Source organism: Streptopelia decaocto (assembly GCF_964273445.1).
Source record: "Streptopelia decaocto genome assembly, chromosome: 2".
Classification (NCBI taxonomy): domain Eukaryota; kingdom Metazoa; phylum Chordata; class Aves; order Columbiformes; family Columbidae; genus Streptopelia; species Streptopelia decaocto.
The window spans coordinates 2,185,972-2,256,555 of NC_138655.1; the positions used below are offsets into that span (position 1 = coordinate 2,185,972).

At 49.1% G+C, this 70,584-nt stretch overlaps 2 protein-coding genes across 4 annotated transcripts in view; one reads left to right on the top strand and one right to left on the bottom strand.

Annotated features, from left to right (window-relative positions):
* Window positions 1-12,014: 12,014 nt before the first annotated feature.
* RHPN1 (rhophilin Rho GTPase binding protein 1) lies at window positions 12,015-50,143 on the bottom strand. 2 transcript variants are annotated; one of them, XM_082044891.1, is made up of 15 exons: window positions 49,488-50,143; window positions 37,279-37,394; window positions 32,297-32,425; window positions 28,340-28,415; window positions 27,883-27,960; window positions 26,735-26,859; window positions 25,359-25,525; window positions 24,474-24,661; window positions 24,149-24,305; window positions 21,069-21,188; window positions 18,519-18,713; window positions 18,143-18,219; window positions 16,444-16,590; window positions 15,163-15,321; window positions 12,015-14,087 (listed from the first exon to the last, which is right to left on the bottom strand). In XM_082044891.1, the coding sequence occupies exons 1-15, from the start codon at window positions 49,587-49,589 to the stop codon at window positions 13,893-13,895; spliced, it is 2,031 nt and encodes a 676-aa protein (XP_081901017.1). In that variant the 5' UTR covers window positions 49,590-50,143; the 3' UTR covers window positions 12,015-13,892. The 2 variants fall into 2 exon arrangements, with proteins under 2 accessions (XP_081901017.1, XP_081901016.1); XM_082044890.1 differs by having other exon boundaries at window positions 37,279-37,397.
* Window positions 50,144-63,120: 12,977 nt separating this feature from the next.
* The window catches only part of TOP1MT (DNA topoisomerase I mitochondrial), a 17,820-nt gene continuing 10,356 nt past the window's right edge, over window positions 63,121-70,584 (top strand). The window contains exons 1-5 of one of the 2 annotated variants that reach the window (XM_082046409.1): window positions 63,121-63,379; window positions 64,566-64,681; window positions 67,420-67,541; window positions 68,302-68,424; window positions 69,180-69,367. In XM_082046409.1, the coding sequence (XP_081902535.1) occupies window positions 63,282-63,379; window positions 64,566-64,681; window positions 67,420-67,541; window positions 68,302-68,424; window positions 69,180-69,367 (647 nt within the window). In that variant the 5' untranslated portion in view covers window positions 63,121-63,281. Of the gene's footprint in view, window positions 63,380-63,857; window positions 63,877-64,565; window positions 64,682-67,419; window positions 67,542-68,301; window positions 68,425-69,179; window positions 69,368-70,584 lie in introns of those variants that run through there. The other variant, XM_082046410.1, reaches the window with a different exon arrangement.

Here is a 70,584-nt window from a genome sequence, read left to right on the forward strand (position 1 = left end):
TGCCCTCAGTCCCTGTGGATGGCAGAGGGATGGAGAGGGGCTGTGGGGGTTGGGCAGGGACAGTGGGGCCAGGAGAAGGTGATGGGCTGGGGATCACGCTGAGGAGCTGCTCCCTGCCTTGAGCCATGCTTGGCAGAGCCCAACTTGGCAGAGCCCAACTTGGCAGAGCCCAAAGATTAATGCTTGTCCTTGCATTTCCGATGGAAACCCGTCTGCCCTGGAGGAGATGTCTTGCCTGTACCTTCCCTGCTGAATCCTGGATGCTGAGATGGGGAAAATCCTCTCTGAGAGGGTGCTGCATGGTGATGGGGAAGGTGGTGGGGGTCCCTCTGAGCTTAGGCTTCAGTTTTCTCCATGACATGAGGCAGAAGCTGTGGATGTCAATGCAGTGTGGACATTGACCTGGATTTGGATGGGGATGTTCATTCAAAGGAATGGGGAGGGTTGAAACCTGCAGCCACAGCCAGGAGAAACATAAGTCAGGTCCTGCTAAATTGTGGATGCCCAAAACCCCCAGGCAGGGCTTGCAGGTATTATAAATGCTTCCACCAAGGGGATGAGCTGATTTTATTCTGAGCTGAAACCTTCTCCCATCTCCTCTTGCCATAGATGTGTTAGGGAGCTGCCTGCAGGTGCTGGGAGATGCTTCTTTCTCACTTGCAGCAGCAGAGGGGAAGGGAGAACAAGGAGAGGGCAAGAGGAAGGTCACAGCTCATGGACCAAGGGTTGCACAAAACCTCAGCCCAACTGTGAGCAAAGACTTTCCTGCTCCCTGTGGGTGAGGATGAAGAGACAAACTGGGCATCTCTGACAGCTCATGAGGAGCATCCTGGTGCCTCAGCAAGTGTGTCCCTGGTGAGGGGACCCCCCAAGGATGCTGCACCCCCAAAAGCATCGCTCCTTGCCACTGTAGCACAGTGTTGGGGCTCAATCGATAGCTCCGGATATAAAGAGCCGCAGCAGCAGTGTCGACGTGGGCTTGGGCAGGGTAATGGATGGGAAAAGCCGGTTCACTGAGAGGGAATAAAAAAAAAAAAAGAGAAAAAAAATCGATGGGCAGGATTGAGATGACATCATATCGCCATTATTATATCATCAGCACCGCACTGCTGATTTATCGCTCGGGTAATCACTCTCCTTGCGCACCCGCTGGCCTCGGCGTCTCCTGCCCTTCTTACACCAGAGCTCTCAAAAAGCATCTCTTGGGTTAAAAAGGAGAGACCAGGGCTATTACGGGCCCTGTGACATCCCTCTGGCCTCCTCATCCTCTGCAAACATCCCCAGAGGGGTTTGGGGAAAACAACGCTGCTGGTTCTTCACCATTCGCCTTTTCGCCAGGGCGTGCTGGTGCATCCTTTGGGGATGAGCCTTTGCTCAAAGGCTTCCTGAGCCTGTGCTAACCTTTTTGCTCTTAGAATGTTTTCATCATTTGCCTTTCTTTCTGCAAAGGCAAACACAGAAAGAAGAGCCCAGTCCCCTTTGAATGGCCAGATCCTGGATGGTGGGATAAAAAAAACCCTTTCAAATCTTTTGGTACATCATAGAATCATAGATCCATAGAATCACAGAATCATTTTGTTTGGAAAAAGACCCTCGAGATCACCAAGTCCAACCATTAACCCAGCAATGGCACTAAACCATGTCCCTTAGAATCTCATCAAAGTGTCTTTCAAACACCTCCAGGGATAGTGATTCAACTGCACGTTTTATACTTGTCTTGGTACCGGGATAGAAATTCAGCTCATTGACTTTCCTACTTTCCCAGCCTCCTTTTCCATCCCTTTCTGTTGAGCTTTGGTGGAGATAACATCAGCACAGCACAATACCTGCAGCTTTTCATTGTGAATACGGAAGGGAAAAGGCCACGGTGAGGATGTCACCTCCAGCTATGGTTTTCTCTTAAAACACAAATAATCATGTTGGCTTCAGTCTGATTTAAACAACAGAACGAAAAAAAAAAGTCAGGAGAAAGTAAACACGCCCCAAATTGGGTAATTAAGAAGTTCGAGTCTCTGTAGAAACATTAACTTAGTAGCATTACATACATATGGCATTTTTTAATGGCCATTCAAGCAATTTAATATGCACTTTAATATATCTGTGTTCTCCACAACATGGGGCCTGGGCAGGGAGGCTGATTTCAGCTCAGCGAGGATTAAATGATTTGGTTATATCGCATAAGCAGCTGAGGAAATGCCACCTCCCATCTCTCCACCTGGAGATTAGAGAAGATAAGGGGCAGCGCAGCCCAGCTAGCTGATCCCATGTGCCTCAGTTTCCCTTCTCTGTCAACCGGACTGCTCCAAGGAAGCATCAGCATGAGAGAGCTGGGGGACACATCTGGAGGAACAAGCCAACTAGAGATGGGAAAAGCCAAAGCAAACCCCAAAGCCCTGGGTCCTTGCAAGCCACGTAACCCTCCCCTCTGTTTTTCACAGAGCTTAGAGGCACCTTCCCAGCACAAGCAGCTGCTCCCAGTGCAGGGACAAGCCCTGAACCCCCAACCCTCCCAGTCCCAACACCTGCTATTAATTTTCAAGCTCTGCCAGGCAGTGACTCACTGGTTTTGCTGACATCCCACTATAGCCCTGGTGTGGCCATTGCTTTCCTTCTGCTGCTAATTTTGTTACCTTATTAACAAAACTGCGATAATCGTGTTGGTTTTGGCAGGACTGATTGCTCACGAAGCCCCTCGGCTTTTTTTATTGCTGCGTTCCCACCACGGGAGCAGCCCCCCTGCCTTGTTGTTAAGCCTGGGCTCATTATCCGATCCCCAAACTCAGTACTTCAAGGCTGCAGCGGGTGTTGAGGTCGCACAATCTCATTGCACCTGACTCCCTTTCAGGACGTGCAGCATCCAGATGTGCAGTGCTCAGTGCCCAGCTGTTCTGGGTTCAATATCCAGCTGTGCCATTCTCTGAATCCCCATACAGAGTTCAGTGTCCAGCTGTGCTGCATTCATTATCCAGCTGTGCTGGGCTCCTCATGCCTGCATGAGACTCAGAATCAGCTCACGCAGAGCTCGGCATCAGGCTGAGCAGCATCCAGATGTGCAGAGCTCAGCATCCAGATGTTCTAAAGTTGGATCTGGCTGTGCTGGGCTCCTCATGTCTGTGTGAGAGCCAGCATCAACTCACACAGAGCTCAGCATCACATTGAGCCACATCCAGATGTGCAGAGCTCAGCATCCAGATGTGCCAGAGTCGCATCAAGCTGTGCCAGAGCCATATCCAGCTGTGTAGTGCTCCCCATCCCTATGTAGGACACATTGCTAGCCCATTACAGCTCAGCATCCAGCTGAGCACCATCCAGATGTTCAGAGCATCAGTGCACGGTGTGTATCTCATGGGATTCAGCATCCAGCTGTGCAGGGCTCAGCACTGGGTTGTCCTGGGGCATCCTGGCCATGCAGTGGAAAGGACTTGGACATCCCCACCAAAGCAGGAGTCCGGGGAGAGGCAGAGACGATTCACAGCCGGTGGTTGACAGCAGGGATTCACTCCAGGGAAAGGGCAGAGAAAGGTTTGGCGGAATGGAAATATTTAATCACTGAGATATCATCAGGCTGAGCTCTTTCCTCAGGGAAATTTTTCTTAAAACATTTCCGACGAGCATTTCTTTGTCTGAAAGAGTTATCTGCATGTTATGGAGGGGTTGCAGTTCAGTTTTCTTTCAAAAAGTCGTGGATCTTATGTCCCTGGATATTATGGCATGAGAGGTGCTATGTCAATATATACATTGACCCTGCTTGCAGCATCCGCGTGTCTCTTCTTGGCAACTTGATGCATCATCAGGGGGTTAATGAGGGATGCAGGGGAGGCAGAGGGGACATTCGAGACCCCTCCAACTCAGTGCCTGGGTGGTGGCAGCCGGTACCGTGCTCCACAGCTGAGCTGGTGGCCCGAGGTGGCAGATGCCACCATCCTGCCCAGTCACGCGGCTCCGGACGCAGCGATTCCCAGGGGCTTTGCAACACAAGGTTATGGACTTTCTGATTTTTAATTAATGCGATTGACTCTGTGCGTGTTGGGAAAGGGGAGGGCCGGGGACGGGAAATTGTCCCTTTGAGGGACAAACCTTGACAACCTTGTCATCCCCAATTAGCGGGTAATTACCTCAATGACGTACATCTTTATTAATCCAATTAATAGAGCGGGTGGCGTGACCTCGGCAGATCTGCTGACTCAGGGTGATGCTCGCCAGGAGGGGACACAGGAAGGGGGTGGAGGAAGGAGTGAGTTCTTCCTCTCCCAACCCCTCTTCTTCATCACTAATTAGAGCGGCTGTTTGCAAACCCATGCGCTAGCATGGTTTGAACAGACAGGGATTGTCTTCCAGCCTGATCCCAACTGCTTCCTCCTTTATTCCTCCTTTCCCTATCTGCTGTCCATCTGCTTTCTTGTCTGTTTGTCCCCTTATTCCTCTATCTTCCAACAGAATCACAGAGTCATAGAATAATTTGGAAGGGACCTTAAAAAATCACCTAGTCCAACCCCCTGTAATGCTCAGGGACATGTTCAACCAGATCAGGTAGCATTTCTGGAGACCTACATAATTTCATACAGCTTCCATATTTTTACCAATGGAAAATTTTGTTTTCCTATTGATAACTTGACACAGACACATTCAATCTTTATTTTGAAATAGGACTTTGAAAGCAAAGAAATTAAGTTTACTTGTTCAGAAGTGTTGGTAGTCAGATTATTGTTTAAATATAGCAAATTTGTCAACAGCACCCTAAAATATCTCCTCATAAGGCTCACTAAGCACATTTATTAAATGAATTCAAAGACAGTAAAATGAGTTGTGCAGGCCATCTTAAAGATCTGTATGACTAGTGATTTTTTTGGCCCTTTATATGTAATAAACACTTCTCTGGGGAGAATTAACCCTATCTCAATGTGTTTAGCCCCAGACAATGATGATCCAGGACGTGGGGATGTCTCCCAGCCTGCCGTGCTGGTCTCATCCCCAGTGACTTCTTTAAAGGGCTGCAAAGGTCTCAATGTACAAAGCTTCCCTGCATGGAGAAAAGCTCAGTGCTGGGTGACAGGATGGATGGAGAGATAGATGGATGGACAGATGGATCAATGGAAGGGTAGAAAGGTGAATAGATATATAGATAGACTGAGAGGTAGATGGATGGTTAGATAGGTGGATAGATGAACTGGTAGATAGATGGAGAGAGAAACAGATGGATAGGCTAAATGATGGATAGGTAGATGGATGGATAGATGGATGGATAAATAAGCAGGTAGGTGGATAGATAGACTGATAGAGGTGAATGAATAGATGGTGGACGGATGAAGGGATATTGATGGGGTTGGAGCAAACAGATTGATGACCCTGATGTGAATATGTCTGTGTGTGCATGTATATGTACATATATGTATATGGGACCAAGTGTTTAGGAACCCGTGGGGATATCTGGACGAACTGATGGGTATCTGCAGGGCCACGTGCTGGTGGAACAGCTGGGGACACAGTCAGATCAATCACCCAGGCCATCCAGTATGGATGCTGGTGCTGCCTGCACGTGCCGACGGGCATTGTGGACCACAGCTGCTTTTCCTGGCCAATTGTAAAGGAGACGCCCTCTCCAAGCCACAAGGATGCATCACAAATGATGGTTCCTCCTCTCACTTAAGAGACATCCTCAGGGGTCTGGTGGTCTCCCCGAGGAAGGGGACACTGCGAAGGTCTCACGTCCCCATGGCCACTGGCTGGGCTGGGATTTGCTGCTGGGCACTAAGCAGGCAGAGCAGGAGCAGGGGAAAGTATAGAAATATCTTTCTTTTTCTTTTTTTTTCTCATAACTCTCTTGTGGAGCGACCTCTCCTCTGTCTTTCCCCACAGATGGAGCCTCAATTAAATTCGGAAATACATTTTTTAATAGGACTTTCACCTCAGCTCCCTCCTGGGCTATTAAAGCCATTATGGCAGAGTTAAGTAAAGAACTAGCGGCCAGGCAATAAGCTTGAGAGCCTCTGTTGCTGTCATCATATGTTTATGGCCCAGGCAATGTTTGCTTTATTAAAGATTCAAGAGTCATTTCTGAAACGGCTCAGTTCTGTCCTTCCCATTAAAGACTGGGCTTTGGCAAAGGAGGCCCCTTCGTGAGTGCAGGAAAAAGATAAGAACTGCTCCTGAGATGGGAAAAAAAAAACACAGCAGGCTGAGTTTGTTGGGAGAGTCTTGGGACTTCATAGGAAAGGAGGAAGAAGCAGAACAGGGAGATGCAGCCTATAGAGCTGCTCTGCATTTATTGCCCCTGGGTGCTGCAGAGAAGCCCATCTATTTACCCTTGGCCCCCAGGAGCTGAGTGGGACCCACAGCTCCTGGAGGATCATGCAAGCTGCTGCTTCAGCTCACTCAGCCCTGGTGAGATCACACCAGCTGGGCTTGTTCCAAACCATGAGAGATCCCCACTGGGTACCAGGACCCTGAAAACCCCACTTTCCCCACAGCATGACCCTCTTGCTCCATAGCATCACCCTCTTGCCCTGCAGCATGTTTGAGGGAGCTGGGGTTGTTTAGCCTGGAGAGAAGAAGGCTGAATTGAGACCTTTGTCACTCTCTGCAACTATCTGAAAGGAGGTTGTAGCATGGAGGGTGTTGGTCTCTTCTCCTAAGTAGCAAGTGACAAGATGAGAGGAAATGGCCTCAAGTTGCATCAGGGGAGGTTCAAATTGGATACTAGGAAGAATTTATTCACAGAAAGGGTTGGGAAGCAGCGGAACAGGCTGCCCATGGAAGTGGTGGAGTCACCATCCCTGGAGGGGTTTAACAGATGTATAGATGATGTTCTTAGAGACATGGTTTATTGCTAGATTTAGGTTATGGTTGGACTCAATGATCTTAAAGGTCCCTTCTAACCAAAATGATTCTATTATTCCATGTCTACCTTGCTCCATAGTACAACCCTCTTGCAACCACCTTGGCCCACAGCATGACCCTCTTGCTCAATAGCATAATCCCATTGTGTTATAGCATGATGTCCTTGACCAATAGCACAGCCCTCTTGCTCCATAGCATGACACACATAGCATGACCCTCCTTCATCACAACTTGACTTTCTTGCCCTCTAGCATGTCCACCTTGCTCCATACCGTGACCTCCCTTCATCACAGCATGATCTCCTTGCTCCACAGCATGGCTCTCTTGCCCTCTTTGCTCACCGTAGACCCAGACTGTTTTCCCAGTGCATCGTGTAGCCTGTGAAAGCCCCACATCTCTGCTCCAGCCTCAGTCTCCTGTGCCAGTGAGTTTGCTGCAGTGGAAAATGGCCCATCTCATGTTGTTGCTATTGCAAATAGATGGTCAGAGGCAGCTCCTCATAGGGGGATGCAAATCCCAAAACAGGGCAGCTTTGTACCCTGTTTAGGGTAAAAATTTTGCAGAATAAAATAAGGAAAGAGAGTTTATGATGTGAAAGCTGCTAGCTTAGAAAAGGCGACCCTTAACCCAGGACAAGTTCTGGGGATGAATCCAGTAGAGGACCAGCATCCTTCCCCATCCTCTTTTGGATTAGAGAGCACAAACCCTTCAGAAACACTCAAGTACAGCAGAAAATCGGGCACAAGGGATCGAAGGAGGTTCCCCTCTCCGTCTGTGCCCCTCTGTCAGACCAGATCCACCCTTGGCCAGTTCTAACCTGCTCCCATGCAGGAGATGCTTGATCCTGTGCATGGGAAGGTGGCTGAGCACTCCCCAAGGACCGCATGAGGATGGGGGTTGTCCCCAGCCATCACTTTTGTCCCTGGTAGTATGCAGCTGAGGCTGATGGGCCCTGGGGACAGGCAAGTGCCTGGCAGGTCCCTGTTAATGGCAGGTCACCTTTCCTCCTCCCCCAGCAACACTTTGCCCATGGGGCAGATGCAAGAGGACTTGCTCTTGGGCAGCATCGAGGCAATTGCTGGAGCAAGAGTTGCCTTGCATGCGAGCGCATAGATCAGTTTGCACAGAGGCATGTGCAATGGAGCTACATGCATAGCGGCATATGTGACAACTGGGGACTCGAAAACCACTCCACCCTGTGCTGGGGTGTCTTGGGGTGACCAAGAGCTGGCTGAGCTGTGATGAGCAGGATTCAGCATGTACCGACTCTGCCCTCTAGCGCAACGTTGCGAGCTTGCAACTCCACCAGCTCCTGAACCTGCTGGTCTCCCTTCCCTGCAACCCCCAGCGCCTTGACCTGAAGCCCAACCTTGGCCCACCTGGCTCTGCTGTCCTGCTGGCCTCACACCCCTCCAGCACAGCTCCTCTTGTGTGGCCTGACGTCTGATGAGCCTCCGGTGCTGTTTGCTGCCATGTAAGGCCACAGAAGAGAGTTTGAGTGCCTCCAAGCTGCTGGGGAGCCAGGGCTGAGATGGGACCTGGCAAATCTCAGAGAGTACCTTGGCAAAGCTTTTAGGATGAGCCCAGGGGAGCAAACCCCACTCTGCAGCCCCAGAAGGGCCAAAGGGCCAGCTTGTAGGAGCAGGGTGGGTGTTCCCAGTGCTCCCAGAGGAATTTCACCCCTTCCTCTATAGGGTCCTCTACCCCAGAGGATGCTGCAATGAATGTTTGGCTTTATTTATTTTTCTTGCACACATTCCCCATAGAAGTTCATAGAATAATGTGGGTTGGAAGGGACCTTCAAAACTCATCTAGTCCAACCCCCTGCCATAAACAGGGACATCTTCACCCAGCTCAGGTTGCTCAGAGCCCTGTCCAGCCTGGCCTGGGATGTCTCCAGGGATGGGGCATCCACCATCTCTGGGCAACCTGGGACAGGCTCTCACCAAAATTCTTCTTTATACCTCGTCTGAATTTATACCCTCTTAGTCTAAAACCATCACCTCTTGTCCTATCACAACAGGCCCTGTAAAAAAGTCTGTCCCCATCTTTCTTATCAGTCCCATTTAAGCACTGAAAGGTTGCAATAGGGTCTCCCTGAAGGTTTCTCCTCTCCAGGCTGAACACCCCAACTCTTTCAGCCTGTCCTCCCAGCAGAGCTGTTCCAGCCCTCTGATCATTATTTTTGTGTGTGTGTGTGTGACTTCACAGGATATATGGTTTAAAACTACTTTTTATGCCATGCCTTGCAATGCACTGGTCTCCAAAATACCCCAGGGACACCTTGACTCACCCTGGGGTGGCAAGTGGAGCAGTATGGGTGCATTGTACAAGGTGCTGCTGCCCTCCAGTGGGCTCAGGCTGGAAAGGAGGGTGGTTGTTGGCACCTCGCTCTACACCAAGAACACGGGTGTTCAGGAGGGCCAAGGTGGGATGTGGGGCCGAGGATGAGGTTGCAGCCAGGGGCACTCGGTCTCTTCTCCCAAGTAACAAGTGACAGAACAAGAGGAAATGGGCTCAGGTTGCAGCAGGGGAGGTTTAGGTTGGATATTGGGAAAAATTTCTTCCTGGAAAAGGTTGTCAGGCATTGGAACAGGCTGCCCAGGGCAGTGGTGGAATCACCATCCCTGGAGGGGTTGAACAGACACGGAGATGAGGTTCTTAGGGGCATGGGTTAGACGTAGACTCAGTATTAACAGTTGGACTCGATGATCTTAAGGGCCTTTTTCAACCAAAATGATTTTGTGATTCTATGATACCTTTCATAGGATGGAGTGAGCACAGGACAAAGGACCAAGTAGGCGCAGCATCGCTCTCCTCCCCAGGAGCAGGAGAAAGCCTGCGCTGCCCCATCCTTCTCCCAGGATGGCCCCATTGATCTGCTCCTGGCCCAGGACTGTTTGAAAGCAGCACCAGGTGCTGCTGAAAGGCCTGATCCCGCTAACAAATTGCAAGTTCAGTGTAGTGAGCACGTTGCATGGGTGCAGTGTCCCAGCACCAAACCACATTGTGGCCTTTCCATACTTAAAAGGGGCCAATAAGAAAGATGGGGACAGACTGTTGCGATAGGACAAGGGGTGATGGTTTTAAACTGAAGAAGGGAGATTCAGGCTGGATATGAGGGAGAAATTTTTTACAGTCAGGGTAGTGAAACCCTGGCCCAGGTTGCCCAGAGAGGTGGTGGATGCCCCATTCGTGGAGACATCCCAGGCCAGGCTGGATGGGGGTCTGAGCAACCTGAGCTGGTGAAGATGTCCCTGCTCATTGTACATTGCAGGGGGCGGTTGGTCTAGATGAGCTTTGAAGGTCCCTTCCAACCCTAACTACTCTATGATTCTAGGATTCTATGGTACACATTAGGGCGAGGGTTCCTTTAGTAGCTACTTTCCCTCTGTTGTCTCCAGGGACAGGCAGGAGCATTAATTTGTAGCTGGCGACAGCTCCAGAGGAGCAATTATGGTTTACGGTACCAATGAGCCATGAAGCGAGGAGGCAGGTGCATGGCCGCACCTCCTGACACTTCAGGTACCTTTTCCTCTTCTATTAAGAGAGCCATTGTGTACTTAATGGAGGGGAAAATCAAACCACCTTCCCACCATGCTGTAAGGGCTGATATATGAGCCAGGAGATTTTTATTATTGAACGTGAAGCTCCAAGAGGAAGAAAATTCAACCTCAAAGGCAGGAAACTGGGCTGAACCACTGTGGGTTTGGTGGGTTCTACCTGATGGGGTTTTCCAGGATGGTGGACACCACTGTTTTCTGTCTCAAGTGTTCTATAAATCAACATGGGGTAGAAATACTCTTTGCATCTTCCCTCTGGTGATAAGATGCCCCTAAGAGCTGCATTAACTGGTGCCAACCCAGGATGCCCAGACTGAGGAGCATGGAGCCCACCTGGAGCTCCTCTTCACAGGGACATAGGCTGGAGAGACCTTAAGTTCTTAGTAACTATAAAGCTATTTCTGCAATGGTTCTTGTGCTTTCTACCCCTGTTTTCCTCCACCAACAGGATCCTTTTACCTTCTGGTCCAGATGGAGAAGACAAGCATGGAGAGATCCAGGAGGAGGAGGCAAGGAGCACCAGGCTCTTGCTGATGGAGCACACATCTCCTCTGAAAATCTGTCATCAGAGTGGGAGGTGATTCCGGCTACGGAGTCACGAGTTTCCCACATCCACTGAACGTGGGTGGGAAAAGGATCTACTGGAGCAGAACGACTTGCTGTGGGTGGCTTAAAGTACTTGGTATGGCTTTGAGGTTGGTGCTGGGTAGGGGAGGTGTGATGAAAGAGGAAACATTACAAAAATATGTCAAAAATAAAAATTAGATGGTGTTTTAACCCTGGCTTGGTAGACAGGAGGCTCCCCACCACTTTTTTATTTATTAACCCAATGTTGAAAGCACTGGCCTTGGATCATTCCCATCTAAGGGGGTTTAAAGCCACCCCTGTGTCTCTGGAAAGGGGTTACTCTGTCCTGTGGGGTGCATGGTCCCGGAGAAAGGGACCTGTCTGGCTACCAGGAGCCATGGTCCAGCCCCACAGCCATGGGGTTTGTTGTCCTCCCAGGGTGTTGGGGAGGTGGGGTCCAGCGAAACATAGACCTCCAAAGGGTGAATAGAATGGGGAGTCCCACATCAAAGCTTTGCTGCTTACCCACTGCCAAGGAGCTCCTCCAGTGTGGGTGATGCCTTGATCCTCTTGATCTGCTCCTCCAAAAACAAGGGATTTGGAAACCTCTGTTGGAAACCCCCTTGGAAACCCAAACCCAGCAGATTAAAACATGCTGGGTGAAGCAGAGATTACTTTCTTGAACGGTTTCCTTTTGTTTTCCAAGGAGAAAAGCCCCCAGGGGATCCAGCCTGAGCTTCGCTCCCCACCTCCCATGTTACTTCCATGAAATAACTCAGGTGACGAAGCCACCAGCTCCCATCACACAACACTAGAGGTGGAGATGATGTCTCACCAAGGGCTGTTGGACTGATCTAGATGCTTAGGAGCACAGTTTGCTTGGATCAGGCTGTCCAAGAACCAAATGACCTCTCCCAACCTCAACAGCCCCAGTTTTAGGTAGAAATGACCCCAAATCGACCCATTTGCAAGCTCAATCCAGGGCTTGTTCCCCTCCACGGCTGGTGCACCCAACCTATCTGTAATTCACAACAGAGATGCGCTATGAAGTGTTCTCGAATCAGTGCTTTTTAATCCATAAAAGGTGAGAGTCCATTTACAAATTAAAAAAAAAAACAAAACAAAACAACAATAAAACAACAAAACCATCATTGTTAGGGAAATTATCCTACCCGCACAAAACACAACCCCTCCGCCAATACCAGTGGAGGAGCTGGGTGATGCGGGTGGCAACGCGACGCGCGGGCTCGCCGCTTGTGCACGGCTTCTTCCAAATAAATACACCTCCAGCTCGGAGACGTCCGTGTCGGCAACATGTTTTAAGGATCGTGGGAAGATGCTGCCGGGATGCAAGGTGGCCTTTTTTTTTTTTGCGAACCTACCCCCGTCCTCACCAAGCAGCTGGCGAGATGACGTAGGAAATACGACGGTGCCAGATGGCCCCATGGTGGCAGACAGATCCATAATCCGGTCTGACGATGTCTCAGTCTACAGAGAAGCCTCTGGGTCAATAACGCAGAGTTAGGAGCCCTCCTTTAGCTCTCCTTTAATAAAACTAGGGCTGAAAGGTTGGCACATGGGCATGGAGCCACCCAGAAGTCACGGTACAACCCTGGGCAGGGGGGATGCTCTTGCGATGATGTCCCGCTGCCAGCTCGCGTTCGCTTCATTAAACTACCGCTACAAATTCGTCACGACTTAAAAAGTACAAAAATACAATTGCATCTCTGAAGGGTATTTTATACCTACCAAGATCATCCAAGCACTGAAGACCAGACAGCTCTTTAGCCTTCGGAAAAATAAATGCACGAGGCAGAAATGGGATTGAGAAAATTTTGCCAATATATCTAAGCGTGTATTCGGAGTCTCCCAGCGTTTCCAGTACAATTACCAAGATGTATGTATCCATCAGCCCAGCCCTGGTACAAATGCTGACAGCACAGTGTTAGGGTATTAGCAACGTGTGCAAGATCCAATACTAGCACAAATTTAGTAGTTTAATAATCTGGAGAAGCTATCTTCCTGGAATTTTAATCTCATACCAAGAAAAAGAAAGAAAGACTCTTAGCTATTAATCTACTCACATATTTAGGGCAATCCACCTCTGCTGATTAAAAAAAGCAAGACGACAAATGCACGTTAAGTCTTTCCCTTTTCTTCCAAAGCAGCAGACTGTGCAGCTGGGCTGTTTTTGCTGGGCCAACCTGGGTTTCCATTAAAAAAAAACCCCAAAAACAACAAAAAGCACTAAAAAATAGTTAAACCCATGCTAACTTCAACCCATTTCACTTGGACACCCCTAACTGGTAACCTGGCAGAGATGCACAGCCCATTGCTGCCTGGGCAGGTCGGTGCTGGACCCCGTGATGGGGTCACCATGAATCGTTGATGCCCACGTTATCCCTTCTCTCAAAAAAGAGGAGTCGAAAGTGATCTCCAGCTGGAGCTGCTGAACGATTCGTCTCTGCCAGCAGCTCTCGGGTGAGCAGTGGCAGCGGTGTCATCTTCTAATCTTGCAGAGAAAGCCTATGAGACGCTAAAGAAGGTTACAGCTTTTGCTTTAATGGCTGGGGTCTGGTTTGGCTGCTCCTCGCACCGAGCAAAAGACACAAACCAGTCCCTGCTTTACACTGAAGCACAGCTCCCCCTGACCCCTTAAGAGCAAAAAAAAATTAATTAAAAATTAAGAATAAATCAGTGTTTCCCTGTATTGTTTAGCTGAGTATCATTAGACACAGGAGCTGGGAGATGGCGGAGTCCGGTGCTGTGCATCGCCTCTTTGGAGAGGATCCGACCAGCGGCACATCCCCAGGGAAGGGGGGTCCCTGTAGAACTGACGCCCGCACAGCCTGGACAGGCCACCAATGCTTGTGAAGGTTCACGAGTCCCCAAGCTCGTGGGACACGACCTAACCCCATGGTTGCTTCAGTACATGGCCTCATTGTCACCCACCGCGGTGAAGGGAACACCGTAAGTGCTCTTCTTGCTCCTCTTGCTCTTCTTGCTCCAGACCAGCAGCGTGCTGGCGCTCTTGCTGTTCATCAGGCTCTTTCGGCTGTTCTCCTTGTTGCTCTTCAGCATCCCGCTGCCCGAGGACATCGCCGCTGCCTTCTTGTCTGCCTGTTCAGGGAGGGGAAGGGGGAGTGAAGCCAGGGCAGCACCCGGGCTGGAGATGTGATGCCCGGGTTCAACCCTGCACCTCCAGCCTGGGAGCGACACACCAGGGAATCTGTTCTGCAGTTTCCTGCCTAAGGCTTGGGGTTAAGAAATACACGGTCCTGTTGGAGAGGGGTCAGAGGAGGCCACAAAAATCACAGAGTTATAGAAGGTCCTGAGTTGGAAGGGACCCACACGGATCATCGAGTCCAAGTCCTGTCCCTGCACAGGACAACCCCACAGTTCACACCATGTGTCTGAGGACATTGTCCAGTCTCTTCTCGAACAATGTCAGGCTTGGGGCCGTGACACCTCCCTGGGGAGCCTGTTCCAGTGTCCAGCACCTCTGGGTGAAGAACCTTTTCCTCATGTCCAACCTGAACCTCCCCTGGCACATCTTCCTGCCATTCCCTCAGGTTCTGTCGTTGGTCACTAAAGAGAAGAGTTCGGCACCTGCTCCTCCTCTTCCCCTTGTGAGGAAGCTGCAACCACCATGAGGTCTCCTCTTAGTCTCCACTTCTCCAGGTTGAACAAACCCAGTGACTTTAGCTGCTCCTTAAATGGCTTCCTCTCCAAACCCTTCACCAACTTTGTAGCTTCTTCTGATCAGAGGAATGGAACAGCTCTGCTGGGAGGACAGGCTGAGAGAGTTGGGATTGTTCAGCCTGGAGAAAAGAAGGCTCCAGGGACACCTTATTGCAGCATTTCTGTACTTAAAAGGGGCCCTATAATAAAGATAAGGACAGACTTTTAGCAAGGCCCTTTACGACAGGACAACAGGTGATGGTTTTAAACTAAAGAAGGAGATTCAGGCTGGACATGAGGAAGAAATTTTTTACAATGAGAGTGGTGAAACACTAGCCCAGGTTGCTCAGAGAGGTGGTTGACGGCCCATCCCTGGAGACATCCCAGGCCAGGCTGGACGGGGCTCTGAGCAACCTGAGCTGGTGAAGATGTCCCTGCTCATGGCAGGGGTTGGACTAGATGCTTTTGTAGGTTCCTTCCAACCCAAACTATTTTATGATTCTATGTGACTTACAGCTTTCGGTCCCTCCGAACCCTGCAGGGTTATCACACCGATCTCCACTCCCTCCTCCCCAGTGCTCTTCAGCAGCTGCACCACCTCAGCGTGCTTGGACCACCTGCAGTCCTTGCCGTTCACCAAGATGATGTAGTCTCCCTCTTTCAGCCCGGCTTCCTGTGGGGGTAGAGAGCAGACACGCACATTTGAGCTCATGGATGCCCCTGCCTGAGGTCTTCTCAGTGTCCATCCCACCCCACATGTTCCAATCCTACAGCGATACAGCCCACAGGGAGGGTTGGGGTCCACCCTCCACCTAGAGCACAAGACAGACGATGCCTTCATCATCCCAAGGATTTGACATCTGCTTTGCAGCTTGCACACAAAAGTGGGATGCTCTACAGACTAAAGATCTCTTCTGCAGCTGCTGGAGTTATCACCTACAAGCCTAGATCCTTGAGAAAATAGAGCAGGCTCAGCAAGGTCCTACGCACATTCTTTATTCATCAAGGCATCGACAAAGCCCTTGATGTGCTTGAAGGAAAGCATGTGCCAGCCTGGGGTTATGAGGACAGCATCAGAACCAGGAGTAACCCAGTTAGGACACGCCAGACCAGCTGCAAAGGACGTTTAGAAACTTGCCCACACAGGGACACACAGATTTTGGTGTCTATCTAGACACCAATCCCATCCCAGCTCAATGCAACGAATGTTAACAGCCCAGGAGACACAACTGTGGTCCAGATATGGACCATACATAGTCTTTAAGAAGATTTTAGTCTTCCAAAAACGGGATGTGATCCTGCTGCTACGGAGCGTGTTGTTATGGAGATGCTGAGCTGTGGATGGCAGGGTTGATGCTGAGCAGCGCTGGGGAAAGGGGGACACCTTTCGGACATCCCACCAGGATGCTCCAGCAAGCTTCTGCTGCAAAACAAAGTCGCCCCTGATCCATCAGGAAACCCATACAGTGAGATAACTTGCATTTCAGACTTGCCGTCTTGTCCTATCCACTGTCACATCCCAAAATGAGGGAGAAGGGAGCTGGGCACTTGCCAAAGAAAGGGTGCCAGCAGTTAAAAACTGAGTTCACCTCTATTTTTTATCTTAGCTGTCTCCTAAAAATATAATCTCAATTCTTGTGTAACACCCCAGCTGAGATCTGGCAGGGACGAGTCTCCACCTGAGCACACCAATGCAGTTACCAAGTCACAATAAACTGGACGTTTAGACCTAAAACCACCCAGCACCCCTTGAAGGAAGCCCTGACACCCCACCTGTGGCATTCCAGGTACTCACGGCAGCACAGCCCCCCGGGATGACACCAGCGATGAGGACGGGGGAGTCTCCTCGCAGCGTGAACCCAAAGCCGTTCTCTCCTCTCATCAGGTGGACCCTCCGCACTGGGTACCACTTGTTTTTGGCTGAGAAAACCGAGAGGGGCCCCTGGGGGAAGGTAGAAAAATGGAAAACACTTTTTTTTGGTGCAAGGATGTGCAACCTTGCAAAACACCCACTGATGGGGAGGAGGCAGAACAAGAAAACCTGTTTTTTGCATTGATTTAAGGGTGTAGTTTTGAGCCTGCCTGGTGTTTTAGAATCACAGAATCATTTCGGTTGGAAAAGACCCTCAAGATCATAGAGTCCAACCGTTACCACAACACTGGCACTAAACCAGGTCCCTAAGAACCTCGTATAAACACCTTTTAAACCCCTCCAGGGATGGGGACTCCACCACTGCCCTGGGCAGCCTGTTCCAATGCCCAGCAACATTTTGTGAAGAAATTTTTCCCAATATCCAACCAGAAGCTCCCCTTGCACAACTCAAGGCCATTTCCTCTCGTCCTATCACTTGCTACTTGGGAGAAGAAACCAACCCCCTTCCTGCATGCCCCAAAATGCAGATTTATACACTACAAAGCTAGAGGTGCTTAAAAGCCCATGTCAGATGTTTGGTCAGCAAGCTAGCATCGGTTTAGACACTAAAATCCTGGAGCAAACAGAACAGAAAGCTCCAGTGGACGGAGCTGGGTCCTTAATTTCTCCCTTCAGGAAAAATAAGTAAATAAAACCCATCGCCCAAGGAGGGAGTTGAGGTTTTACCCCACACCTGGCTGGGGTGATACAGCAGCAGGGTGCGAGCTGGTGGGATGGGTCACCTCTTCAGGGTCAGATCCTTCCCAAATCTTTCATGTTTTCCTGTCTTTTTCCTACTTTCCCATTCCCACAGGACCAGGATATACCTGCCTGCCCTGGAGATGTTCAAAAGCAAAGATGTTCAACCTCTCCATGAGGTGCTACGCAGCCCTTGGGGTGCCTGGGGGACCGGGACATCAGCCCCAAAGCTCAACCTTGCTCCCCAAAACCCTGTAAAAGCCTAAGGAGGGTAGGGATGAAGGTCTGGTGGGATTCTCCTAGTGCCTCCCAGCTGGCATCACCTTGGTCCCCCAAAAAGCTTCCACTAAAGGGTCCCTTTGGTCCTTCTTGGGTAAAGCCCACCCGAAATTACAGAATCATAGAATAGTTTGGGTTGGAAGGGGCCTTCAAAGCTCATCTAGTCCCACTCCTGCCATGAGCAGGGACGTCTTCACCCAGATCAGGTTGCTCAGAGCCCTGTCCAGCCTGGCCTGGGATGTCTCCAGGGATGGGGCACCCACCACCTCTCTGAGCAACCTCAGCCAGGGTTTCACCACCCTCATTGTAAAAAAAACCAGTAAAAAATAGTTTAAAAATGCCTGTGCCCACTCCTCCATGCACCGGAGGAGCTTCATGACCCATTTAGGTCTTGCAGAGACAGATTCGTGCCCTCCCACCCCTCATTTTGCCTGGGAGGAGGTGGCTCGTCCTCCTTGGAAAACCACCCATGAGAGCAGCAGCTGTACCGGGAGAGGGAGAAGAGGCTGGGGGGAGGAAGGACACCAGGCAAGCAGAGCATGCAGGGGAGGAGGAGGAGATGTCTGCTCCCTCAGGGAGACCTCCATCCCATAGCTGTACGTACCAGCCTGTGGAAGAGGTCGGTCACCTTCACCTGGGAGAAGTTGGGGGATTTTATCTCCGGTTTCTGGTGCGTTTTGGCTGGTGGTAGGGAGAGAAAAGCACACACGCTGGGGTCAGGTAGTTGCGGCAGCTGCTGCCTCGACATCGCGCTCCCCAAGAAGGGATGGAGTGACCCATAAGAGCTGGGATCTTCTCGGTTAGGTGCCAGATGTGCCCCCTCGAGCCCCCAACTCCCATCTGTGATGCTCCACCACTGTACAGGGAGCTCTGGTCCACAGCAACATGCCACAAACTCACTGTGGAGTTTGCCCAACCCCACGCAAAGCTGCCACAAATCCCCTTCTCAGATGTACCCCCTCAAAAAAAAAACCACTTACGGTGAATGTCTGGGGCATCTCCCGTTTCAAAGAAGTCTTCCTCGTGGTCGATTTCCGAGTACTTGCTCAGCGAACGCTTGTGAGCGAAGGAGAGGACCTCCTGGAGGATGTCCATCTTCCGCAGGATCTTGCACAAGCCGTGGATCCTCATGGCTTCCTCGTGCTTCATGATGGCTTTCTTCAGATGAGCTTTGCCTGCGAGGGGGGCAGAGAGACACGGTCGCAGCCCGAGAAGAGCGGAGCAGCCGCCGTTTCTCTCTCCGCTCGCTCGGCTGCCCACGGATGACAGCAGCCTGTGTCACCCGACGTGACTCAGGGACAGCCCAGTCACGTTCGCAGCCTGCCAGGCATTCCAATGCGCTTTAAATGGGGTAGGTCCCAGCCGTCAGAGCATCTCACCCCCCCTGATGCAGGGCTGGGAAAAGGACCTTGAAGGGGTGACCTACTTCACTCCCCCCGGCGCTGGTGGCAGAGCCGGCTGATGTTCCCAAAAACCACCGGCAAAGGAGCTGCCACCACGTCGCGCCGCCCCCGAAGTCCCTCCTAACGCTTAACCTCAATCTCCTCCGCAAATTAACTTCTCTCCATCGCTTTGTGTCCCCTGGGGGGGTGTTGGGACACGGAGGAAAATTGAGCCCCGTCCTCCTGGTGACAGCTTCAGGAAGATGCAACATGTCTCCCTGTTTTCTAGGCTAGGCAAAGCCTTCTCCTTGCCCTGCAGGTCCCACTTTTCCACCCTTCTTCAGCATCTTCTCTTGCTTTGCTCCTCTTGACTTGCCTTCGACATGATTCCACCCTCGGGAAAACGGAGCGGCCGAAAAACAGCCAGAAGAGATGAAATTACGATGGCCCAAGGGTATCAACGCAAACATCTCCTCTGTGAGAGACTGCAACCAAGATGCCCGTATCCAATGCTGAACTACCAAAAAAAGCCATATATATATATATCTATCTATCTATAAAAATAATGATGTGTCATAGAAACACGTGTGCCTGTAGCATTTCCACTTTTAGGACACACGGTGGCAACATAACCCAGGGAGATGGTGAAACTTTGCTCCAGACTTAATAAGGACCAAAGCCTGACGACCTCTGCTTTCCCCCTTCAAGAAGCTGCAATCGAGGAAATATATTGAGCCTGGATGGAAACCAGAGAAGAAGAAACTCTCCAAAATAACTGTATCAAATGCAATCAACTGTATTTTATCGAAGTACCCCCAGCCAGCCCACTCCATGGCCAAGAAAACAATGAGGTTTTATCGAGTATCATCAACTCCTGCTATTTTCAAGAGATCACAGGGAATAGAGGTCAAGCATGGAAGCTGTGCAAGCTTTTGGCTCCATTCTGTTGAAGATGGTGGAATATACCATGTCTGATAAAACAGAATGTTATAAGAGTAGGAGACCAGGGGAGCAGAAAAATACAGACTGAGCAGCCAGAAGGACTTTGTTGGGGCCAGTGATGTGACAAACTCATTCTTCATGCTCGTGGGGGCGGCAAAGAGGAGATGACACCCCAAAATCAGGGTGCTAAGCTGACTCTCTTTGCAGTCTCATTGGCAAGGGGCTGCCAAAACACAACTTCAGCTGAATAAGCAACGCTCTGTTTTTCCCCTGAAGCTGAAGATCCGCATGGGAGGAAGCTCTCGTCTCTCGAGCCTTTTGGCGCAGCTAAAAAAATCCACCCCCCTGGCATCTGCTGTGTCTTCTTGTCATCAAGCCAAGTCAGCAGCAAGCCCAAGCCAAGGAGCTTCTAGGATCTCTGCGTCCCTACGGATTTTTCCACGCTGCGTTGGGTGACGTTATCTGGCTCAGGCCACCTCAGTGTTTGAGGTTTTACCATCAAATCAGCTGGACAGGTTGGTGCAAGTACCATGAGTTGGTCCTCAACATCCTAATAGGGAACTGTGACATTTTCCCGCCTTCGCAAAAGAGGTTCTTTTCAAAGAAAACAAAAAAAGAGAGGTGTCTTTGCATGGAAACATCCCCCAGCAGCTCATTGCATTGCTTCGTGGAGACCGTGCCTACATGGGGAAGGTGATGATGGGGCTCATTGCCAACGCTTTGAGGTTTCATTGCAAGAACCGGGGGATTTGCCCCCAACGATGCACTTCACAGAATCACAGAATGGTTGGGGTTGGAAGGGACATCTGGAGATCATCCAGTCCAAACCACTTGCTAAAGCAGGTTCATCCAGAGCAGATTGCACAGGAATGTGTCCAGGCATGTTTGAATGTCTCCAGAGAAGGAGACTCCATAACCTCTCTGGGCAGCCTGTTCCAGGGATCTGTCACACCCAAAGGAAAGAAGTTTCTCCTCATATTCAAACGGAACATCCTGTGTTTCAGTCTGTGTTCGTTGCCCCTCATCCTATAGTTGGGCACCACTGAAAAGAGTCTGGTCCATCCTCTTGACACCCACCCTGGAGATATTTATAAACATTGATGAGATTGCCTCTCATCCTTCTCTTCTCCAGGCTGAACAGACCCAGTTCTCTTAATCTCTCCTCAAAAAAAGATGCTCCAGACCCCTCAGCATCTTTGCACTTACCCAGCTTCCTCCTCTCCTCAGGGTCCTGCAGCAGGACACGGAGCGATGGTCCCTCTGGCATGGTGACGTGGAACTGCATAAAAGCCTTCTCCTGCTCTGGAAGTTCAGCATCAGATGCCACTGTGTAAAACAAATGGGTGGGTATGGGCTTAAAGAGAAGTCAAGGGTGTTGCATGGCAACCCAGACACCCATGGTGCTGGGGACAAGGTGACCATGAAGTCACATCCATGCTCATATGGCCCTGATAACTTCAGCACAAGCTTCCTCTGACTCAGTCACAGCCTGAAATGACCACTAAGACATCACTGCTGGAGAGGGATGAGTTATCATAGAGTCATTCAGGTTGGAAAAGACCATCAAGATCATTGAGTACAACCATTAACGCCACACTGGCACTAACCTGTGTCCTGAAGAACCTCATCTCCGCATCTTTTAAACCCCTCCAGGGATGGTGACTCCAACACTGCCCTGGGCAGCCTGTTCCAATGCTGGACAGCCCTTTCCATGAAGAAATTTTTCCTAAAATCCAACCTCAACCTCCTCTGGCACAACTTGAGGCTGTTTCCTTTTCTCCTGTCATCACTTTCAAGGCTGCACCAGGCTTTGAAGTCAAGTGCAGGATTTGTCCCATTCACAGCACAAGCATCCAACTCCTTTGCCTCTTTTCCCTCCTCTGCCCAGTCTGGAAGCAGCACTGGAAATCAAGAGCCCCGTGTTTCCCCACCTGGAGGTTAGTGCCACAGAGACAATTCAGACAACAACTAAAGCAAAAAAGCAGACTAAAGTGTAGTTTGGAAAGTGAGCCCTCCTTGCTGCACACGGGACCCCTGCATGGGCAGAGACCTTGCAGTGCAACCACAGATCCTTTGATGACTTAAGAAGGGTCTATTGCGATAGGACAAGGGGTAACGGCTTTAAACTAGAGGAGGGGAGATTCAGGACAGACATGAGGAACAAATTTTTTACAGCAAGGGTGATAAAACACTGGCCCAGGTTGCCCAGAGAGGTGGTGGGTGCCCCATCCCTGGAGACATCCCAGGCCAGGTTGGATGGGTTCTGAGCAACCTGATCTGAGTGAAGATGTCCCTGCTAATAGCAGGGGTTGGACTGGATGAGCTTTGAAGGTCCCTTCAACCCAAACTGTTCTATGGTTCTACGATTCTATGATGGAGAGGATGGAGATGGATGCAGCTTGCACACGTGCTCCAAGCACCACACTGGGCTCTGTATGTGGGATTTTTACACACTTATTTCCAGCCAAAGCTGCTCCTAATCCCCTTTGGCTCACATGGAGCTCAGGGTTTCATAGCAGCCTCCTTCCCTGGGCTGAGAGTCTGATAAGAAGTAATCCAGAGGGTTCTAGGCAGCTTTGTGGACTTGCTGGTCCAAATGGAAGATCCCAAAGCCTGGTGAGCACCTTGGCATTGGCGGGGTGGGAATCAGTAACTCCAGGGCTGGTTCTCCCCGTGCCAGAATCCCGAGGGGATTAAACTGCAGCACAAGGGGTTTATTGCCAGCTGGTTATGGGAGCAGAAGATTTGTTATTCTGAACAAAGGGGTCAGGGCACGCTTGGAGAGGCAGCGAGCGAGCATGTGAGATCTCAACAGTGTGCTCTAGATGGAGCAAAGAAAAAGAAAATCACCAAACACTCCAATTAGGGATTTCCTGCAGATTTATGCTTCCCCCCAGCAGCCAAGGTTACTAGAACATTGAAACAACCTCAAAATTTTGGGGCAAACGTTTGCCCTGTCCATGTAGCCGCATGCAAACCCAGCTCCATCACCATCCTCTGCTGTTTCTGTCTTCGAGCCGCTCCAGCCGCACAGCACCTCAGTCTCAATTCAGCTTCTGCAACACCCACGCGGCACAAGCCCAGCAGCAAGATTTCGGGCAGGCTCCAGAGCGGGGGAGGACGCTGGGACAGTCTGGCAGCCATCACCGTCACAGCATTGCTTTCAGTGGCCATCCCCCAAGAAGCGACCCAGCCTGTCCTCAGGTGTCCCATCAACACCAAGTCATGGGTCGGCACCACAGGTCACGGCGTTATCAGCTGCCTGCCCCCAGATTCTCTTGCCTGACCCAAAATTGCTGGTGACGGTGCAGATGGAGACGATGGGTCACAGCCCACGTCCCCGCTCCAGCTGGCTCCACAGAGCCACGTCAGCTTAGTTCTGGCACAGCCACCCATACCCTGCTGCCACCAACCCACCACCCTTGCTTGCCCAGGGCAACCAGCCATGAGGCTGGCAATCAAACTGGAGTAGCCCAGACCAGTTTGTCCAGGGCTACTTTGGATTTTTTTTGTTATATTTTTATTTTTTGAAGCTCCCAGCTGGCCTGTCACATGGCCTGGGGTACCCGAGGAGAATGCTCAACCAAGGACACCAGCACATGCATGGTCAACAGGCAGCTCACCCCCCGCTGCTTACCCACCCAACCCCAAAGGGGACAGCAAGTGACAGCCCTTCAGGACCTCTATGCTTATCTTCTTGGAAGGACTTTGCAAACTAGAAATATGAGGGAAATCTGCCATGGGCATGAATTTCTGAGTCAATAAGTGACACCTCCCATTGTTAAGGGGAGACCTTATTGCTCTCTGCAACTGTCTGAAAGGAGGTTGGAGCATGGAGGGGGTTGGTCTCTTCTCCCAAGTAGCAAGTGACAGGACAAGAGGAAACGGCCTCAAGTTGCACCAGGGGAGGTTGAGGTTGGATCTTGGGAACAATTTCTTCCCAGAAAGGGCTGTCGGGCATTGGAACAGGCTGCCCAGGGCAGTGGTGGAGTCACCATCCCTGGAGGAGTTGAGCAGATGTGGAGATGAGGCTCTCGGGAACATGGGTTAGTGCCAGTGTTGGGTTAATGGTTGGACTCGATGATCTTGAGGGTCTTTTCCAACCAAAAAGATTCTATGATTCTAGCAACAGCTCAGAGTATCCCAAAAACTTTAGGTCTTGTATCCATCTACCCTGTGCATGCCTCCATTCACCTCTTCTTTTGCAATCCCTCCCCAGCACCAGGCTGCCATGCAAAGCCAGAATTTGGCTGAGCAGGCAGTTGTGTCCAAGCTGTAACACTCACCGGGGCAGTCGCAGAGAGCAACAGCAGCAAAGTAGTGGGAGAGGGCTTTGAAATGCTCTGACTTGACATGGACCATGGTGGTCCAAGAGAAGGGAACGTAATCCTTCACATGGGCCTGGGTCATCGTCTGGTGTACCAGCGAGTAGACGTCTTCCACCTGTGGGGAGTCAAGAGACAAACTGCTAAGCCATGGGTTGGGATGTTGGATGTCCATCAGGAGACAGTGACAGAAGGTTGTCCTCTCCTAGGGGGTTCTGCCAACCACAGAAGAAGCCTCTCCATTGGTGACAGCCCCATCAAGTCCTCTCTTCCCCAGGGTGCTCACCCTTGCTGCCTCCTGGGCAAGCTGCAGCCAGGTGAGGAAGTCATGCTGGGCACGCAGCAAGGTCATCTTCTCAAAGACACACTCCTGGACCTGGGCAACCATCAGCCGTACCAGCATGTTCAAGGAGGCTGCACTCATATCCAGGCTGGGAGCATTGGAGAAGTTTTCCTTCAAGTAGTTAAAGGCACCTGCATGAGGGAGAAGCTCCTGGTAGCCAGGGGGCTTGCAAGCAGGAGGGTCAGGCTTTTGGCCCATGAAGGTTTCCCCACCAGCAGCATGGGAGAAGAATCAGCAAACCAGCTTGCACATCAAACATCTCACCATAACTGGTGGGTAAAAAGGTCAGGAGTCTCTCCCTTGCTATCTAACCCATCCTTGGGCCAACAGCTTTCTTCTCCAAAGCCCTGGGTGACCACAGTCACAGGATCCATTCTTTCCCCAGCTGCTCACAGATGGATCAGCATCTCTCCTAGCCCCAGGTGGGACATTCCTACTGCCGTGTGGCAACAGAGAGCCCTTTGGGTGGCTATTGGGTCATCCCAGCTCCTCTTCATCACTCACAAGAAGCAGCATGGTGCCAACATATACTTGGTTTGTGGTCCCTTGGAGATGCACTGTGGAGGTGGTGGATGCCCCATCCTTGGAGACATCCCAGGCCAGGCTGGATGGGGCTCTCAGTGACCTGATCTGGGTGAAGATGTCCCTGCTCATGGCAAGGGTTGGACTAGATGACCTTTGAAGGTCCCTTCCAAACTAAACTATTCTGTGATCCCTCTTTGCAGAACTGCTCCCTCTGCTTCTTGCACTTGTCTGGATTGTTCCCACCCCAGGGAAATGCTGCCTTCTTGCCCCTGGGGAACCAGGGAAGGAGGAAAATCCACATACCAGCTGCCTTCTGAAAGGCATCGATGGCCTGGTTGAGCCCCGGCAGGGACGCACGGTCCTGCCGCGCTCCGATCTGGGTGTGCAGGGCTCCAATGTTGAATAGCACGCTGCCCTTCTCGAAGGCCAGGGCCCGCTGGTGGGATGGGACCCCCGTCAGGGAATCGTACCTGGAGAACGGAAGAGTCAGTGTCCAACCCTGGATTCTTGTTCATGGATGCAGGAGGAGCCTGGAGGGTTTTCAGTGCTCTGTGTGGGCTTGCAAGCCACCATTCTCACTGATCCCCATGGGGCACACACTTTCTCCTTCTTCCCCTAACCAACCACCAGGGCAACTTGATGGGATTGAGTGCCCCCTCAGCCAGTTTGCGGATGACACCAAGCTGAGCAGTGTGGCTGACACACCCGAGGGACGGGATCCATCCAGAGAGACCTAGACGAGCTTGAGAAGCGGGACCATGTGAATCTCATGAGGTTCAAAAAGGCCAAGGGCAAGGTCCTGCACACAGTTCGGGGCAACTGCTCATATCAATACAGGCTGGGGATGAAGGAATGGAGAGCAGCCCTGCAGAGAAAGACTTGGGGATGCTGGTGGATAAAAGATTGGACAAAAGCCGGCCCTGTGTGCTTGCAGCCCAGGTCAATCATATCTTGGGCTGCATCAAAAGGAGTGTGGGCACCAGGTTGAGGGAGGTGACTCTGCTCCTCTATTCTGTTCTGGTGAGACCCCCTGCAGTGCTGGTCCAGCTCTGGGTCCTCAGCACAAGACAGACATGGACCTGCTGGAGAGGGGCCAGAGGAGCCACAGAAATGATCTGAGGCTGGAACAGCTCTGCTGGGAGGACAGGCTGAGAGAGTTGGAGTGTTCAGCCTGGAGAAGGCTTCGGGGACATCTTATTGCAGCCTTTCTGTACTTAAAAGGGGGCGATAAGAAAGATGGGGACAGAGTTTTAACAGGGCCTGTTGTGATAGGACAAGGACTGATGGCTTTAAACTCAAAGAGGGGAGATTCAGGCTAGAGAATAAATTTTTGCCCCTGAGGGTGGTGAGACACTGGCCCAGGTTGCCCAGAGAGGTGGTGGATGAACCATCCCTGGAGACATCCCAGGCCAGGCTGGACGGGGCTCTGAGCAACCTGAGCTGGTGAAGATGTCCCTGCTCGTGGCAGGGTTTGGACTGGATGAGCTTTGAAGGTCCCTTCCAACTCAAACTATTTCATGATTCTGTAACAGCAAGCCCAGAGCAAGGCGAAAACCCAGCTCCCCACATCTGCTAGCTCCAGCTTTGCTGCTGAGGCAGCAATCCCATTGTGGATGTTTGGTACCATCTCCCTCCCCACTCGTGATGCCCCGAGGCGGGATGGGGAAATCTGCACCAACCAGTGGAAGAAGACACCCAGGCTTTTGGTGGGAGGGAAGAAACGGCTGTCAAGGAAGTAGAGCTGGTTGTAATACTCCATCAAGAGCTCCAGCCCGGCTTCATTGCGGCTCGGGGTGCGCATCGCCTGCAGGGATGGGAGAGGAGACACATGGGTGGGAAGACAGGGGGAAACGGGAAGGGAAACGACAGATTTATGGAGCTGCATGTGCTGGCCAGCCCATGGGGAAGAAACTCCACCCGAGTTATTAGATCCATAGGATCAGATCAATATAATCAATAGGATTAGGTCAATAGTGGATGAGATGCTGTGCAGCCCCCCAGCACAGGTTCAGCTGTTGGAAAGGTTGAGGAGGCACCAATTGGGTGCTGGGGCACCCAAATCCAGAGCCAGCCACCTGGGAGCTGTGCTGGAGGTGACGCTCATCTAAACCAAGCTGAGATTATTTTAATTTTTATTTAAGAGAAACTCATGCAAAGTTTGATTAGATAAATGCTAATGATGAAATAGCATTTTTTGCTCTTAATAAAAAAGCCCTTGAGCTTTTGACCCAGCATAGTGAGGAAGGTCAGAGCTCTCCTAATGCCTAATTTTAACTAGGCTTTTTCCCAGTGTCTGGCTTTGCAAGGCTCCTCTCCCACAGCCTGAAGAGCACGATCAGGCCCTTCAGAAGTGCTTGGGCAAGTGTTTTCCTTCCTGCTCTCCCAGATCAAAGCTTCACAGCAAGGCAAAACTTGAAGTTACTTATGAGACCGATTCATAGGAGAGGAAAAATTCACCTTTATCGGATTACTTTATATTTCCTCTTCTCCAAGCACTAGCAGGAGAGAGAGCAGTCGTTTAGCCTTGCTGGGAGTGAATTAATATTCATAAATCAGTAATGGATTGCATTACACATTTTACTGCTGTTCCGTTCCAGGTTAGCCAGGCATTAAAGGACAGGGTAAGAAAACAATTACTGAATAGTCTGTAATATTCTGTAACCTATGAACTGAAGCTGAGGTGCTCTAGTGTGGGAATCCCTCATTCACAAGGTTAAGGGTGCTGTTTGGAGAGGGGATGAGGGGACACCTAAAACAAAATGTGGCACCTCCAATGAGTGTTTCTGGACAAGCCAAAGCAAGACTTTGCAGCTCAAGGGACACCGACCTGCCGCAGCTCCATGAACTCTTTGATTTCTTTTTCAAACAAGATGCTTTCCTCTCCATAGTGTTCACTGATGAAATCCTGGATGGGGATATAAGAGAAAAGAAAACCCTGACCCACCCTTTAAAATAGATTTTCATTATTTAAAGGGTGACTTTGGGTAACTCCATATAATACTGCTTTCCCTGCAAGGAAACCTCCACCAAGGAAAACCATCTCATCCCCTGCCTGGCTCTTGCTCTCCAGCATCTCCAGACCCCTGCCTCCCACTTTACCGTGTCTTAAGTCCAGCTCCTCCTCATAAATCTACTTTTTGCAGCTGTTCTAAACAGAAAATGTTTTGTAGATGCCGCAGCACCTCCTCTACAACAGCCAACCCTACCCATGAGCTGAAACATCTCCCAAATTGCACGGTCGCTCCCCTCCATCAGTTTACAATGTGTGAAACCCCAGTGCTCACCTTCAGTGGTACCAGCAAATCCAGCTCCTTTGTCTCCTTCAGGCCCAAAGGGATCATGGGGACGCTGATGGACTCGCTGGAAGAAGACAAAAATGTATTTAGTGGTTGGTTTAAAAGCCTTGGAAAGACCCTGTGTGTCATGGATTAAAATGACGTAGCTCTTTGCCCTGGGCTTGTGCTGCTCCTATTAAAGGGTGAAACTAGAAGAAGACTCGACTCCACATAGCAGAAGGATGCTCTTCTCAATGGGATGTCGGGAACAGCAACAAAAGAGGAGGGGTGCACAGAAAATAATCTGAAACCATCACTCCAGCTTCTTCCAGCTTCTGCTTTTCTCTCCATAACAAGTACAAGAGCAACAAAATAGGCTCCAGTAATGAAGCTGCTTTAATTAGCAACCCTTGGGAACCAGGTGTGATGTGAGGACAGGTCACGGATTCAGCCACTCCTGTGTGCTAATCTGGGCTTCAGTGCTGATAAGGACTTGCTTGGGCTGCAGTGCTGTGCCTGATATTGAAGTTTTCTACCTCTATTAACAGCAGTTGTCTAATAATAGCTCTTATCACAGAGCTGGTTTGATATTGTGATATGCTGAAGACAGAATCATAGAATCATTTTGGTTGGAAGAGACCCTCAAGATCATTGAGTCCAACTGTTAACCCAACCCTGGTAGCCTGAGAACTTAATCTCCATGCCTGTTCAACCCCTCCAGGGATGGTGACTCCAGCACTGCCCTGGGCAGCCTGTTCCAATGCTCCACAGCCCTTTCCAGGAAGAAATTTTTCCTAATATCCAACCTCAACCTCCCCTAGTGCAACTTGAGGCCATTTCCTCTGCTCCTGGTGCTTGTTCTGGGGAGCAGAGCCCGACGCCCCCTGCCTCCAAGCTCCTTTCAGGCAGCTCAGAGGTCAGAAGGTCTCCCCTCAGCTCCTGTTCTCCAGGCTGAACCCCCCAGGTCCCTCAGCCGCTCCCATCACACTTGTGCTCCAGCCCCTCACCAGCTCCGTTCCCTTCTCTCAACTCGCTCCAGCACCTCAAGGGCTTTCTTGTCATGGGGGGCCCAAAACTGACCCCAGGATTCAACGTTTGGCCTCCCCAGTGCCCAGGAGAGGGGGATGGTCACTTCTCTAGTCCTGTTGGCCACACTAGTGCTGACACAAGTCAGGATGCTCTTGTCCTTCCAGGCCACCTGGGCACATGCTGGTTCACATTCAGCCATTGTCAACCAACACCCCCAGGTCCTTTTCCACCAGGTAGTTTTCCAGCTGCTCTTCCTCAAGCCTGTAGCACTATATTGGGTTGTTGTGACCCAAGTGCAGGACTCGGCACTTGGCCTTGTTGAACCTCACACAATTGGCCTCAGCCCATTGACCCATCCAGAAGCCTCTGTAGAGCCTTCCTGTCCTTGAGCAGATCAACACTCCCACCCAGTCTGCTGTCATCTGCGAACTTACTGATGGTGCACTTAGTCTCCTCATCCAGATCATTCACCCAGGTTTGGACAACAGCCCCGTTTCCTTACCTCCAGATACAGCTGATAACTTGTTGGCACATCACTCATTAGTCCAGGGAGGAAAAGAGGCAAGTTGCAAAAATCTGGGGCTCGGGGCAGGGAGGTTACACCCATATTTTCATCTGCTCATACTGAATAAACATCTCTGAGAGCTATAATTAGTGCAGAAAATCCATTATCGCTCCTTCCCTAACAAGATTTCCACTTGAATCCAATGCCCCAAGCAAACAAATGGGCTTTTGTTTGGCCTGGGAAAGGTTTTGGGGTTGCTGCTACTGTTGTTTTCTTCTTAAACCAGGGCAAACAAGCAGTGGATTGGAAAAATCCATCATGCTTGATAGGGAAGAATCTGGGGAGGATGCATGCAACGCGGGATATGTTACACGCATCCCTGCTTCTAACACAGAAGAACGACCAGCATCCAGAATTACAATCAGAGACTGCAACAGACACTCTGAATGCAGCAAACACCCAAGGGTGGTGGAGATATGGGCTCTCTTGGCCACATGAGGAGGACCATGCAACAGGAAAAGCACGTGGATGGACAAAAAATCATAGAATAATTTGGGTTGGAAGGGATTTTCAAAGCTCATCCAGTCCAACCCCTGCCAAGAGCAGGGACATCTTCACCAGCTCAGGTTGCTCAGAGCCCCGTCCAGCCTGGCCTGGGATGTCTCCAAGGATGGGGCATCCACCACCTCTCTGGGCAACCTGGGCCAGGCTCTCACCACCCTCAGAGTAAAAAATTTCTCCCTTATATCTCATCTGAATCTCCCCTCTTTGAGTTTAAAACCATCACCCCTTGTCCTGTTGCTTCATGCCCTATTGAAGTCTGTCTCCATCTTTCTTTTCGGCCTCTTTAAGTATAGAAATGCCACAGTAAGGTGTCCCCAGAGCTTCTCCTCCCCAGGCTGAAGCCCCAGCTGTCTCAGCCTTTCTCCCCAGAGCTATTCAGCCTTTGGTCCATTCCTGTGTCCCTCCTCTGTCCTGCTCCAACAGCTCCATGTCTGGCTGGTGCTGGGACCCCAGAGCTGGACACAGAGCTCAGGGGGCTCAGGACATGGGGGCACAGGGGCAGAATCCCCCCCTCCACCTGCTGCTCACGCTGCTCTGGGTGCAGCACAGGATATGGTTGATTTTCTGGCTGTGAGCGCACGTTGCTGGGTTATGCCCCATTTGTCACCTACCCGTGTCCCCAAGTCCTTCTCCATAGAGTTGCTCTCCATTCATTCATTCATCCACCCATCCATCCCCCAGCCTGTGCTGATATTGGGGGCTGCCCCGACCCAGGTGTAGGACCTTGCACTTGGCCTTGTTGACCCTCATGAAGTTCACATGGACCCACTTCTTGAGCCGGTCCATGTCCCTCTGGATGGATCCCATTCCTCAGGCGTGTCAACCGCACCACTCAGCTTGGTGTCACCAAACACCATCCACCCACTCATCTCAGGAAGGGAAGGAGCAGCAGCAGTTCCCATGTTGCTGCAGCATCTCAGGTTTTTCTGCCTCAGGGATTTCTGCATTTCTGACCCAGCAAAACGGTGCTGATGAACCACCCCGGCACGTTGGTTTGCTGCTGGTGAACATGCCAGGGTTACCGTTCCAGTGAGTCAAGCCCAAGGTGGTTGGGTAAGCATTTCACAGCAGTAGAGAGTTTCAATTAACAAAAGGTCTAACCTCAGAAAGACAGAAAAATAACCTGATACCCTGGATGGGAAAAGAAAACTAGTGAGTAATCCACTGTGGGAACAGCCAGAACAGGAGGTTGGGCACCTCTATAGCCATTTTTTTAATTGTTTCTGATAAATATCCTATTTCACCTGATAGAAAAATGTGAATATGGTTGTTTCTGTCTTATTCCTCATGCGCTGTGACATTGGCATGCAGAGGATGCACAACCCATCCCCAAATGCTTCCTAAGATTAGATATTAGGAAAAAAATGTTAATGGAAAGGGTTGTCGAGCATTGGAACAGGCCACCCAAGTAAGTGGTAGAGTCACCATCACTGAAAATGTTTAAAAGACACACAGATGAGGTTCTTAGGGACATGGTTTAGTGCCAGTGTTGGGTTAGTGGTTTAACTCTGTGATCTTGAGGGTCTGTTCCAACCAAAATGATTCTATGATTCCAAGTAGGAAAATATGCTGAGTTCGGTCTCCTTGCATCTCTATGAGTTTGCTCTCCGTGTAGTTCTACAGACAAAAAGTGAGTGTTCCCAGGATGAAAAACTGTTCCCAGCAAATCTGGCCCATTCCCAGGTCCTCCCCTATTCTCCAACCTCCGTGTCGTGGTCCCTGCCAGAAGGTCAAACCCTGTGCAGAGGCAAGAGCAATGGATACCAAGGCAAGAGGCTGCCTTCCTCCCAGAAAAAGCAAAAATTAAATGACAATAATAAAAATAACATCCCATTTGAGCAGGCTGCTCTTCCCTCTCTGCAGTTTACCTCTCATTCTGGTAGACATCCACGCTGCTGTTCAGCTCCTCCAGCTCCTCCTTCAGCAGCTGCAGGTTGGAGTTCACGTAGCTCAGCTCCAGGGCGACCGTCTCTTTGACCTTGTGGTTACTGGTGGCCCTGCAAGAAAACACGATATGGATCAAACCTCCCTTCACTTCATCAATGACTTTATTTATCAACTCTTGGCTGCACCGATAAATAGAAGTGAAGTTATCCAACGGTACAGTAACATGTGCATCCATACAAATGCTCCTGGAGAACTGTGTCTCTTGCTCTGCACATGATCATAGAATCATCGAATGGTTTTGGTTGGAAGAGACCTTCGAAGCTCATCCGGTGCCACCTCTGCCATGAGCAGGGACATCTTCACCAGCTCAGGTTGCTCAGAGCCCCATCCAGCCTGGCCTGGGATATCTCCAGGGATGGGGCATCCACCACCTCTCTGGGCAACCTGGGCCAGGCTCTCACCACCCTCATCATAAAAAATTTCTTCCTTATATCTAATCTGAATCTCCCTAATCTTTTAGTTTAAAGCCATCACCGCCTGTCCTATTGAACATGCCCTGCTAAAATTTCATCCCCATCTTTCTTATCAGCCCCTTTTAAGTATTGAAAGGCCACAAGAAGGTCTCCCTGGAGCCTTTTCTTCTCCAGGCTGAACACCCCAAATCTCTCAGCCTTTTGAGACCAGGGAAACCAGATCAATCAGGCCCCTGTGCCACGGAGGCTGAGGCCGGGCAAACCTCATCAGTGCTGCACCCTGCTCAGATCAACCTGCTCTTTCTGCTCCAGAGCAACTTTCCCCTTGCCCATCCACGCTCTCACACCCAGCGCAGCTTCAGATTTTGCTATGAGCACTCAAAGTGCTCACACACACTAAAATAAAAAGTGCTTTACGGTCGGGTTTGAGAAGGTGCAAACGACCATTCTGCTCACTCATTAGCAGAGCCGGACCCTGCCCTCCCTTCTCCACTCCTGCACGTCAGGAGATGTAAACACCATGGATTGATTTCAGCTGCCTGCTCCCAGCAACACGAGCTCCCAGGCTGATTATAACCCTCTTATCTGCTCCGAAGGAAAGCGGGGAAGAGATAACCCAGAGCTGACAGCGTTGGCTGGAAGCGATTCTGGCTGCTTGCACTAAATCACGTCACGTTCCGGGAAAAACAACACGTGCACGAGCTCTGCTCAGGGCTTTTCCCCAGCTTTTGCAGAGCATTTTGCCCTTGCCTTTTGTGTTTTCTTTCTTTCTTTGTGGACAGCATCGTCCAAAGGCTTTGCCAGGACCTGGCTCAGGGCAGTAGAAAGAGCTATGCTGTTTTTCTTTTAATATGCTGGTCCTTTAATGTCTCACAGAATCCCAGAATGTCAGGGATCGGAAGGGACCTGGAAAGCTCATCCAGTGCAATCCCCCCATGGAGCAGGAACACCCAGCTGAGGTTCCACAGGAAGGTGTCCAGGGGGTTGGAATGTCTGCAGAGAAGGAGACTCCACAACCTCCCTGGGCAGCCTGGGCCAGGCTCTGCCACCCTCACCGGGAACAAGTTCCTTTTCATTTTTCAGTGGAACCTCCTGTGTTCCAGTTTGTACCCATTGCCCCTTGTCCTATCATTGGTTGTCACCGAGAAGAGCCTGGCTCCATCCTCCTGATACTCACCCTTTATATATCTGTAAACATGAATGAGGTCACCCCTCAGTGTCCTCTTCTCCAAGCTAAAGAACCCAGCTCCCTCAGCCTTTCCTCATAAGGGAGATGCTCCATTCCCTTAATCATCTTCATTGCCCTTCATTGCCTGTCTCCTCCCCTCACTCCTCTTTGCTGGGATTCCCCAAAACCAATTAATTTCTTTTTTATTTTAAACAAAGCAGAACCACAGCCGCTTCCATTTAAACATCCTTCAGCATTTCCGTTATTCCCCATATGGTATCAGCACAGTAACCACTCTTTTTTCCCTATAAACCAGTATTTAGTTGCTATTTTAGTCCTTTACACATCACAACACTTCCAGGACACAGGTGCATCATGGCTGTCATCACAATTTTCCTCCAATAAAAATTAAAGGGAGTTACCCCTCCTTGCTCCCAGCTGGCAACAATATTTATGTATATATTTTAAATTTCTTAAGTTATTAATAGTGGATGTGTGCTGATTTTCAACCCAGCAACACCAGGCTAAGTTTGCACACACACACACACACACGATGTATTTCTGACTGGTGCTTTCACCTCTGCTCTGCACCAAAAAGGACTTTATCACCTCACAAAGCCCAAATTTGCTCTGCAGGGTTTTGTACGCACGTGCAGGTTTCTCCAGGTCTTATCACCGGGTTAAGGTTTTAAAGCCCAGCGTGTCACTTTGGGGCACTCCAAGTGCCACGCGCGGCAATTAAGAGCACAGAACCACTTAGAAAGCTAATTTAGGGGAGAACCCCATCTTTTCCATCACCAAACCCAAGTGCTTTGTGCACCCTGTCCAGGGCGGGAGCTGATTTATGAGAACTCAGAGCCTACGTGTCTCCATCGACCTCCTCGGTGAAGTTATCAGCTGTTTGCTCAGCTAACACCAAAGACTTCTAATTCTTTTTTATTTTTTTAATTTCTTTTTAAGAAACTGCTCTATTGGCGACACCTTTATCTCCCCGATTGCTTCGCTCAGCCCCAGTATTTGAACAAGAACGGAAAAGGTTTCTGCCACCTCTGCCCATTTATTTATCCGGCAAACAAACCCTCTTAACGCCCCTGAGCAAACATCACGTGCGTTATTTTTCCAGCACACCATTCACAGTAACCTCTCCAGGAAAGGCGACCGATACGCTGAACAGAACAGTTCAGATTATTTTTTAAAGCATTTAGAGGTCTTTTTTATTATTTTCATTTTTTTTGAGGCAAAGAAACCAGCGTTTTCAGCTGCAAACTCTGCCCCAGCCTGGGCAACCCACAGCATTTTTTCCCATTTGCATTGAGCATTAGCACATAGAGATGCAAAAGAAATTTCAAGTCTATAATTTTTAAGAAATAACCTTTAGACTTAGAACATAATCCCCCCGCAGCCTTAAATTTCAGGCAAAAGCTTGTTTGTTTGGGGTTATTTTCCCCTCCAAGATTTCCTGTGTTTCATAAGCTCTGAGCACTGTAGCACCCAAAAACCCACATTAAAGAAATAAAGGAAAAAATAGAGCAAAATAAAATAGAACAAAATAAAATAGAATAAAATAAACCAAATAGAACAAAATAAAACACATTAAGAAATTTTAAAAAGTCCTCAGCTGGAAAGTGAACTTGTGGAAGGGAGGAAAAGTGGCTGCTATGAAAAGACATTCAAACTGCTGATCCAGCAAAAAGACAAGAAGGAAAAAAAGAGCCTCATCAGTGCATTTCCCTGGCTGAGTAATTAAGATGTGTTTTGCATCACATTTTTCGCTCACTCCCCTACACGCGGCTCCGATTCCCGTTGTTTGCACGAAAACCGCGGCCGGGTGAGTTTCTGCTGAGCCAGCGCATTTCCCTTTTGTTTTTTTTATAATAAAGGGGAGTCGTGTGGAGCAGCACACGTTGGGATTTCATGGCCTTTTTTTTAATTAGATGAGGTTGAGGTGTGGGGGCTGTAACCTCAACTCCCCCAGGAAGCCTCGCTGCCATTAAAATACCATTTCTTTTATACTTTAGCGGAGCAACTATTACTCCCTTCTTCCAGGTGCATGCAGCGCTGACATTAAATGATTAAGTACAGAATTGAAAAGCCAATCTGATTTTATTGAGAGGAAAAAAAACACCCAATCAAACTGGAAAAATATGCAAAAATAAAGCTATTTTAGGGTAGTCTTATGCTCCAATATCACAGAATTATGGAATGTCAGGGATTGGAAGGGACCTGGAAAGCTCATCCAGTCCAATCCCCCCACCAGAGCAGAAACACCCAGATGAGGTTACACAGGAAGGTGTCCAGGCGGGTTGGAATGTCTGCAGAGAAGGAGACTCCACAACCTCCCTGGGCAGCCTGGGCCAGGCTCTGCCACCCTCACTGAGAAGAAGTTTCTTCTCAAATTTAAGTGGAACCTTTTGTGTTCCAGTTTGAACCTATTACCCCTTGTCCTATCATTGGTTGTCACCGGGAAGAGCCTGGCTCCATCCTCCTGACACTCCCCCTTTATATATCTGTAAACATTAATGAGGTCACCCCTCAGTCTCCTCTTGTCCAGCTCCAGAGCCCCAGCTCCCTCAGCCTTTCCTCACACGGGAGATGCTCCACTCCCTTCAGCATCTTGGTGGCTGCGCTGGACTCTCTCCAGCAGTTCCCTGTCCTGCTGGAACTGAGGGGCAATATCCAACAGAAACATGAAGATACACGCAAAAGCTACAAATAAAGGTCATCCTCGGGTTAAAAAAAGTTAAAATAGCTGCAAAAATAATGAAACTGCATCGTGACAGCTCTACAGAGAAAGGCATTAATTCCCTGGATTTACTTGTGCTGGACCAGCTGCAATCTGAAAACCACACAAAGGTACCAAATTTTGCACTATCCCATAAATGTGTCGTTCCAACAGCGTGAAAAACCCATCCGCAAAGTTATACCTGAATTTTCCGATTCTGGTGGAACCACTGGGATGGAGATTTTTGGAACTGAAGCTGGATTTGACCCATTTGCATGGGGTATCATCAGGCAGGAGATGCTGCACTCCGAGCTCAATCCCAGCTCAACTTTTATGCCCATTATTACATGTGCTCAAACCCTGCTTTGCCCCAGGCTCCCAGGACATTAAAATGAAAATATTCTGTTAAAATGCATAGCATCAGCATTCCACCAAATGGAGGGCTGGCATTTCTAGGATGAATACTGCAAAGTCAAAGGAAAACAGAGCAAATCCCCACCACAGCCATAGGAGTGCCGGCATCAGTTGCCTCGTAGACATCAAGACCATATTTCCACCGAATCCCTGGACCTGACGGATGCTCAAGGGACCACAACTCACCTGAAGAGGTTTTCTGCCCCAGCTCGCATCCTCATCTCCTTGTTGATCTGCTGGTTAATCCGCGCTCGGCGATGCTGCAATTTGCTGCGCTGGGTCTGGGCAAAGGGGTCGCAGCCCTGCTGAGAGAGAGCGAAAGGGTCTCACCAAAACAAAACCAAAATGACCTAGAATTTTGGGAGTAAAAATGGCACTTTCCGAGCCTGATGTTGCACTTGGAAGAATGTTTTGTTATCTAATACTACCTGTTGCTTACAGCAATTTATTTTCTAAGCTATTGAGGTGCTGGAGCGAGTTGAGAGAAGGGAACGGAGCTGGGGAAGGGCTGGAGCACAAGTGTGATGGGAGCGGCTGAGGGACCTGGGGGGTTCAGCTGGAGAACAGGAGCTGAGGGGAGACCTTCTGATCTCTGAACTGCCTGAAAGGAGCTTGGAGTGAGATAGTGGTTGGTCTCTTCTCCCAAGTAAAGAGTGATAGAGTAAGGGGAAATGGCCTCAAGTTGCACCAAGGCAGGTTGAGGTTGGATCTTGGGAACAATTTCTTCCTGGAAAGGGCTGTGGGGCATTGGAACAGGCTGCCCAGGGCAGTGGTGGAGTCACCATCCCTGGAGGTGTTTAAAAGAGGTGGAGATGATGTTCTCAGGGGCATAGTTTAGTGTTAGTGTTGGGTTAATGTCTGGACTCCATGATCTTGAAGGTCTCTTCCAACAAAAATGACGCTACGATTCTATTCTATGCAGAAAACGCTTCACAAATGCCACCGTGAATGGAAACCAAGCATCTTCTTTCCAGGGTCTCACCATCTGGATGCAAGACAAGACTCTATATAACCCCTGATCTCAGGAACAGATGTGATCTTGTGTCTGTAAGTGTTCCCGTCTCCTGCCGGCTGTAGGGGATGAGGCACAGGCAGCAAGTCAATAGTTCATGGGGGTGGAGAAACAAGCTGCACAAAGCAATAAATTAATTCCATCCCTGCCTCCTTCCTCGGCTTCGGCTGGGATTTTCTGCAGACAGGGAAATGATGTTTAATCTCTGACTTCAGGAAACACAGACAGTAATATCCCTCTGTCTTGTGGGTTATTATGGGATGCCTCCGGCACAGAGGTTGCTACGAGGAGGGTCTCTGAATCTGGGGTCACAAAAGCTCTACCCAAGCAGAGATGATTTTTGTTGTGTGAGGAGCAGTTCAGACAGACAAAATGGGGCCATACAAGCCCCCTGAATAATAATAATTTTCAAAAAATGTGTTTGGGAGGTCGTAAGACCAGGCAGTTTAAGAGATGGAGACCTCTCAGCCTGCTTTTCATACACCAGCACAAAGTATGTGCAGATGCCTCCAAGAACATATTAAGATCCACTGTAGCACTGAAAGAAATTCCTCAAAGCCACTATTTTGCTCTTTGATTCCCTCAAAAAAAATCCATTTGCTACATCTTGCCTTGGTCCCCACTGCTTTTCCCCCATCACTGGTGGTGGACCCCTTGACTCCACATCCAAAAGTTGTTTTGCAACCCAAGAGACTCAATAGAGCTCAAACAGTATGCACCTTATCCAAAACACTTTCTCAGCTCTTTTCTTCCATGTAGAGAAGATCTTGATGGGCTTCACTAGGCCTCACCTCATCCTCCAGGATGGGCCACAACAGTCTCAAACCCAACAAGCCAAGGAAACCCTTGGTTACCTTTCTAGAAGATACTGCAGGTCCTGTTGGTATTCTGGGAAAACTTATAACAAATTATTTGATTTTTTTTTTTTTCTGGGCCAATAGGAAAGGAAAAAAATATTTGCTCAAAAAAAAGAGTGTGAGAGCAGCTTTGATTAGTAAACAGGGAATGGGAAATGTTGTGTTTTCATGGACTTCAGCTTTCTGAAAATTAATTTCTTGTATTCAAAGTCCACTCAGTGGTGCCCCCTTTGAAAAGGGTCCTGGATTAACATCAGCATTTTTATCTAAGCAAAAGATTTGAGCTCCTAATTGGTACATTGGAGACCACAGAATAAGAGTCACTCCATCTGGCCCATAAATCTGCAGGCTTAATGCTATACAATAATCTACGAATTTGTTGAAATTACTGAAGGAATAAGCTGGAAGCAGGAGGTCACGATTATTCTGGAAAAGCACTTAAGTGGGACGTTAAGGAAAACATCCCAACAGCTGCACAAATCTCGAGTGAGGAGCAAATACAGGAAAGGCTGATCCAGAAATGCCACTTGTTGATTTGTCTTGGGGAACCCACCCACCTTGTACACATCATTAGCTCCCCAGGGGGAAAAATATCCAGAAATTGGAAGAAAAAGGAAAAGTACGAGTAATCCCACACCATGGAGACCAGCAAGGGATCATGCCAGGTTTTCTCCAGCAAGAAGGAGCTGGGTCATTTCTGAGCACAAACAAAGGAGACGGCAGCAAACTCTTGCCCAGAAAGTAGCTGCTCATGCAGATGTAGTCCAAGATACTGCACAAGTATTTCTTTTATTAATTAAAGACTGATTACAAACATTGTGTTTCTTCATACAGTGCAAGGCATTAACCTGTATATGGAAATAAAAGCTTAAAGCGGGGGAAAGAAGCTGTGAAGGTGGTGTTAATTAAAATTTCAACAGCCCCTCAGGTTTATTGATGAGAGCTGTGTGCACTTGTCAGCTCCATAGACATGCAAGCCAAATACATATGCAAATATATCCAAATACACACAAATGAGCAGGAGCCAAGCCCCCTCTCTCTGCCTCTAGAATCATAAAAATCTACCCAAAACTCAACAGCCTTGGTAGCAACGGTTGGAGGTGGAAAGCACCAGTTCTTCCTACAGGAGCTTTCACGACCTTTGAGACCTCTCCACTTTTTGCAAAAGTTTGCTTGAAAGCAGTCAGAAGATTCTTAGATTTTTTTTGGAGGGAAGAGGAAAGACTACTTGAATAAATGAGCTGGAGGCCAGAGGAACTGGAGATGAGAGATGATGAAAGAGGCACAAATGGAAGGAATATCCAAAACAACAGAGAAGGTCCATGAATCACAGAATGGCTGGGGTTGGAAGGGACCTCTGGAGATCATCCAGTCCAACCCACCTGCTAAAGCAGGTTCACCAGAAACGTGTCCAGGCGGGTTTGAATGTCTCCAGAGAAGGAGACTCCACAACCTCTCTGGGCAGCCTGGTCCAGGGCTCTGGCACCTCAAAGTAAATAAGTTTCTCCTCATCTTCAGATGGAACCTCCTGTGCTTCAGTCTGTGCACGTTGCCCCTCATCCTATAGTTGGGCACCACTGAAAGGAGTCTGGTCCATCCTCTTGACACCCACCCTGGAGATATTTATAAACATTTGAGATCCCCTCTCAGCTTCACTTCTCCAGCTTAACAGCCCCAGTTCTCTCAGTCTCAGACAAGAAGTGAGACGCAGAGTGTTATGAGCAGACTCTAGGATGGTATTACGAGATACTCAAATTCAGCGTTAAAACCTCTCTGCTGCAAAAGCAATTAAGGGGTTTAACTAATTGACTTGGCAGCTCCCCACTTCTCCCATGCCCAGCTTGAGACAACACCAAGAGTCCAAATTCAAGTCACCACAGTGTCAAAGCTGCTGAACAAGACCCCTCTCAAACACGCAACAGAACAACACTGGAAATCGTTGATCACTTTGTGTTTCCACAAGGCCACGAAGGAGCTGCCCTCCAGCAACGTTTCCAAGCCCTGAAGCAGCTGGGGACCAAACGCACCCCAACAACATCCAGGACATCATGGCACTTGGATTTTCCTAGACTTTCCCCTTCGAGAGACACTAAACCACTTGTAGATCTGCAATGCTGTTTTTTTTCCCCCCTATCTGAATACTGGGTGTCTTCTCAATCAGATTTATCGAGAGAGTTATCAGTTCCCATCCAGGTTCTTAAGTCAACAGCAAAAAGGTACCGAAAAGTCAAGTATTGGAGCACCTGACATAATACCAAAGCCTTCTGAGGGTGTCAAGTCAGGATCTTGAGACTTGTTGCCCCTTTAGGGACTTAATGTGACCTCCCCACACCTCACTTTCCTCCTCACCTTTTATGATGTTGGGTAATTACAGTAACCCATGGGACTGCAGCACATTTTGCCTCAAGAAGATCTGCTGTTGGTCCCAAAGCATGGACCAGTAGAAGCATTATGCCAAGGCCACCATGGAGAACCACTAAGTCTAATCTGCAGCTGCTCCTGGGGTGAAATAACGTTATTTCTGCAACACAAGTATTGGAGCAAGAAGAAATTCAGCTCCAGCATAAGATGCTTAGTCCAGGTTAACTTACATAGGAAAGGAAGCACCATCACAAGCAAAATTGGTCATATTTAAACAAAAAGGTAGATAGTTCAGACATTGGAACAGGCTGCCGAGGGAAGTGGTTGAATCACCATCCCTGGAGATTTAAAAGACACATAGACGAGGTTCTTAGGGACATTGTTCAGTGCTAGAGTTAGGTTAGGTTATGTTTGGACTCAACAATCTTGAGGGTCTTTTCCAACCAAAATGATTCTATGATAGGTGAAATAGAGAGTCAAAGAGGAGAGCATGCCCACCCTCTAGCACCTTGCATTCAAAGAAACCAAATGCTTTGCCTGGGCCCATACTCTCCAAGACCCAACCAAAAGCTAAAAACTACATCACCCGAGTTTCTACAGTAAGCGGCAATGGATTTAAGAATGCCTTACATAAGGGAGGACATAGGGGAAAAATACCCCACTGTTAAGCGAGGAAAATCCCTTTTATAACCTAATTCTTATTTGTACAAGCTCTTGAGGTCAACCCTTTCAGGTCAGGAGAAAGATGTGTTATTTCAACCAGCCTCTTGGGCTCTGGGGTGCACTTAGGGACATCAAGAGAAGAATAAAGCTGGGTGCTTAAGAAGTGGCCAGGTTGAACCTGAGATTTCTTAGCCTTCCCAGTTTAAAGCTTCTGCTCTTCCAGTAAAAGGCCATAAGTCATGTAGCAGCCAAGGAACAGCACACAGAGGACAACCTGTGTTAAGAAAGCCATGAAAACGAATGAGGTGTAGGTCATTAAGTTATACGAGTTGTGGCCAGCTCTGAAGTTTATTGCCTCTGACAAAGCAGGATTAGAGCCAATATTATTGTAGCAAGGCCATTTTATGCTCAGAAGACATCTGCCAAATAACATTGCATTCAACCCTCAGCATGGAAAGATGTCAGTGTTACATAAAGGACCTGGCCCATGCCACCATGTAAGGAAGGGAAGAGGCCAGAAGACCTTTTCCAGAGGTGGCCAAGACAAACAGATCCTCTTTGAGGGATGTCAAGGCTTCTGCCAACTCAAACCCTATCTTTGCAGGGAATATATACAATGATGTAATGGTGTCATTAACTCCCTGACACCTCTTCCAGTTCAAGAACATCCATCTGGGGTGTTAAATAGGGCAATTACGTGGTTAGATTTCCTTCTGCAAGCAAGGCCTTAGGGAATGTTTGTGTAGACATGATCACCACAGGTACTTTGCACTTCACTTCTCCAGGAGATGAAGCCTGGATATGTCTTGTGTGACACACCTAGAGCATTATTTGTGACCCTGGTGACAAAACAAGGCCATCACCTCCCAGCTTTCTCAGCACTAATGACACACAAACTTAATCACCTGGAGGAAGAGGGAGATGCCAGCAAGTACAAAGGGCAAAGCCACACACAAAGGGGCTAATTTCTGCTCTTTTGTTTCTGCTAGAAGAACAGGAGCTCAGTTGCTTCCAGAAAAAAAAAAATAAATAAAATAAACTCAAAACTTATGCATATGAAGTGATCAAAGGATGACTGTGAGCTGTTAGAATGTGTACTTGTAATTTTAGTTATCACCGCAATGGATATTGCAGTAAAAGGTCCCAGATACCTGCAGAGCTGGGTTGGATCATAGGACATGCTCCACAGCCCATCTGCTGAAGCATGGACCAAGCTGTGCCATCTCCAAGTCCAGCTTTAGCCATAAAATAGTCACCACCAGGATTATTGCCAATTAGAGCAGCTAGAGAGTGCCCACAGAATAGCAGGAGAAACTAAAGCAGCTTAATTTGAACATAGACTGGAGATTTCCATAATGTGGCAATGGTGAGATAAGTTGAAACCTGGTGCTGACCTGAGCTCTACAACCAGTCCCACCACCAAGCAGACAACCTTCACATGCCTAAGGACAGGGAAGTTCAAGGAGAAAGGTGCAAGGACAGCAGGACACCAGCCCGCCCTGTATCGCTGCCATATGGTTACATAAATATATAGAGACAGTTGGTGTCAGGCAGTGCAATAGATAAGGGATGAGCTGCCACTTCTGGGAGGTGAGGCACTTTTAGCTACAATTTTGTCTTTTTTTCAATGAGGGAATCACCTGGTTTGATGGAAATAAAATAATCTTCCCTAAGATATGCCATTAATGTCATTGGTAGCAGCACATCTACATTGTCTTCACCTACATTTCTTCACTGTTGGGCTGTCGGGCATTGGAACAGGTTGCCCAGGGCAGTGGTGGAGTCACCATCCCTGAAGGGGTTCAAAAGATGCAGAGATAAGGTTCTCAGGGACATGGGTTAGTGCCAGTGTTGGGTTAATGGTTGGACTCAATGATCTTGAAGGTCTCTTCCAACCAAAATGATTCTATGACTGTTCTGCTGGTACCTCTGGTAGGACAAAACAGGCTCTTATCTGCTCTCACAAAGCAGAACAACACGCTTGTTATGAGACAACCAGAGTTCAGCCATGTTGCTGAAGGACAAGGGGCAGTATTAGGCCCATCTCACCTTCTACTGCTGAGACCAACTCAGGAGATGGTAGATATCACAAATATATTAAGCGTAGCCCAGCTGCATTTAGTAAAGGGACCAACAATGCTCATCTGCTACACCACCTGAAGCCATAACTGCCTTCATTGTTTCCATTATCCCAGACTGCTGCATATGTTCTTTAAAGCCTTAAGGATTATTTTAGTTTTATAATTTATCCCTCCCAGGTAATGGACAACTTATTGCTTTTTTTTTTTTTTTAAGGGAGGGAGTCAAAAGGCAACAAGACCCTTGCTATTAAACCCTTCCCCGGGGAAGGAAGAATCACAGAATGGTTGGGGTTTGAAGGGACCTCTGGAGATCATCCAGTCCAACCCACCTGCTAAAGCAGGTTCACCTGAGCAGATCACACAGGAAGGTGTCCAGGTGGGTATGAACGTCTCCAGAGAAGGAGATTCCACATCCTCTCTGGACAGCCTGATCCAGGGCTCTTGCACCTCAAAGGAAAGAAGTTTCTCCTCATATTCAGATGGAACTTCCTGTGCTTGTCTGTGCCTGTTGCCCCTCAGCCTATCATTGGGCACCACTGAAAAAAGGACATGGTTCAACTCTTCTGTTGGATAATCTGTTGGGTTTTCAATCATTTGACATCTCCAGTGCTGCCTTGTTCCCTCCTCACACCAGCCAGCTCCTGGGGCTGGTTGCTCAGAGCATAAATACACCCCTCAGACAAAATGGCAGGAGTTCTCCTGGAGCCTGGCTCCCCATGACTCAGCTCCACCTCATCTCCTCCTACCTCAGAAGTTCCCACAAAAGCCAACCCAGATGCTCTTTCTACACACACAGAAAGAGAACTGGCAGTCATAATAAAATAAATAAATCCTTTGGAGCCAAAGGCAAAGCCAAGCAAAGCTACAAGACTGGCCTGAGATATCTCAGTTTGACACCTGATAGACATGAAGGCCACACTTCAGATAGAGCCACAGCAACCTTTGGACATCGTAGACTAGTTTGCGTTGGAAGAGACCTTAAAGATCATTTGTTCCAGCCCTCCTGCTATGGGCAAGGACACCTTCCACTATACCAGGTTTCTCAAAGCCCCATCCAACCTGGCCTTGAACTCTTCCAGGGATTGGACAGCCACAACTTCTCTGGGAAACCAGTTCCCATGTTTTACCACCCTTATGAAGAATAATTTCTTCCTCGTATCTAATCTAAATCTCCCCTCTTCCAATTCAAAGCCATCACCCCTTGTCCTAACACTACATGCCCTTGTAAAAAGTCCCTCTCCAGCTTTCTTGTAGGCCCTTTTAGGTACGCCACAAGTCATTCCATCTGAAAACTGTCCTCTTATCCAGAGGGGACACTCCTTTGTGTAGAAGTGAGATTCGAGGTCAATGCCAAATCCATGCCAGTGCTGGATATGGTTTGTTGCTAACCCTAAAGGCCTCCAGTCTTCAGAGCTGTCTGCAAAGTGGCTGTTGGGTGGTGAGCTCCTACAGCACTCCACGTTAGTGACCAACCAACCTTTCCAGCACTACTAGTCTGCACTCACAATGCAATTAAAGAAAACAGCACATGAAGGAACACAAAGTGCTACAGCACAAGCTTCACATGACCCAGCAATACGTACTTGTGGCCCAGAAACCCAACTGTATCCTGGGCTGCACCGAAAGAAGTGTGACCAGCAGGACAAGGAAGGTGACTCCACTCTATTCCACTCTTGCGAGACCCCACCTGCAGTACTGTGTTCATCTCTGGTGTCCCCAACATAAGAAGGACATGGACCTGTTAGAATGAGTCCAGAGGAGGCCAAGAAGATGACCAGGGACCTGGAGCACCTCTGGTATGAAGACAGGCTGATAGACTTGGGGTGGTTCCACCTGGAGAAGAAGCCAACGACACCTGTAGCAGGCTTCCAGTACCTAAGGAAACCTACAAGAAAGCTGGAAAAGGACTTCTCACAAGGGCATATGGTGATAAGACAAGGGTTAATGGCTTTAAACTGAAAGGGGGTGGATTTAGATTAGATACAAAGAAGAAATTCTTCCTCATGAGGGTGGTGAGACACTGGAACAGCCTGCTCTGAGAAGCTGGGGATGTTCCATCCCTGGAAGTGTTCAAGGCCAGGTTGGACAGAGCTCTGAGCAACCTGGACTAGAAGAAGATGGCCTGGCCAACGGCAGAGAGGTTGGAATTAGATGATCTCTAAGGTCCCTTCCAACCCAAACCATTTTATAGTTCTACGAAATTGTACAGTTTGTACCCTGGAAACCTTCAACCCCAGCAGGGATGGTGAACGAAGAACCAAAGATCAGTGTTTGAGAGGGTCAAGCACCAACCACCAAGGGTAATTCAGGCAGAAGTGGGTAACTCCAAGCCTGGCTGACAGTGTTCAAGAAGAGACTGGACAACGTCCTCAGACACACAGTGAGAACTGTGGGGTTGTCGTATGCAGGGAAAGGAGTTGGACTCGATGATCCTTGTGGGTCCCTTCCAACTCAGGACATTCTACGATAACTCCATGAGAGCGGGTCAAGTCCAAGCTGCATCTGCTCTCCACTAATCCACCCAACTCACATCAAGGCACACTCCATTTGCTCTGTAATAAAAGCCAGAGCAAAATAGCAGCAAAAAGACATGGAATCACCAAAACTGAAACAATTTCTACAGCTCCATGAAGCACTGACACACAAGCTACCACTGTCATTAACAGAGATACCATTGATCTATGAGCCCAACCCTGTGCATGGAACATACCATCTCTAGGTACAACCTCAGCCCTGCGGGTTTTACTAAGTAAATGATTACAGCACCTCCCAATTGAAAAAAATAAAATAATAAAATAGGCAGGTCCTTATTTTCATCCCCTCTCAGGAGAAATAATATTTCCTAACGGAGTTTTATCCCCAAAAACGGGTGTTTCCAAGTGCACAGGTGATCCAGCAGCTGGAAAACTTGCTGTAGAAACATGGTAACTGGAGCATCAAGCTCTCAGAACCTGTTTTATTTCCAGAACCACGCTGGTCTAAAAGCTATTTTGGAGCCAGATCTGTCAATTTGGATTATTATTCCTGTTTGCAACCCATGATTCTTCATGTCAGGCCAGCACAGGACAAGTGGCCAAGTGACCCTGGTTTAGCCACATTAGCCCATGGGACAGAGAACAAAACAAAAGCCAGAGAACCATTCCAAACACAAAAGCAGGTTTTAAAATACTCCTTTTTTCAAAGATCATCGATAATTTCCTTCTTTTCCTAGCCAAGGGCTTTTCAAAAAGTAATATGGGCTTTTACTACAAGACAAACAGTAGGTCACAGCAAATGTCTTTTTTTCCTCCCTGAACATCTATTTATATATAAAAGTCCCTATCATGAAACTAATCTCATGAGGCACTCCGTCTGCAAGCTGTTTTTCTGTGGGAGACATTACCAGCTAAAACCTCTAAAACCTTTTATTGAGAATATGGTTACATCACACAGCCTTTTAACAAATGAGTGCAGGATTAAGGTTTTAAATTTCCCAACAAAGTGCCCTCACTCTTTGGCTAATGCACTCAGCAAGAGGAAGAAAAAATAAAATGGGAGGAAAACATAAAAAAATGGGGGATTGGGGTTTTTAAACATCAAAACCTGCATCCAGAGCTTGAATTTTATGAGAGTGAAACTGCTCTGGGGAGCTGGGGGAGGTACAGGGCATCATGAGAGCCGGGGCAGGGCGCCAGCAGGAAACAGATGTATTAAATCTTCAATGCTGATACATGAACCCTGACAAAAACATTAAAAAAATAAAGTGTGTATATATATATATATATATATGTATATAAATATATAAATCACTGTCACAGCAGTGTTCAGGATCCCCTGCATGGAAGCAAACATGCAGTGGTCCCATCCACAGCCCTTGATACTCTCAGTGTGGAAAAACAAATAAGCAAACCCTAAACAAACAAACCAACACCGGGGAAAAAAAAAAACCCAAACAAACAAAACCACAAAACCCCTCAAAACCAACAAAAAATAAATAAACAACAACAAAAAAATGAACCACAACAACAAAACTGCGACACACAACTGGAAGAGGTTATATTGATAGTTTGTCTTAAATAAAAAACTGATATAATTAATAGGAAATGGTTTAGGGTTTTTTAAATTAAAAAAAGTAATCATGTTATGACAGATGTTGCTTATCCCCTGCCAGTTTTCCCCCCTAAAGCTTTGCAATGTTTTCCTGTGTTATTCTCCTCTGTGCTACCGTCCGGCAGATGCAAACAGGGTGAACTGATTGCTCATACAAGGGAAATGGTGTGTCTATATGCAGAACGAATTGGAAAATAAAATGAAATAAAAAAAACACACAGAACTGCTGCTAATCTTCCCTCACAAATGGCACCTGCTATTTAGACAAGGTCCTGGGCAAACTCCAACCTGGTTTAAGGTTGCAACCTCTTGAGCTGCAGCCAGCGAGGCCAGGCTCAAGTGACTCAAGATCAGATTGATCCTTGTTTAGCCAGGTTGCGATCTCAACACTCGCACAGGAGGTTTTTTTGCCAAAGGGCTGCAGAAACGCAGCTCTCTGCTGAAGAACAAGTTTTGAAAATTATACACTTGCAAGAAGAGATCAGATTACAGGGCGAATTCGCCGCAGGTTTATAAAGCAGGCTCCCAGAGGACAGACCTAACAAGAGATGTGCTTAAGCAGCCCTAAAAAAAATAACGTTTCCCCATCTTTTCTCGTACCAAGCGGTGCTTTTTGAAGCCTCCCCAAGCCTCGGAGCGTATATTCACGCCCAAGGGATGGCACGGAAAGTCGAGCGGCGGGGTCGGTGGCAGCCCGAGGACAATCCCCGTTGGTTTTACCTCGCTGTTACTAATTAAACAAGTGACGCCAGCAGAGCTATCGGCCCCATCTCTCACGCACAGCCGGGCTGCACCAACTCTCCTCGCGGGCAGGTCCCGGGGGAGACGCGTGGCAGCGATAAATGCTCTGCCCGGTACCTCCGATGGCGAGGGGAGGGACAGGCAGCGCTTGGCTGGACCATCTTCCTATGGGCAAGAAGGAGAAAAAGCCAAAATATAGGAGAATTTGGTTAAAAGGAGTCACTGGGAAACTTGCAGATGGAGCCAGCAGAGGAAGAAGTGATAGAGGAGTGGAGTTTGAGAGATGAACGATGAGTTGTGCAGGGTTGCCTATGGATGGGTTGGATCAGATGACTTTTGAAGTTCCCTTCCAACTCAATCTACTCTATGATTCCGCGATGCTACTGACTCATGTCCACCCCACATCACACACCAAACCCTTCCCCATCCAGCCACCTGCCATCCCCAGCACGGTTTGATAGCCAGGATGGACTTGCACCCCCACCCATGGTGACCACCATCCCCATGGACCAGATCCCCAGTTCTGCAGATCATCATTTGGGTGCTTGGCCGTCCCACTGCCACCCATGGCACCCCACAGTTGTTCCTCACCTTCCGGGTGCTGCTGCTCTTCAGGGCTTGCAGGAGGACGTGGCCACTGTCCCCATCCCCTTCCCCACCAGCGGATGGGGTCTCCTCCTCGGGGGACATCATCTCCAGGGGTGCAGCATCCACAGGTTGAGAGGGGTGGGTCCCCAGCTGGGGTAACTCTGACGCCCCCACAGGGTGATTCTGGGGTTCTGTGTCCCCTCCTTGGGTTGCTCTGGTTCTCCTGGCCAAGCCCCACACCCTGGTAGCCCCCAAGGGGTTCAAAGCCCAGCCTTGTCCTGGGTGGGGGGGTTTAAACCCCCACTGGCCCCTGTGCTTTGATGCTGCAAACCCCCGTGCACCTCACATCTGGCTAGATGCAAGTCCACAGCTGGCTACCCCCGTTGCAGAGATATCCCAGATGGGATGGGGGAACCTCCTACAGAGCTCCCAAAAATGGGGAGGGGGGTCAAACCCCAACAGAGCTACCCTAGCTGGGGTGAAAAGTGCCCCAAAACTCAATTGCAAGAACTACCCCAGATAAGGGGTCAAACCCCTCCAAACCCCCTCAGCAAAGCTACCCCAAATGGGAAGGGGGGCAGTCTCCCTTTACAGAACTACCCCAAATAGGGGGGGAAGTCAAACCCTCCCAAAACTCCCTTGCAAGAGCTACCCCAAATGAGGGGGTAAACCCCCCAAAACCCCTTGCAAGAGCTACCCCAAATGGGAAGGGGGCAGACCCCCCTTTACAGAGCTACCCCAAATAGGGGTGGGTCAAACTCTCCAAAACTCCCTTGCAGAGCTACCCCAGCTGGGATAGGACCCCCCGCAAAGCTCCCTTGCAAGAACTACCCCAAACGAGGGGGTAAACCCCCCCAAAGCCCCCTTGCAAGAGCTACCCTAGACCTCCCAAACTCCTTTGCAGAGATGCCCCAACTAGAGGCAAAACCCCACAGGCCTGAAAACTTACCCCCTAACCGGGGCAAACCCCACACCCTCGGGTGAATCAATCCCCGGGCCACCCCAGGAGATGCTGCCCCCGCTCACCCCTCGGTGCCCCCGCCGGCCAAGAGCGATCGCGGCGCCGGCCCCGCCGCGGCGCGGGGCATAAGCAGGGCGGCGGGGCGGGGCGAAGAGCGGGTTCAACCAATGGCAGAGGGGGACGGAGCGGATCGGCGGCGGCGCTGCCCAATGGGAGCGCGGGGCAGGGAGAGGAGGGGGGAGCGGAACGGAGCGGCTCGGGGAGGGGCGGGGCGGAGGGGCTGTCGCCCGTGGCAACGGTGGGAATTAGAACGCTGATGACGTCACGGGAGGGGCGTGGCTTCTCGCCCCTCCCACTGCCACCGCTTTCCCCCCCCAGTCTGTTACCACATCTGGGTGCGCGCCCGCTCCCCACCTGGACGATCCCACCTCCCACCGGGCGCCCCCCCACCGTCCCGGCCACATCTGAGTGTCGTGCCCCCCCCCTATTCAGTCCCTATAATCCCCGCAACCCCCGGGCTTCACCCCCTTCACCCCCCCCCCCCCCCGCAACATCTGGGCTGCTGTGGCGGCGGGGGGTACAATAAAGCAGCACTCACAGCGCACCACCACTCAGCCAGCTCCAGCTGCCGTCTGCCCCACTTCTGCTCCCTTCTGTGTAGCCCCTTGAACACATACCCCCCCCCCCATAAAAACAAACAAACAGCTGGATGGTGGCACTGCAGCTCCCACAGCTGCCAGAGCAGTTTTGTAACTCCTGGGACTTTCATTCCTTTGCTCTGCTATACCCGTCAGATGTTGCTGTATGAAACACAATATAATACAAAATTAAAGGAAAAAAGGAAAGAGAAGGAAGGAAAGAGAAGGAAGGAAAGAGAAGGAAGGAAAGAGAAGGAAGGAAAGAGAAGGATCCATTTTCCAGCCAGATACAGGCAAATCCTACCCCGCTTTTTCCTCTCTGGGCCATATTATTGAACCATGGAAGGGTTTTACTCTCAATCACACCCATAAAATAAGAGCTGGGACTGAGCAATGGTGTCAAAACTGTCGAGATTTCATGGAAAAATGTCCAGGGGTTGGAAAACTCCAATTCCCAAGATGCAAACGGGACAATAAACCATGCAGTACCCGGCACAAGGATGCTGAACTGTGTTGTCACCAGCGTGTGTCACCATGAAAAGGTCCCTAAGTCTTTACTGGGGCCTGGCTTCCTTTCCATAATGAAGTTAATGAGACAGCACTCGTGCACGATGATCCTAATCATGTCAATATGGCACAAGGAACCTGTGCAGATTCAGCTGTTTAATGAGAAAAAAAAATTAGCCCAGCATACATTAAACCTTTTTTATTGCATGATTCTATTTTATAACTACCTGAATATATTAAAACATTTCCACCTTACGCAGCCAATTTTTGCTCGTCGGGGCTTCAAGGACTGCATGGTCTCGAGGAAATGAGTATGTTAGGAAGGACTTTTCTCTCCCTCCTGGATTTCCCAACTTGAAAGAAGCCACTGGACGAGAAAGGTGGAATTACTGTTTAATCTGGAGTGGCAGAAATGCTTTTTCCGCGTGAATACTGCGGTGGTTTGCAAAGAGAAGTGCTTTTAATCCTGTGGCCGCAACTGTCTGCACACCGGGGAGTGCGTAGGAAGAGGTATTTATTCTTTTGCTGACGAGGGAGCTGCCTTCAGCCCAACTACAGTTGACAGCCCACAGGATATTGTCACTGATATCACCCTCAACAGCTCACCATGGTGTCACCAAACCTAGCAGGGACCCCATTTGCAGTCTCGTTTTCCCCAAAGATGAGCCAGATCCTCTTTGTTGTCCATGTTTCCTCACTGCAGAGCCCTGGATGGAGTCATCCTGTTCCCATCTCCCCCATTGCAAAGAGCATCTGCAAAGGGAAAGTACATAAAAATATATGAAACTCCTCCTATTATTAAGAAGTTTACCCCAAGTTGTGTTTGGGTAGGATGCATAGGCAATCTGGAGCTGGTCTAAGCTAGGACAGATTTTTCCCAGCTGAACCACACTACAAACCCCATCGTTTCATATCAAAGACATCTGAGCCAGCATGGAAAACTTGGGAGAAACCTTCACCAAGCAACAAGGCTGAATAAATCTATACAAGACCCAAGGTGAAAATGGAAGAAAAACAAAAAGACGCTGGTCCTTGGCTTGGCAGAAGGTGACCGAGAGCAAACAAGCCCCAACAAGACACCGTCCTCTCCTGCTCCCTGCCCCGGGGCCGGCTCCCATCCCTTGACAACTTTTACTCATCCAGCAAGAAAGGTGGCTTGGATACTTTTTCCTCGGTTGAGTGGCGCAACGAGGATCAAAGAGGCTTTCCCGGAGCCAGCCCTGCCTCTGGGGTTTTCCGCTCCTGGCTGTGAACTGGGCGGCATCTTCCCAGGGGAACGCGTGGCCCCGCTACTCATCGTGTCCGGGGATCTCGGTGTGGGGCAATCATGGAATCACAGAATAGTTTGGGTTGGAAAGGACCTTCAAAGCTCATCCAGTCCAAATCCTGCCATGAGCAGGGACATCTTCACCTAGCTCAGTTTGCTCAGAGCCCCGTCCAGCCTGTCCTGGGATGTCTCCAGGGATGGGGCATCCACCACCTCACTGGGCAACCTCTCCAACACCCTCATTATACAAAGCTTCTTCCTCACATCTACCACAAATCTTCCTTCCCAAAACCCAGCATTTTTGGGGAAAGCTCCTGTTTCTTCATGCTGTGCAAAGCCCCTGTATATTATTTCTACCAGCCCCTTCTCAGCAACACTGCCTGCACTAGTCTGAGCATGATTGAGACCATTTTTAGGTCCAGCTGTGATGAGGTGCTTGATGGCAACATGAGCAGGTGAAAGTAATAAGTCACCTGCATGAATAGAGGAGGAGAGGAGCAGGTAAGGGCTTCAGAATGAGGTTTATGGGTTCTACTATGCAACACCCTGTAAGATCCAACCTCTGCACCCAATGTTTGGGCTCAAAGACCTCTCTAAATCCAACCATGAGGCTCTGATGGGTAAGAACTAGTTGAGAAAGGTTGGATTTTGGGGGTTAATTTAATTATCTAATTGTAGAGGGGCTATCTCCTGGAAGGAAGATTTCCCCAGGTTGTTTTTTTTAGTGATATTTTTGGCCTCTTCTTTCACCTGAGCCATACAAAGTGTTTTCTCTCTACCTTGACAAGGAGGTGCTGGCTAGGAATTCTTCTCAAATTCAGGTTTTGGGCTAAAACTTCATTTCCCAGGGTGCATTTTGGGCTGGGAAGCTCCAATCAGAGCTGAGGGAGACTTTTTATAAGTTGCCTGGGAGGGGGCATTTCCCTTAGGGAGGCAGCTGGGCTGGGGTCGGGGTCTTCTCCAGGCTGGGTGGCTTTTAGGGGAGCTTGGTCTCACCAGCAGCTGTAAGTACGCATGGCTTGGCAAATGCTGGTAAAATATGGAGGCTTTCAATGTACTTTTTTTTACTCCTTCAGAAGTCTGTGGGGTGTCTCATAGTGCTTTGTAGCTTGTCTTCTCTCCTTGAAAAGTCCCCTTTTTTTCTTCAGCTGATGAAGGCCTCTCATAGATAAAGGACCACCCTGGTGTTGTTTGGATTTTATATTTATTTCTTGCATTCTCTGAGGCCTTGAATTTACAGGGGAAACAGTGATTTTTTGGTTTGGGTTGACTGTTCCAGCCATGAGTAGAGGTGATAGCTGGGTGTTGGTAGCCCAGCTGCCTGCAATGGTGAAGGGACTCTATCTCAATTTTGCTCTCGTTTCTTGGTTGTATTTTAATATTTTCTGCTGCTGTGGCTTTCTGGGTGTATTTAAGGCCTAGGTAATATTTGCTGTGTACCCTGGGCTGTTCTGAGGGTGTGAATCCACCCCAGCACCATCCAGCCCCCATCTACCTACCTGCAGCTGTGAATTCCTATACTATTTTGGAGGTTTTTCTCTTTATTTTAGCAGCAATTTTATTTTTACTGTCTCCAATGGCAGCTCAGTGACTGAGCTCAAGGTTTTTCCACTCGGTGTTCTGCTTAGGTCCTTGTTAAAGCTGAACTTGACCCTGTGGGTAGCTGTGAACTTCAGGGTTGAGATGTGGAGTATCTGTTAGGGTTTTCTCTAAGAGCAAAACTGGGGTGTTAACAGCCACACGTTGTCTCTATCTTATTGCAGTGACCATCCTTGGGGATGCTACCTTAACTCTATATCACATCTCAAAGAGCTGGTGGATGACAGAGCCATGGGGGTCTCAAGGGCCAAGAACAGCAGCAGGTGGGTACCATGGGGGACTTCCAGGCTCATGTTATCATATTTGCTGCACCTGTCTCTGTCGGGCACCTTAGCTATAAAGTGGTCAGCAGGGAAATCCCTCCAAATTTCCTTTTTGGAGCCTTTTTCTGGTGCTGCTGGATATAAGGGTTAAGTAGTGTGGCATTCCACCTTGGCTTATTTCCACCACCAAGGGGCTTGCTGCAGGTGTTGCCTGCTTGGCCTCAGTGGGATGAATTTGCCTTTGAACCCAGGAAGCAAAAGAGTGAGTTGAAGAAAGGGAAAGAGGCACGAAAGGCATCCAGGAGAAAGGCCGTGAAGAAGGAACCAGAGGAAATACGACATGTGGTGCAGGTACCAGACAGCCCTCACCATGCCCAGGTTTTGGGGTGACCCTTGTGACTGCCCACAGTGTTTTGTGGGCATCACATCTACTCCATGAACTCCCTTTACTCTTCTACTGCTCTGTCCTGACGTGAAGCCCCCTGTGGTAAAAGGGGAGAAAAAGAGATCATTCAAGGCCAAGGAGAAGCCGCTGCAGGAAAACGTCATCAGCAGGTAACTCCTCAGCTGGATGGGGGGGTTGACGGTGGCAACCAGGGAGGAGATGAGCTGTGGGAATTTGTCCTCCTATCCATGCTGGATTTCCACGTGTGGCCTCAACCCAGAGCCAAGCATTGGAGTGCTGCATCCAACTCTGCTCTCCTTGGGTTGCTTTGATTATCAAAAAGTTTTTTTTAACTGGGAAAAACTTGTTTTCCTTCTCTGTCTCCCTTTTGGTCAAGAAGCTCCCTAAAGCAAGAGGCTGCAGAAGGGAAAGGTGTCATCTTGAGCCTCCGGGATGAGATCCAAGCGGAGGAGGAAGCTGCATCTGGATTGGTATGTGGTGGTCTCTGCACCAAAGGATTAGGAACACTTGTGGTTTGATCTTGAGGGAGCTGTGAAGATGGTGCCCTGCAGCTTGTGGTTATGTGCAAGCCCCTGAAAGGGAATGTTTGAGCATCTTGAATTAAATCAAAAAGTAAATTGCCTGCAGCTTGTGTGCCCTGCTAGCAGATGCATGTGATGTTGTGGTTTAATCAGTCACAGTTTGGTATTGGACCAGGAGTGTGGGCTGGCGTTAACAGGATAACCAGGACACGAGTGACCCCCACCGCTTTTCAAGCATAAGGCTGGGGTTCATCTCATCCTGGCAACATCCTTTTTTGAGGCATTTGGTCTTTATGGCACTTTCTGGGATGATGCTGGAGATAACTGTCATTGGCCATCATCATATGACCATGAGCCAGCACTGGGCCATTGTGGCCAGGAAGCCAATGGTACCTGGGGTGGGTTAGAAGGGGGTGGTCAGTAGGTCAGAGAGGTTCTCCTGCCCCTCTGCTCTGCCCTGGGGAGACCACACCTGGAATATTGTGTCCAGATGTGGCCCCTCAGTTCCAGCAGGACAGGGAACTGCTGGAGAGAGTCCAGCGCAGCCACCAAGATGCTGAAGGGAGTGGAGCATCTCCCGTGTGAGGAAAGGCTGAGGGAGCTGGGGCTCTGGAGCTGGACAAGAGGAGACTGAGGGGTGACCTCATTAATGGTTACAGATATATAAAGGGTGAGTGTCAGGAGGATGGAGCCAGGCTCTTCTCAGTGACAACCAATGATAGGACAAGGGGCAATGGGTACAAACTGGAACACAAGAGGTTCCACTTAAATTTGAGAAGAAACTTCTTCTCAGTGAGGGTGCCAGAACACTGGAACAGGATGCCCAGGGGGGTTGTGGAGTTTCCTTCTCTGCAGACGTTCAAACCTGCCTGGACACCTTCCTGTGTAACCTCATCTGGGTGTTCCTGCTCCAGCAGGGGGATTGGACTGGATGATCTTTTGAGGTCCCTACCAATCCCTAACATTCTGTGATCCTGGCCAATTCCCCATACATTTTGCTTTGCCCACATTAACATATTGTACTTTTCCTCTTGGCATGTAAAACCAGCAGAGATGCTTTTGTTTTTTTCCCTTCTTCATGATCAGTCTCCATTCCTCTTGCAGACAGTGTCTGAAATCTCAGCAAACTCTCCTGGGTGGCTGCAACTGGAGCTGCAACCCTGAAACCCCCCAAGGGTGCCCATGGTCCATGTCCTGGTGTTGCTGGTGTTCCCAGTCCAAGCACCAGGCATTTGCATGCAGGACTTTTTTAGAAGATTGTGGCTGTCTCTCCTGAATTTACCAACCTGATTTCTGACAGCAGCTGAAGGATTGTGAATTCGAGAGCAGGCGTATTCCCAGAGAACAAAAGTGTATATTGCCATAACCAACCTATAATTAACTCAGGGTTGTTTTCCCCCTTAATGAGTTAAGCCAGCAGCTTCTCAGCAGCAGCTTTCAAGAAAAATTCCTGTGTGGTTTTAGCCTCCCTTGAAAGCCTTCAAAAGAGAAACTTGGGGAAACCAGAATTCATAACGAGAGCCTCGATGCTTGGCAAGCATTGGGTGAAGCTGGGATGGGTTTTGGGGCTCTGCGTGGGTTGGATGTAACCTTGCACAGCCAGGAGCAGAAGAACCTGGCTTCAGCTTTGAAAACAAGTATGCAAACAGTGTGATATTTCTGGTGGCCACCATGGGTCAGCTCTGAGGGCTCAGAGTCCCCTCTGAGCTAATTTTCTTCTATGTCCTGTCCCCATTTTCCCTATGCTTTGCTTTTTCTTTCTTCTTGCCCTCTGTTCACCTTTGTATTTCCCACCCTGTGGCTTTGCCCCCCACTTCTCTTTCCCTCTTACCATCTGCTACAAAGAGTCATTTAATCTTCTAAAGACCAAGCTGGCATGGATGCACATAAGCTGTCATTTGAAGCATCTTTGTTTTGGAGCTCTCGCATCCCTTCTGTTGTTCTGGACCAGTGTCACTGGTAGCAACAATGCATCTAATGAGCAAGGTGTTTGAGAAGGGGTGATAGTTTTAGTGTGTTTGCTCCAGAAAATACTTTTTGACTGTTGTTGGAAGGAAGACAGGGATTTCCTAACCCCATAAAACCTCAATGCTCTCTTTGAGCTTGGAAGACCCTGCTGTTTTAGGCTTTTGGTTTTTAGCCAAGATGGCTTAGGAAGCGGAAGGTGATGTGAATGGGAGATGGGTACTGTGGCCTGGCTGGCTGCTATCTCAGGGGCTGGGTAATTGCTTGGGGGTGATGCTGCTTTTGGGATACCTGTGCCATCTCTGCCTTTCTAACACCTTCCAGATCAAAACTGTGAATCTCTTTCAGGAGACTGAATCAACCCTCAACCAAGGGCCATCAGTGGGGCTGGAAGACTCCTCAAGGTATGCTCTGAATGTTTTTTGCACAGAGAACTGGAAATTTGTGCTTTATTTTTCTTGCCATGGGGTTGCCCAACCCTGGTTTTCCCTCCTGTATCTCTGAGACCACCCTGTTGCTGATGCCTTCATGGGACAACCTGGCATGTCTTGGTGCCTTCAGTGACCTTAAAGCCTGCAAAAACATTGCGAGTGGAATTTGAGGCCTCATTCTGGAATTTGAGGGCAGTGAGGGAGGCTCCTGGTCCCAACCAACCTCCCCAAGGATGCTTGAGTCAGCAGGGCGCGATCGCTCAGATGCACATACCTACATAAATATGGAGGTAGGCGGTGGGGAGACGCTCTTGGGGACAACCAGCCTTGCAAAGCCTGGGAAAAGGGTGTTTCTTTCCCTTGTCCCATGCTAGATCTGGGCAGAGATAGGAAGCTGCATTCATTAAGCTGGCCTTTAGCAGGCTAATCCTCTCTATGTCTTAGAGGCAGGGGCTTTAATGTCCAGTGAGAGGCCTCTAATAAGACCTTCTGGGGAAAGAGCCGATCCCAAAAGGCTGCAGGACTTTACCTTCTTAGTCATGGATCTGCTGGTACTTGGCTGCTAATGAGATTGGGGGGCTGAGCGTGTTTTACTGGGCCGTTTAATGAATTTAGTAGAGATTGTGTAATGCACGCTTCGGCTGAAGCATCTGGCCCCTGTTTTTTGGGAACTTGCTGCCTGCACCTCAAGCAAACTCATGGAATCATAGACTAGTATGGGTTGGAAGGAACCTTCAAAGCTCATCCATGCCATGATGAGGGACCCGTGCCATGAGCAGGGACATCTTCACCAGCTCAGGTTGCTCAGAGCCCTGTCCAGCCTGGCCTGGGATGTCTCCAAGGACAGGGCATCCACCACCTCTCTGGGCAACCTGGGCCAGGCTCTTACCACCCTTGGGGCAACAATTCCTTCCTCATGTCCAGCCTGAATCTCCCCTCCTTTAGTTTAAAACCATCACCCCTTGTCCTATCACAACAGGCCCTGGTAAAAAGGCTGTCCCCATCTTTTCTATAGGCCCTTTTTAAGTACAGAAAGGCCACAATGTGGTCTCCCCAGAGCTTCTCTTCTCCAGGCTGAACAACCTCATCTCTCTCAGCTGAAGGCTTCCCTGAGCCCTGTGTTGCTCTGATGTCCCACAGCCTGGTAATTAAGCATCAGCCTAAATGAAATTTTAGAAAAGGACCAGACATCTCCTTTTCCATTACAGAAATATTATATACAGGAAGTTTTGTCTAAAAGCAGAAATTGTGGCTTCATTTTCTTTGTGCTCATCTGGACATGCAGGAGAGCCATCACCACCTTCCTTGGGAGGGGAAACCTGGCTTTCCAGCTCCCTCCTGGGTGGCATCAGGACAGGTGGCCATGCTTTTAGACTGGCCTTGCTGAGTGGTGCCAGGAGGAGGGAAAGGCTGGAAATGGGTCAGACCCATGGGCTGGTGCAAGGGCCTAAGCTCAGCTCCAAGTTTGCTTAGCATGGACTGGAGGAATGTGGCTTTGGTTGCTTTCCATGTGCTGCCCTCGCCTGCTGGCCTGTGGTGTGGGGTTGAGTGTTTTTGGTGTTTTGTTGTTGTTGATGTGTTGTGTTTGTTTGTTTTGTGGTGGTGCTGATCACAAGCTCGGAATGTGATGCTCTGCAAGCCTGTTGGGCATCTCACTTGGTTGGGACAGGGCAATGACCCAGCAGGGGCATAGAGTCATAGAATCATTTTGGTTGGAAAAGACCTTTTGGATCATAGAGTCCAAACATTTACCTAGCACTGTCGAGTCCTGCTCCAGCAGGGAGATTGGACTAGATGATATTTTGAGGTCCCTTCCAATCCCAAACATACTGTGATACTGTAAATCATGTCCCAAGAACCTCATCTACTTGTCTTTTAAAACCCTCCAGGGATGGTGACACCATCACCTCAAGTCTGTGGAGATGTAGGCTCAATCTACAAGGTGTAGACTTGGTTGAAGTGCTCTCTCTCTCTTGAGAGACTCAAAGATGAGGTTCCCAACTCCCTATGTGGCTTGGAGAAGCCTTGTGAGAAAATATTTCATAGGGCACATATTAGTGCTTTATAACGTCTGAAAGTCCTGCGTAAGTCCCAAAAATTCACCTGACCTCTCGGCTGACCAGGGAAACATTCCCGTGTTCCTCACCCATATAGCTTATGGTGGAGGTTGTGGATTTGGATGCTTCTTTTCCTGCATCCTGTTGCATTGATGAGGTTCTGTTCTTCACTATTGCACCAATGTTCAGGTTGGGAGGGGACTAGGGGAGCCTGTCCTCAGAGTCTCAGGAGATAGAATCATAGAATCATTTTGGTTCGAAGAGACCCTCGAGTCCAACTGTTAACCCAATGCTGTCACTAAACCATGTCCCTAAGAACCTCATCTACGTGTCTTTCAAACCCCTTCAGGGATGGTGACTCCACCACTGCCCTGGGCAGCCTGTTCCAATGCCTGATAACCCTTTCCTTGAGGAATTTTTTCTCCTAATATCCAATCTAAACCTCCCCTGGTGCAACTTGAGCCTGTTTCCTCTTATCCTGTCACTTGCTACGTGGGAGAAGAGACCAACCTCCCCTCACTACAACCTCCTTTCAGGTAGTTGTACAGAGCAAGGAGGTCTCCCTTCAGCTGTCTTTTCTCCAGGCTAAGATATATCCCATCACAAGGTCTCCTCCTCCAGCATGTCCACAATGCTCAGCCTGTTGTCATCTCTGTCCTGGTTTCTGCTGGTGTTGCCAAACCTTTCAGACAGGTCCCCTTTGTGTCTTTGGGGACATTTCTTTGGGGCCTCCCCCATTTTGGTCTGGAGAGCTTGTGGTCCTGCTCATTTGAGCTTCCTCATCCCACAAGCTGCAACCTGGGGCCGTGTCCTACCAGGACCAGCCACTGCTGCCTTGAGATACCTCCAGCTGTCACAGCACCCATGTTCCTGCCATGCTTGAAGGGAAACAAGGGATTGTTTGGGAGAAATCCCCTAATTTTGCATGCAAGTGGTGGAGGCTGCTGCTCACCAATACAGTGAGAAATATCTGTGCTTTTGCTGTAGGTCACAGCACAAACCTCGGAAAGCAGAACCCGGAGCAGGATGGCAACTTTCAGAGATCAAGGTTGGAGTTGGGGTAAGAAACCCAAGGAATTATCACCTGGACCTCATCCTGCATGGCGCATGCCACTTATCACCTCTTCCATGTGCATGGGATTTGGGATCATCTCTCTCTCCTTTCCCAAGTTCAGCTTTTCTCCCCTTCTGGCCGCTTCCCACAGGTCCCAAAACCAAGCGATGGTGTTGCTGGTGGGGCTGCATCCCTCTCTGGAGAGCCTGGGGCTTTGAAGATGGATGCGGGGGTCACCACTATGAGGAAGGGTGAGGAGAAGGAGCTGGACCCCCCTGTCCCACAGCAGCAAGGCTCAAAGAGGAAAAGAGAGAAGAAGCAAGAGCAGAGGAAGCAGCAGGAAAAGGAATTGGTGGGAAAAGAAGAGAGGAAGAAGGCTGAACTTGAGGAAAACCCTGTGGATGTCATGGAAGGTGTTGAGGAGGAGGAGGGGGTTGATGGGGGTAGGAATCAGGCAGGGGAATGGAGCAGAACCAAGCGAGGGAGCAGTAGCACCCAGGGATGGGGTGATGGGAGGAAAAAGCAGGAGAAAGGGAAAGCAGAGAAGCGCAAGAAGGCAAAAACAGATGAGGTGGAGAAGATGAGGAAGAAGAAAAGAAAGGAAAATGTGCTTGAAGAGGAGCAAGTGCTGGAGAAGACAGATGAGGAAAGAGAGAAAGAAGAGGGGAAGGGACTGAAAGAGAGAGATGGGAGAAAGGAAAGTGAAGGTGGAAATGGAGTAAAGGAGGAAGAAGAAGAGGTGGATGATAAAGGGGATGAAGGATGGGGAGAGACGTGGAGTGCAGAGGTTGGGCAGGAGATGGAGGAAGATGAGATGGGGAAGGGAAATGTGTCAGGGAAAAAGCAGAAAATCAAGGAGAAAAAGCCAAAGGAGGAAATGGAAGAGAAGGGGAAGAAGAGCAAAGAGAAGAGTGAAGAAGAGGAGGCTCCAAAGAAAACCAAGAAGAGGAAATCTAAGGAAGAAGGAGAAGAAAAGAACAATAAAAAGGCTAAAAAGGAAGAGAAAGAGGAAGAAAAGAAAGAAGCAGAAAACAAGTGGAAATGGTAAGTGCCCTTTGTGCTTTTGGCCTGTATGTGTGTCTGACACCGATGCAATTGGGGTTTTAGTTTTATTCCTTTGGGTAAAACTGTGAAAACTTTTTTAATTACTATTTTTAACTGCTCTTCTGTATTTTCTTAAGCCTTGAACTTGCCACTCTTGGCAGGAGGCAGGGGGTGAGAGATGACAGGAGGTCCTGAATACACAATAGTATTTGTATAATATATTTTTTAAATTCTTATAGCAGTTAGTACAATATGTGTATTTCTTCTGAAATATCTTTGCTGGTGCCCAGCCAAAGAAGGGAGATGCTGATGGCTGCTGGAATTTGCCCAACCTCCTGTAATATAATAAAACAACTTCCAAGGCAGCTGGAGTCGTATTGGGGAGTTGTAGAGGATATAAAGCAGCTGCCATTTATTTCCTCCCCTTTTCAGGAGTTTTTGGGTGATTCAGGCAAGCTTTTTGGTATGAGAACATTGAGAAAAGGGTGTATGAGCAAGGCTGATGGATGCTGTATTTTTTTTGAGGTGGTGGTGGGGTGGCAACTTTATCCACTTGGTGTCACTCTCTCCCAGAGCACCCCAATATCTGGGGCAGAAAAAAGGAGTATTTAGGGGGCTTGGATGGTTTGGAGCAGGTCACAAATCGAGATTATGGGGAGATGCGGGGGATGGAGATGCCAGACAGGGATGCCCATGGGTTCCTGAATCTTTGGGACAGGCTCTTGTGGGACATGGTGTGGCAGGAAAAATGCAAGTATACAAATTTTTTTTGGCCAAGTTTTTCCCCCTTATTTAAAGTACTGGAGCCTGGCACAGATGCAAGAGGCCGGTACAAGGCATTAACTCTGTTTCCAGCAGTTTTGCCCCCAAAAAACACACTCAGGGACTACATTTCCCACAAGGCTGCGGTGCCCTGGCACGTGGGGAGTGCCACAGTCTGGACTAGTTTGGACACAGTGGTGGCTTCTCATGGCCATGCCTTGGGCACCACCATGTCCCGGTGGGTAGCGGGGTGCTGGCGCAGGATGTTCGGGGTGACTTGCACACCCAACCAGCCCCATCGTCCCCCTGGGTCATTGGTGGCATGTACCGGCGTCTCGCCTCCTCGCTGCTCAGCCGCAGGGTCCGTCACCCCCGGTTCACCCCTGTTTGCCTGCGGCAGGACTCAGGGGGCTGCGACAGGTGAGTGTGGGCAATGGGATGGGGGGATCGCATGGATTTGGGAGGAGATACAGAGCCCTTGCTGCATCCTGCAAGTCACGCTTGCGCCTGCCTGTGTCTCAGGTACTTTCAGCCAAGTTCTCTGTATCTTGTTCATTTTTTTTTCTTTTATATATAAATGCTTATTTATATTTTTCCCTCTGTTTTCTTGGCACAATGCACATTTTGATGCATTTAATTTATTCCACCCCACTTCCCATGGGGAGGAGGAAGGTCAGAAATACTTCCGGGGCACTGCTGAGCGAGAAAAATGAGCTTTCTTTCTTTTCTTTTTCTTTGTTCTTCTTCTCCCCAAGGGTTAAATCTTGCTGTCTTTTCACTTTAACCCCAGCAGCTCCAGGAAAACAAGGACTGATGGGCTGGTGCTGAGCTGCAGGGGTGCAGAATCCCCTTCCCATCCCATGACCTGCTGTCAGCACCGCTCTTCCAGTGGAATTTTTCCTCTGCTCCTGACCTGGGTTATTTCTTTTAATGCTATTCTGATTTTTAGGGTGCCTGTTTTGCCTTTTTATTTTTTTTTTAAGTTAAAAAATATTCTTTTAACAGCTAAAGCTTGCAATGATTTTAAAATCCTGTTTGCTCTGGATGGGGGGGGAAGAGTTGCTTTAAGATGTTATTTGCATTAAAATCACAGGCATAAATATTCATGAGTGTTACATGCTGCCTGTTTCTGGCATATGCACATGAATCTCTGAACCTTTGGGGGCTGGTATGTTTGTTTGTTTGTTTAAATGTTTAATGCTGTTTAAAAGAAAAAGGAGGCAATGAGGGCTGTGGGAGAGGGAGCATTTTAGTGCTTTTAGCCCTTTCTGTGCAAAATAAGCAGCTTTCATGGCTCAGCAGTGGGGTGTCTACTTGTGCACGTGATTTTGTTTGACTGATCCACCCCTTTGGTCTCACCCCTTTGGTGTCCCTCTGTGTCACCGCACCAAGCATATCGCTTTCCTAGAGACACCTTTCCTTGGGTTGCATTGCAGCCTTTCTTTGAAAGAATGGGGAAACTGAGGCAGTAGCAGGGACAACAGGATTTCACATGGGTTTTGTGTTGACCGTTGCTGCTCAAAGCATCTTCCCAGGGTGAGCTTGGGAGGAGGTCCCAGACCCCAGGGTTGGGATGGTCTCATGGGTTCCTGTGTGTCTGTTCCAGGTGGGAAGAGGAGAAGAAAGAAGATGGAGTGAAGTGGACCCAGCTGGAGCACAGAGGGCCCTACTTTGCCCCCCTCTACGAGCCACTGCCCGACGATGTGCAGTTTTATTATGATGGTACGTCCACCTTACAATGGGACCTGGGGCACGTGGAGTTGTCCTACCTGGCCAAAGAGCTGTAATCTTCTCTTGTATGGCTGGGGGGGAGGGGCGGGACGGGGCAGGGCAAGTATTGCAGACCACAAATTACTAAAGAGCTTAAATATCTTGATGGATAAAGCCTGAACCCTGGGTTAAAGCTGGAGGGGTTTGCATCTGGTGGGAGTTATGGGGTTACTGGAAAACTAATGAGCCTCTTATGGCTGCAGGAGATGGAGTGGTGGAGCTGGACCCTGAGTTCCTTGAGAGGAAGCAATTCATGTCAATGCTGTTGCCTGAAGCCAATAGAACAGTTTGGGTTGGAAGGGACCCTCAAAGCTTATCCAGTGCCACCTCTGCCATGAGCAGGGATATCTTTACCCAGCTCAGGTTACTCAGAGCCCCATCCAGCCTGGCCTTGGGACATCTCCAGGGATGATTCATCCACCACCTCTCTGGCCAACCTGGGCCAGGCTCTCACCACCCTCAGGGGCAAGAACTTCTTCCTCATATCCAGTCTGAATCTCATGTCTTTTGAGTTTAAAACCATCACCCCTTGTTCTGTCACAACAGGCCCTGCTAAAAAGTCTGTCCACATCTTTCTTATTGGCCATTTTAAGTATTGAAAGGCTGCAATAAGGTCTCCCTGGAGCCTTCTCTTCTCCAGGCTGGACAACCCCAACTCTCTCAGCCTGTCCTCCCAGCAGAGCTGTTCCAGCCTCAGATCATTTCTGTGGCTCCTCTGGCCCTTCTCCAACAGGTCCATGTCTGTCCTGTGCTGAGGACCCCAGAGCTGGACACAGTACTTCACGTGAAATCCTTGTGTATCTCTTCTGAAGATGGACTGGAGAGAAAAAAAAACAAGGTTTTTTTTGTCATTAGGGTACATTTGGGGTTTGAGCTTTAAGTTAACTCACTCCTGGTTTCCCTGCAAGCTGGGAAAATTAGATTTTTGCTTTTGAGAGCTGCAGTTTCCCTGTCCCATGGCCTCAGTGATGGACACACCACTTACACTCCAAGATGGAATAATGGAATCATTTTGCTTAGGAAAGACCCTCAATTCCAACCATTAACCTAAGTTGTTGAAGGGTTTGCCTGGGCTGCTCTGAGCTCTTGGTCATGGCTCCTGGTGTTGTCCCCATGGTCACCGCACATCAACTTACAGCCACTTATTGCATCGATGAGGGGCTGAGTTTGACAGGACAGATCCAGGTCCCTGCTCTCCCCCTTGGTTTCCTGCCATGCCTTCTGGGTTGTCTTTTCCTCCCCGCTCTCAGCTTCATCCCTGGAGTGTTTTCTGACAGATCAAGGGAAGGAATCATAGAATCGTTTCGTTTGGAAGAGACCCTCAAGATCATTGAGTCCAACCATAACCTAACCTAACTCTAGCACTAAACCATGTCCCCAAGAACCTCATCTAAACACCTTTTAAACACCTCCAGGGATGGTGGCTCCACCACTTCCATGGGCAGCCTGTGAGGAGCAGCCTGAGGAGGCAACAAATACCTTGGAGCTTGACCAAAGGATGCTGGAGATGAGAAGAGACCACAGTCCCATGGAGTCTTGGTCCTCCTCAGCCCCCTCACTGGGGCTTCCTATACATTGTGGGTTTATTTACAGTAGGAAAAAAAAAAGGCCAGTCTGGGGAAATGAGGTTTCTTGGCAACGCTGTCACCAGAGGGCACTGCTGGGACATCCATCGGCCTGTAAGAGACTTTTTTTTTGGCCCTATGAGGGCCCTGGCAAGTCCTGCATAGGGTTTGGACCTTCTCTGTCGTCTCTGAGCTGTTGGAGACCCCTCTGTATTGGTTGCATCTAAGCTGGTGGCTTTGGCCTCAGATCTTGGGTGGCGGTTCATTTGCTAAAAGGTGTCATCATTCTTGGATAAAGAAGTGTTTATGAACAGGCAACAACCCCACATAGGAAGGGACCACGGCTGAACTGGTGTATGTAGGTTGTTGTGGGGCTGCTATAAGGTTATGACCCACCATGCCCCATAGTTCAGGTGGAGGTCAGGAACCCCAGAAACCAAAGTGTCTGGTGCAGGTAGGATCACACCATCCCCTGAAGCTCTGCAGGATGATTTTCCTACAGCTTGCCTAGAAAAGCTATTTCAAAGTATTGGTCTCCTTGGAAGAGCCAAGATGTTCCTTGGGTTCACTAGACTTGATTGCTCTTGCCAAAGAGCTCAGGAGGGGATGGTGGTTTTGCCACCTCCTAGAAATAGTCAACCATGAGAGGCTCTTGCATCTATATCTGTTGCACAAATCTCAGCTTTGAGCTTCCCATGATTGCTCCATCTATGTGGGAAAGCATTTGAGATGAAGCCTTTCCAAGTGTGTGGTCCTGGAAGTGATTGTGGTCAGAAAGCAAACTTTTCTGTGTTGTCCTGTGGACCCCTTACTTTGGGATTCATCACAGCATTGTGGCTGCTGAAAGCCCTATGGCTCAGTGACCTTAATATAAATCAGGATTTACGCTCTCCTGGAGAAGATGATGAAGTGTGTGATCACAGATGGGCTGCAACAACATCCTGCTGTGCCTGGTGCTCTGGGTGTTGATCTGCAGATGATGCTGTACCTAGTACAGGAGGATGCTGTAGTCCTCCCAGTGTCTGTTCTTGCCCCGTGTCCATGTTTCGGCACCATGATGAGCCTAGTGACATGCGGTTGTAGGTTTGGGTTGTCCACATAACTAAAGGTCCTCTGTCTTCCTAGGCAAACCCCTGAAGCTGAGCCTGGCCACGGAGGAAATTGCCACCTTCTATGCCAAAATGCTTGATCATGAATACACGACCAAGGAGATCTTCCAGAACAACTTCTTCAATGACTGGAGGAAGGTACTTTACCTGCAGGGGCTTCCTCACTGCCCATCCTTCATATTAAACTTTCAGCATTAAACCTTTCATCCTTAGGGAGACTATAGACTATAGTGTGGGATGGGAGGGGATGAGGGGTTTTTGTGGCTTACTTTTTTATTTATAATCATGTAACTATGAGATTCTAAATTTCATGACTTATTTCCTTGCTCCTTGTGGGTTTGGGCTGGGGCTTGCTGTCTGCAGCATCCTGCAGTGCTTCATGTTGCCCCCTCAGAGTTTTCATGATGCTACTAAAGAAAGCAAGTTTTAGGTCTTGCAAACAGCTCTGAGAGCTGCTTGGGACATGTTTCCTGCTGAAGGATTAACATCACGGTCCCACAGCACCATGGCTTAGTCCACAAGTGAAACTGAGACCCTTTACTGGGGCAAATTTACATGTTTCAGATCTCTTTGGTGTGATTTCTTCAGCTCCTGCAAGCTGCTTGTGGACCTTTTGTTTCCCCAGCAGGTGTTGGAGGTTTCTCCACCCCAGAGCTGGCTGTGGGTGCAGGCTCAGGTGTCTATAGGCAGCTTGGCCTCCTGCCATGGCAGCTTTGTCCATCCTTGGGTGGATGTGGCTAGGATAGGTGGGGTGGCAGCTGCCTTCTGATATTTTTCTAAAGACCTGGCATGTAGATATCTCTTTCCTTCTTTGTGAAGCAGAAGCACAGGCAGCAGCTCTGTGCAGATTTGATTTTTACCTCCTGGCTTTACCCAGCCCCTCTCATCTCTCACTCAGGAGATGACCTTGATGGAGCAGGAGATAATCACAGACCTGGACAAGTGCGACTTCAGTGAGATTCATAAGTATTTTGTGGACAAAAGTGAGGCACGGAAAGCACTCTCCAAAGAGGAGAAGCAGGTGAGGACTGTTTTCTATGATATCTGGGGCTGGCTGATATGTTTTTTTTGGGACCACCTTGGAGTATTTCAGCTCCTGCTTCTCTCCTTTCCTGGTGTTATGCCCTGACCTGAGACTTATTTGTCCTTTGGACTAACTCTATTTCTCCATGACCATCACACCCCTCTGTCTGCAGAGGCTGAGTGTTTCATGGCTTTGCAGGGTACCAGTCATCCTTGGACCATGGTTTGGGGCCCTGCCCTGTCCAGAGGATGGTGGACCTTGCTAATGGGCTGGTGACACACAGACTTCGCTCCATCAGTGTCTCCTGTGGGGACTGCATCACCATGAGGGTTTGCGAAGTGGGTGGAGATGAGCCTTTTGTTGGGAATGGACTTGGACCTATGCCCATATTTTTCTCCAACCCTTTGAACTCTACCTTTCCAGCCTTGCTTTTTCTTTTTGTTGGGAATGGACTTGGACCTATGCCCATATCTTTCTCCAACCCTTTGAACTCTACCTTTCCAGCCTTGCTTTTTCTTTTTGTTGGGAATGGACTTGGACCTATGCCCATATCTTTCTCCAACCCTTTGAACTCTACCTTTCCAGCCTTGCTTTTTCTTTTTGTTGGGAATGGACTTGGACCTATGCCCATATCTTTCTCCAACCCTTTGAACTCTACCTTTCCAGCCTTGCTTTTTCCTGGGAAAGGAGGGTAACAATAAGTAGGCACGAGTCATGGGGTTTTGGTTTCATCCTGTGGGTGCTCATTTCAGAAACTGAAGGAGGAGGCAGACAAGATCCAGGAGGAGTACGGGTACTGCATCCTTGATGGGCACCGGGAGAAGATAGGCAACTTCAAAACCGAGCCACCGGGGCTGTTCCGTGGACGTGGTGACCACCCCAAAATGGGCATGCTGAAGAAGAGGATCATGCCAGAGGATGTTATCATCAACTGCAGCAAGTGAGTCTCCTTGGGAAGAGCTAAGCTTCCAAAAGCTGAGTTGCATTTGGGAATGGGATAAAGAGCACATCATCTCTGTCTGGAGCTGTAGTGGTTTTTGTTTCCCCCCCCTACAATCACTGCTTTGTCCACCGTCAGGCTTGAGCTCACTGAAGACCTCATATCGCCTCCTGTTCACCTCCAAATATCTGCTTTGCAGTTAGGTTTGAACTTTGTTTCTCTGGGGATGTTCAGGGATGAGCAGGCAGGGAAGCTGCTCAGCAGTGACCATCTCTCACTGTTGCCTGCACTGTTCACCAAACATCAACTGCAAAAGCTGCAGTGCTCCTACAGTCTTCCTGAAGAAGGGACAGTTCTATAATTATTGTTATGGAATCGCAGAATAGTTTGGGTTGGAAGTGACATTCAAAGCTCATCCAGTCCAAGCCCTGCCATGAGCAGGGTCATTTTCACTCTGATCAGGTTGCTTAGAGCCTGGCCTGGGATGTCTCCAAGGATGGGGCATCCACCGCCACGCTGGATAACCTGGGCTGGTATTTTACTACCCTTGAGAGGCAGGTTCTTCCCCATCATTAAAAGTGAGAACATCATACTCAGCCCCTCTGCTCAGAAACCAGGTGTCATCAGCCCATATCTACCAAAGAGGTTGAATTTGAAGGGCTTAGCAAAACCAGGACTGTCACAAAATCTTGAGAGTCACAGGACAGGATGCTGCTGTCCCAATCTGTCTAAAACATCTGTGCCTGTCTCCTTATCTGCAGTCTTTGTCCTTACCTCCATTTCCAGCAGTCATCCTTGCTCACAAAATCATAGAACAGTTTGGGTTGGAAGGGACCTTCAAAGCTCATCCAGTCCCACACCTGCCATGAGCAGGGACATCTTCACCCAGATCAGGTTGCTCAGAGCCCCATCCACCTCTCTGGGCAACCTGGGCTGGTATTTCACCACCCTCAGTAGTGAAAATTTCTTCCTCATGTCTACCATGAATCTCTTCTCTTCTAATTTAATGCCATTGCCCCTTGTCCTGTCATAACACACTCTGCTAAAACTCTGTCCCCGTCTTCCTTATTTGCCCCTTTTAAGCACTGTAAGTCTGCAGTAAGTCCTTTGCTCCTCTTCCTAATAGGCCATTCCTCCTTATTTTATGGGTCCCCTGTGCTATCTGCAAGTTGTCACCAGAGGGAGGAAAAGCAGTGTCTGGGTTAAGAGCGTTTGCC

What these genes read in the sequence shown, in the direction of transcription:
- RHPN1 (XM_082044890.1), bottom strand. Translation starts at nt 49,589, where the DNA reads ATGATGTCCCCCGAGGAGGAGACCCCATCCGCTGGTGGGGAAGGGGAT. An exon ending in TTGCCCAGGAGGCAGCAAGG is followed by an intron (nt 24,306 to 24,473) that starts GTGAGCACCCTG and finishes GACTCCCCACAG; the next exon opens with GTGGAAGACGTCTACTCGCT. An exon ending in TGCTCTCTGCGACTGCCCCG is followed by an intron (nt 21,189 to 24,148) that starts GTGAGTGTTACA and finishes TGTTTTACACAG; the next exon opens with TGGCATCTGATGCTGAACTT.